Source organism: Acomys russatus, chromosome 23 (genome assembly GCF_903995435.1).
Source record: "Acomys russatus chromosome 23, mAcoRus1.1, whole genome shotgun sequence".
NCBI lineage: Eukaryota > Metazoa > Chordata > Mammalia > Rodentia > Muridae > Acomys > Acomys russatus.
In genome coordinates this window covers 6,074,013-6,141,081 of record NC_067159.1, presented here as the reverse complement: position 1 = coordinate 6,141,081, position 67,069 = coordinate 6,074,013, and the positions used below count along the sequence as shown (strand labels likewise).

Sequence of the window (67,069 nt, the reverse complement as noted above, 5' to 3'; positions counted from 1 at the left end):
CACCCTATTGGGACTCTAAATGAGAGAAGCATGGGAGAATAGCAAAGTAGAAGGATCCAGAGGGTCCTAGAAACCTACAAGTAGAACATTATGATAGGCAGATTTGGGCCCAGGGGTCCCGCTCAAACTAAGGCACCAGCCAAGGATAATACAGGCAGTAAACTTTAAACCCCTACCCAGATCTAGCCAATGGTCAGAACAGTCTCCACAGTTGAGTGGAGAGTGGGATATGACTTTCTCACGTACTCTGGTGCCTCACATTAGACCATGTCCCCTGGAGGGGAAGACCTGGTGGCACTCAGAGTAAGGACAGCAGGTTACCAAGAAGAGACTTGATACCCTATGAGCATATACAGGGGGAGGTAATCCCCCTCAGGAACAGTCATAGGGGAGGGGAATAAGGGGAAAATGGGATGGAGGGAAGAATGGGAGGATACAAGGGATGGGATAACCATTGAGATGTAACAAGAATAAATTTTTTAAAAATAAAAAAAAAAAAAAAAAAAAGCAAACAACCAAACCAAACCAAACCAAAGCAAAAAAGCCAGGTGTGGTGGCGCATGCCCTTAATCCCAGCACTCAGGAGGCAGAGGCAGACGGATCACTGTGAGTTCGAGGCCAGCCTGGTCTACAAAGCAAGTTCCGGCGCAGCCAGGGCTACACAGAGAAACCCTGTCTTGAACAACGAAAACCAAAACAACAACTACAAAAGCAAACAAAAATTTAAAAATAATCATGTTATGAGTGCTATGAAGAAAACATATTTTTGTTTTTTGGTTTTTTGAGACAGAGTTTCTCTGTGTAATAGCTCTGGCTGTCCCGGAACTCGCTCTGTAGTCCAGGCTGGCCTCAAAACTCATGGAGACCCACCTGTCTCTGCCTCCACCTTGATCACCATGATGAGCTTCTGAAACAGTACACTACAGCCAACACACAGGAAAACCCACTACTCTCTACAGGAGACTGGCCACAAGCTAAACACCAGGAGCCATTAAAGGGCTGGTGTGGATGACAATGGAAAATATCCAAGAACTTAATAATGAAGATCCTAACAAAGATGTGTATGTAGTTTGTCTGTTTTGTGAAATATTACTACATTTACAAACAGTGAAGGCACTGCAAACAATGTAGGCAATTTACTTCCTGTTCCTTCTGAGCAGTGAGTCTCACTTTTTTTTTTCCTACCAAGAACAAATAGTATTTCTACTGTAAGAAAAAAAAAAAAAAAAAAAAGTGCCCTGCCAGAGTGTGGTACACATCTGAGTCCCAGGAGTTGGCATGAAGACCAGGATCTTCATGCCAACTCCTTCCTAATGCTGTGACCCTTTAATACAGTTCCTCACATTTGGTGACCCTTACCATAAATTATTTTTTTCTTTTTTTTTTTTTTTAGATTTATTTATTATGTACACAGCTGTCTACATGTACATCTACAGGCCAGAAGAGGGCATCAGATCTCATTATAGATGGTTGTGAGGCACCATGTGGTTGCTGGGAATTGAACTCAGGACTCTGGAAGAGCAGTCAGTGCTCTTAACCTCTGAGCCATCTCTCCAGCCCCAGAATTATTTTCATTGCTACTTCCTAATCATAATTTTGCTACTATTATGAATCATAGTGTAAATATCTGATATGTGACCCCTGTGAAAAGGTCATTTGAATCCCAAAAGGGGCGAGACCCACAGGTTCTCAGGCAATTGACCCCAAGCCTATTGTCAATTTTAAAGGGGAATGCCCAGAAATTATTAGCAGAAGGAAATCTCTGTCTACCCATCCTTTCCCTCTGAATAATCCTGCTTTTAAGTATGCAAAGAATATGAAAGTCTTCATTTAATTCTATTTTGATTAGTATTTGGAATATGAGTATTATTTTCTGTTATTTGAGGGGCTGACAAGATGGGTTGGGGAGTAAAGGCACTTATTTATGGCCAAGCCTTGTGAGTACCAACTATTTCAGCTATATTATGGGCTACAGATTGTTTAGAACATTAATCTACGATGTTTTTCTTCCCCTTTGTCCTTTCCCTGACCCTTTCCATCTTTTTGAACTGTGAATCCTCCTGCCTATCGCTCTGAAGTGCTGGGATGACAGGTGTCTGCCACCGCATCACGTGTGTGTGTGTGTGTGTGTGTGTGTGTGTGTGTGTGTGTGTGTGTGTGTAAAGGTACTTGCCCACATCTGATGACCTGAGTTCCATCCCTGGGACTGATATGGCAGGAGCAAATCGCCTGTGAGTTGTCTTCCGACTCATCACACGCACTCACCCCCCACACATACAGTAAAATTACATGTTACTGTTCAACAGTGCTTTGACTTAGAGATACTTGATTGTAGGCTCAGGCGCTAGTGGAAGCAGATGATACTTTGTAGGTATAAACACATAGTCTGGGAGTCTGAAAAGTTCACAGTCACTTTGGGAAGGGTCTCATGATGCATCATAACATAGCAGGATGACATGAGAAAGAGGCCACACTTGTGGGGCCACCTCCCTTTCTAACAACCCGTTTTGTCAGTAGCAAACTCAGTTCTTCAACACCTTCTTCCTTTGAGATGGGCATTAATTGCTGCTGAAGGTGGTGCCCTCTAGCCCAGTTAGCTTCTATTAGGTTTTACCTCTTAGAGAGATTCCCCCATCTTGCAATACCAGTTGCCATGGGAACCAAGCCTTGAGGCAACAAACCATACCAACAGTGTATATGGTCTGAACCACTCAGCATTGTGGGGACAAAAGGTATGAGGTGAAAAGCGGCTGCCTCAAAAAGCCAAAAAGAAAAACCGGCACCGGTTAGAGCACACTTAGGGAATCCTGGACAGTCCCCGGCATCCTCAGAAAATCCAAAGAGGGAGATGTGGGCACTGCACAAAGACAGGGACTCCCCCAAGGAAGCAGTTTCCAAATTGCAATGAAGACACTTGTTTAGGGTACTTGTCCCCAGTGACTATGAGGATTACTACCTGGCTCACTGCCACGTGTCCAGGCAGCATGAATGCTGCTAAGGGAAATTCCATTGAGCTTTCCTGGAACTGGAGCATCTGGTCAGGAATGTGCCTGTGCCCAGAGGTTGCCGGGAGGAGAACAGGCTTTGCTGGTCATGACTCGTATGCCATGGCCATGCTAGGGTTTCATTTTTGAACCTTACTGGTTTTTTTGTTTGTTTTTGTTTTTGTTTTGTTTTTCGAGACAGGGTTTCTCTGTGTAGCCATAGCTGTTCTGGACTCACTTTGTAGACCAGGCTGGGCTGTAACTCACAGAGATCCACCTGCCTCTGCCTCCCGAGTGCTGGGATTAAAGGAGCGTGCCACCACCTTCCAGCTTGGCCTGCTTTCTTACAGAACCCAGAACCATCATCCCAGAGATGGCACCACCCACAGTGGGCTGGGCCCTCCCCCACTGACTACTATTTGAGAAAATGCCTTACAGCTGGATCTCATGAAGGCATTTCCTTAACTGAAGCTCTTTTCTGGTGACTCTACCTTGTGTCAAGTTGACACAAAACCAGCCAGTACCGGTGGCAACTGGAATTTATACTTGTTAAAGGAGTGACTTGGGCCGTGCACACCTTTAATCCCAGCACTTGGGAGGCAGAGGCAGAGGTAGGCAGATCTCTGTGAGTTAAAAGGCCAGCCTGGTCTACAAAGTGAGCCCGGGACAGCCAAGGCTACACAGAGAAACCCTGTCTCAAAAAAACAAAACGAGCCCCCCCCCAACAAAAAAACCAACCAAACAAGGAGTGACGTGGATCCTGCCATTTGGGTTGAGAAGTAACCAGTTTCTATTCCGAAATGGGTTAAAATGATGGGGCATGAAGTAATCCATGTGATAGGATACAACGTCCAAGCAAAGACCACCAGCACAGTAGGCCATCTTCGGCCCATCAGTGCCAGCCATTTTAGTTCATTTTGACACTTAAAAGTGCACTTGTTTTCTATTTTGGTATATTCAGCTGTTTTCATTGGTAAGGTAAAGGGCATGTTATGCCTGGTTATTTTAAAAGCATTACAAAGCCTTCTTAGGCAGTTTTTGCAAAATGACCATGCAGGGCCTCTTGGCTCCTTTTCATGTATTTAGGGGTATCAAGTAACTTATGCAGCCACGCTGGTGTTTTGATGACCTTGAGTGTTGTTGTCATGAAAAGGTGAACCCTAGCAACCTAGTTTAAGTGGCATCACATTATTCGAAAATATCCTTATCCTGAGTGGTCCTACTTGGCAGTGTTTTGTCACTTAAATGTGGTTTTCTCCTCTTATCTCTATTTCTCTGGTGCAGAGAGTACAAATGGGTTGCCACCTCACTGGACCCAACAGTAGTGTGCTTATTCATGAAGGAGGATATGTCACTTGGTTTTGAATAATCCCCCAAAGCAAGCCTTGGTTCATTTTATGTATTGATCATCCATTTATCGATTAAGTATGCATCCCAAGTTTCCACCCTCCTCCCATGCATGTAATTTCAGGGAGCAACAAACTTTTTTCCCCCCAGACAGGGTTTCTATATGTAGCCGTGGATGTCCTGAATTCAGTTTGTAGACCGGGCTGGCCTCAAACTCACAGCAATCTGGTTGCCTCTGCCTCCTGAGTGCTGGAATTAAAGGTGTGTGCCACCACTCCCAGCCAGGGGCAACAAACTTTAACCTGTTTGTATAGTTTCTTCCTGAAAGAAATTTGTGCACACATGATAAAATTCAACCTATGAAATGGGCGCAATGAGAGCTTGACAGCTGGGCCAGGAATATGGCTCAGCAGTTAAGAGCACTGGCTGCTTGTCCAGAGTCCTGAGTTCAATTCCCAGGACCCACAACCATCTGTAATGAAATCAGATACCCTCTTCTGTCATGTGGTCATCCATGCAAATAAGAGTGCTTTACACACACAGACAAACACTCGGAAGGAAGAGGCAGGCAAATTGCTGTGAGTTCAAGGCCAGCCTGGTCTCCAAAGCAAGTCCAGGACAGCCAAGGCTACCCAGAAAAAGCCTGTCTCGAAAAACAATACAAAAAGCCAAAGGTAAACAAAGAGCTTGACAGCTCACACAATAAATAAAGCATCATTTATCACAGAGCTCTCCCATATTGAGCCTTTGGGTAACTGTGCTACTGATACAGTGAGACAAGGAACCGCAGAGCTCGTAATGAACAGTGTGGCTGTGCTGTACAGGCAAGATTCATGCTCCGGCAGGGTGGAGCAAGACCGTGTCAAACTTCATTACACTACTCCTAAAGGAATGTTTCCTTTAACACAATGGGCCCTGGAGAAACAAACCACAGAAAGAGAAGCCTTAGTCAAGGGCCAAGGAGGCTACTCACTGTATGGAGAACACACGAGCTCAACCCCCCCCCAACACTGTCCAAATGGAACACCAATATCTGAAGTTAATATCTATTTCCTATAAAGGACTTTGGTAGATGTGGTGGTTTGAACAGGAATAGACTCTCGTTTGAATGCTTGGCCCATAGGGAGTGGCATAGTTAGGAGGTGTGGCCTTGTTGGAGAAGTGTCATTGTGGAGGCGGGCTTTGAGCTCGCATAGAGTGAAGCTAGGCCTAACATGGCACGGTCTCCTTGGCTGCCTTTGGAACAAGATATAGAACTCACAGCTCTTCCAGCACCATGTCTGTCTGCAGGTCATCAAACCGCCTGCCATGATGATAATAAACTAAACCTCTGAACTGTAAGCCAGCTCCAATTAAGTGTTTTTCTTTATAAGAGTCTCTTCACAGCAATGGAAACCGTAACTAAGACAGTGGGGGAAATACAGTTAAGCAAAGAACTTCCAGTTTTTTTATTTTTAAAAATTATTTAACAAGGAAAACAGTCAATCAAGTTCTTAAAAGTTAGAATGGATTAATTTACAATAAAACAGTCAACTTAAAATATCAGCCCCTTCACTGAGGACCACAGAGGCCAATAGTTGTCATCTAAACAGCAGGACTGCACAGTTGATGCTCTGACCTATATTTGACGGCACAGAAATACAAAGTCATACAACTTCCACCACCCGCCCTTCTCTGCAGAGTTCAATCAAATTCTTGCTTAGAGCAGTACTCAGACTTTTAAAAACCAGCTGTATTCTTAAAACTATCTATAAGTAATCTTATGAGAACTCTTAAAACGATTTTTATAAAAAACAAATACCTTAAAATAATTGTGTGGCATATCAGCTTAAAGAAATAGCAAAATAAAAACTAAGGTCCAAGAATTGTCATCTCTCTCTTTTTAATAGAAACCACTCAGGCAAAATGGTTTCCATCATTAACTCTGCTTCTCACAATTAGCAGAGATAACTACACGAGGTGGAACATAGCATTTTCTGATCCTTGGTCATAGCTGCCAGCTTGAGAGTTTATGACTAAACACAAAGGAAGATGGGTCTAGGTTCACACGTTCTGGAATGGGGAAACAAACACCTGCCCTTACAAAGCTTTTTGCCTATCTTCATGTTCAAGTCATGAAAGAGTTCACAGCAGTTTAAAGGCTGATTCTACAGGTGGCTGGCAAACAAACAAACAAAGAAAAAACCAAACCCAAATCCACTTTACACATGGCACTGCTACAGGAACACCAGGAGACAAAGTATGGAGTTACTAACCCACACATTGTTAAGTACTGGGACAATAGCATTTGATAGGTCTTCAAGCTTCGGTGTCAGAGCTCTTAGACAGAACACATCATTTCCATACTGTCCAACCTGTGAACAAAGCTCCACATAACTAACTGCCTCACAGGAACATGCTCCTTGTGACAGCTGGCCAGGCACTTAAGTTCGGGAAGAGAGGCTTTGTGATTTTGAAGTAAACCAGAACTATCTTTAGTAACCACGCACTCCAAAACCACATTGATACCACATCAAATGGACTTTCTCAGCTTTTAAGTGTGTCACTGTTGTGCCAAAACCTGTACCCTGTGGGACATATGCTATTAGGAGCATCTGAAGCCTGACAGCAAGGTCCTGCCACAAGGCTCCATTTGTATACTTCTGTGCTTAGAACATACTGAAAACCAACTATAGACATATACTTCGTGTGTGTCTATAGTGTGTGTGTGTGTGTGTGTGTGTGTGTGTGTGTGTGTGTGTGTGTGTGTGTGTATGGCATATGGCCAAAAGAGGTCAAGAGGAGCACCTTTCTCCCAGCTGGACACTATTTAAAAGACATCTTAGGGGTGCATCACCAGTCACACAGACACAGTAACACAAAACAAGACCAAGTGTTGGCCTCAGCAGCTCTGGAAGATGACTGAGCAATGTTCTAAAAGGCAGCAGTCTGTTTAGGAATGCAAGCCCCAAGTGAATGATCTCAGCGTTAGCACTGAGGAACATAGTCTACGTTTCTCCCCTCTTCTGAAGTAGCTTCAAGGTGATGGGGAATTTGCCTAACAATAAAAATTGGTATTAGAAAATACATCAGCCAGATGTGGTATAATTCCAGCACTTGGGAGGTTGATGCAGGAAGAGTGTTTTGAGTTTGAGGCTAGCCAGAACTACACAGCAAGGGCCTGTCACAAAGAAAAGAACCCCAAGGATCTCAGGTTTTCAGGTACTACAAGATCAGAAGAGAAAGTGCCCATTTTGGAAGTAATTTTGTTGTTTCCGATCAAGGTACCCTACTTTATGTTTTTATTAGAATTTCTGAGCTGAGTTATATCCTAAGTTTCAGCATGAAAAACAAACCCCATCAATCAATCACCAGACATGGAAATACTAAGCCTCTATACGCCAGTAATTAGTGGCATCTTATAGTCTATTCTCCAGCCGCAAAGAATGCCTCTTGACGTGAAAAATGCACAAGCCTTTGTTAGTTGGCAGCCTAACTCATCAACATGTTTAAATACCTTTAAAAAGCTGTATAAAGAACATTTATCTGGGAGGGGAGAGAGACAGACTATGAATTCTGGCTTAGTTCCATGTGGCTACAAATAAAGGTCTGAAAATGTAAAGACTTCTAAAGCTCACCCCCTTGCACACCAAATGTTTCCAGTCCTGGTATAGGACCACACTAACGTTTATCCTTGTAGCGCTAATAGCAGGCATCAGGCAAAAATCTGTAAGTAGGAGTAATGGGTAGAAAGAAAATAAGGATACATTTTTCCCTCTGTGATGCTAACTGGCTTGTTCAAGTTTTGAAACCATGACCCTGGTCCACTAGCACCATGGTTTATTCAACTGAGATAATTATTCAAACTCCTGCAGGATGCTTGAACCTACAGGATGAGGAAGGAGAATAGTGAGAAGGGGACTCAGGGCAACTCTCTCTCCATATATATATATAGATATATATGCTATCAACCAACTATGCAGCAAAGATATAGTCTGTCTGATGATAAACTATATAAGGTTGGAAGAAGCATTGATCACAGCTATAAAATAACAACTTGCCAATCTTCTTGCTGCCCCCCCCCCTTTGTTTTTTTCAGACAGGGTTTCTCTTAGAGCCCTGGCTGTCCTGGACTCTCTTTGTAGACCAGGCTGCCCTTCAACTCAAGAGATCCACCTGCCTCTGCCTCCAGAGTGCTGGGATTAAACGCGTGGGTTATCACACCTGCTCCAACATGCCAATTTTTACAGTATGTGACTGACTATAGAGAGAGAGCTTCCTGGTATGACCAAAGTTGATTATAATGGAAGTGCATTGACTATTAGAGTATCAGGAAGCTAAAGAAATTACACGTATTTATAGGTAATAACCTACCAAAAATTTTTAAAAAAGAATTAAAAAAAAAATTTTTCCCCCCAAGACAGGAAAACGCAGAGCTGTGGTTGTCCTAGACTCTGTAGACCAGGCTGGCCTTGAACCACAGAAATCTGCCTGCCTCTGCCTCCGAGTGCTGAGATTAAAGGCATACGCCACCACACCCGGCTTCCATAAATTTTTTCAGTGAAATTACTCATAATTGTTTCAGTTCCATCTTTCTCCTGGGAGAACCCCAAACAGGAAAACTCTCTTCATGCACACAGACATGGCATCTGCCATCAGGTAGATACACCTTTCCCTCAAAGGTAGATGGCTCACAGTCACTTTCCTGTATCATGGTTCTTGAAACATATATTCTGCCTATAAACTGTAAGGGAAGCCTACAGACCACTTTTAGGAGAAAGGCACTTGGTTGTGAAAACTGAATTTAATTTCATGCAGTTGAGAAGACTAGGATGGACTCGTCAGTATTCATGCTTGCATTTATGAATACAGAGCAGATGCCAGTTTATAGAGTATAGCTGATCACATTACAAACCAACCAATCAGCAAAATGAATTATATTATTGGGAAAACAGTCATTTATGACATTTCCCTCAGAACTATCAAGACCAAGTTCAATGGGTGGGGCTGGGGGCAATCACCAGCAGTTGCTACCTTAGAGCTTAAGAAACTGAATTGCATGTCTGCAGTTTGGTTCCGTGTCAGAGGACAAAGGCGGCTGGCAGGCGTGCTTGTTTCTAGGGGAGAACCCGGGGCATGGCTCTGGTCGGACAGCCAAGAGGAGGTAGTTGTTCTGAGGTCTCAGTTAGACAGCTGTGCTCATCTCCTGAGTCAGGGAAGCAGGAAGCAGGAGCTTCTCTGAGATGCAGAGGGTGGCAGGGACACGTCTCCTCCAGGGATGTCAGAACCAGGGTATCAGTGCAGCTGAAACCGACATGGGAGGTATGAGAAACTACAACAAGAAACTCAGGGTAAAGCCAAGACATGTCAAAACCTGCCCTACCTTGAAAAGTGGCTCTTTTCTGATGATAAAACTTTCAAAGGGTCTAGAAAAAAAGAACAGCGTCATTAGTTTCTATACTGCAAATCTTCAAACTCTTGTCCATTTCACAAGCATTCCTAATACTAAGTGCTGAAAGAATAAATTAGGTCTCAGCATTTTCTAAAAGGGTGCCACGAGGGGAAACGATTTTATTTTTTAATATTTGTTGGGGTAGAGGGGACCGAGTGCGTAGGTGCCTCTGGAGGCCAGAAGAGGAGCCAAGGGGCACTGGATCCCTTGATGCTGGACGCTTGGGAAAAAGTCAGGGCCTCTGGAAGAACAGTAATTATTCCTAGCTGCTATGTCTCCAGCTCCCAGGATTATTATTTTTTAATTACAAATACATGAAAACTCTCATTTAAATTACAGCAGACAGGAGTGCTCACACTATCTGAACGGCCTAATGCTAAGTAGGCGATGCAGCACAACCCAACCCTACACACTTACCTTCTTACATGACCACACAGGGCAGCCCCATACAACCCTGAGTGCCATCCTCGCTGCTGTTGAGCTTCTGCATGCGGTGCTGGCGTATCTCCCTTACTAGTGTGTAAAAGGCATCCTCCACACCCTAGTCAAAGAAAAAGGACTTAAAACAAAACAGACACAGTCCACGCTGTAAGCTCTCACTTACACCTCCCGGTGTGGTCTCGACGCTAAATTAATAGGCAATAAATTAGGGTGACTTAGGAAGAAGACACTAAATGCAGCAATCCTAGGGGATCACATTGATAAATGGCTGATAAATGGCATGTTTTTGCAAAACAAACAACAACACAAAGATAGCCCAACAGAGAGAAAGGGGCAAGGTGGGGCATAGAGCAGAACGACCAAACATGCGGATGCACGCCCTTCAGGAGGGTTAAGTCCTCAGCAGTGGTGAGTGCTGATGGAAAAAGGATTCAAGTATGTTTAGTCAAAGCTCTTCACTAGAGGGGGCTGGAGAGATGGCTCAGAGGTTAAGAGCACTGTCTGCTCTTCCAGAGGTCCTGAGTTCAATTTCTAGCAATCACATGGTAACTCATAACCATCTGTAATGTGATCTGATGCCCTTTTCTGGCCTGCAGGTAAACATGAAGGCAGAACACGGTATACATAAAAAAAAAATAAAAAAATAAATCTTTAAAAAAAAAAGTTCTTCAATAGAAAGAACTGAGCCCGTTAAAAGCAGAAATAAAAATCCCACAGTAGGCTGGGAATGGTGGTAGTTGCCTGTAATCCGAGCAGAGACAGGCAGATCTCTGTGACTTCAAGGCTAGCCTGGTCTACAGATGGAGTTCCAGGATAGCCAGGGCTACACACAGAGAAAGCCTGTTTTGAAAAACCAACCCGCCTCCCCATACAAACAACCCCACAGTAGAATAGTATTTTGGTTTTTTTCTGCGCAGCGCAGATGATTAACAAACACCTAAAACCAAGCAGAAGCCACTCCCTGAAAACCATTACAAAGAACAGACTATTGACCAATCAAACACCTTAAACAAAGCCTCCCACTTGCTCGGATCTCTAGCATACCTGTCGGGTCTTGGCTGAGGTTTCAATGAATGGAATTCCGTAACTCTTGGCCAGCTCATGGGCTTGCTTTGTGTCAACTGTCCTTGTTGGCAAGTCACACTTGTTTCCTACCAGCACCATAGGGACATCATCAGAGTCTTTCACCCGCTTAATCTGCTCCCTGGAACAGAGAATAGGGTAGCAGATCATAAGGAAAATAAGCTTTCTGGGCAATAGAAAGCAATAAAATTTACAAGGTCCTTTTATTTTTATATTTTTAAAAAGATTTATTTATTATGTATATAGTGCTTGTCTGCATATACACCTACAGGCCAGAAGAGGGCATCAGATCACATAATAGATGGTTGTGAGCCACCATGTGGTTGCTGGGAATCGAACTCAGGACCTCTGGAAGAGCAGGTGGCACTCTTAACCACTGAGCCCCCCACGCCTTTTTTTTACTACTACAACTCAACTTACACACCTGAGCACTCATAAACTATAGCTTTGTAGGCTAAGGACGTCGGTTTAGACTTTGTATAGCAGTCATAACAAGGCTGTATATATCAGTTCACTTCCTAATATCTGGCTCTTCTATACTGACACATGTCCTCGTTAGGCTCCTATATTTTCCAAGGAGCTTGGCTCTGGTCTTAATTGGGCAATACAAATAGTGCAAACTAAGTTTGCATGTATAAAAAGTAGAGCTTACGGATTCTAGTTGACTTAAAAATTTAACACCTCTCTTATTTGTGTGTGGCCATGTGCCATGGCATGCAAGTGGAGGTCAAAGAAAAGCCCTGGGCAATCAAAGTCTGGTTGTCAGACTTGACAGCAGGTGCCTTTGCCTACTGAGCTATCCTGCTGGCCCCTAAGTATTTTTAAAAGTTCCCTTAACAATTACTTAATGGAAGATGACCCATTCACTTTTTAAGATGGGTGGCACTCTAATACTTGCCTCAAACAAAATTATAGCTGGAAGCACACAATATCTAAAACTATGACAATTCTAGAACTGCTCTTCATAAATGTGAGTACATGCAGGCATGTGCAGATTTGGAACTATCATAAATAGCTTTTTTGCTTGTTTGTTTTTGAGACAGTTTCTCTGTGTAGTGTTGCTGTCTTGGACTCACTCGCTTTGTAGACCAGGCTGGCCTCAAACCACGGCGACACACCTGCCTCTGCCTCCTGAGTGCTGGGACTAAAAGTCTGTGCCACTATGCCCAGCTATAAATAGCTGAAAAAAAATTTTTATGTGCATTGGTGTTCTGCCTGCATACACGTCTGTGTGAGGGGGTCAGATGTTGCAGTTACAGACAGTTATGAGCTGCTATGTGGGTGCTGAGAATTGAAGCAGGGTCCTCTTAACCATTGAGCCATCTCTTCAACCCCCATAAATAGCTTAAAAAAAAAGAAAAGAAAAGCAAAAACAGTTTCTCTGCATAGTACCGGCTGTCTTTGAACTCACAGAGATCTGCCTATCCCTGTGAGTGCTGGAATTAAAGGTGTGAGCCACCATACCTGGCAAAGTTTTCTTTTGAGCATTACGAACCCAGTACATTTTACAAGTTATTGACTTAAGATATATTCTCATTCTCTCATATGTGTCTGTCTGTCTGTCTCTCTCTCCAGGATTTCTCTGTGTTCACAGCTGTCCTGGATTCCCTTTGTAGGCAAGGCTGGCCTAGAACTCACAGAGGTCCCCTAGCCTCTGCCTCCCCCCAGTGCTGGGATTACAGGCATGTGCCACTGTGCCCGGTATCCTTAGATTCTCTAGAAAAAGACTTTTTGTGATAATAAAAACAGGTATCTAACATGATAGTCACTAGTCTGCTACCGAGCATTTTGTCAGTTGCTTCTGTGGCCAAGGAACTAATTTTTCAATTTGATGTAAATGTCAAATAACTGCACTGCGCAGCACCATCGTAGACTCTGCCCTTGGATTTCAGTCACACACCTCAACTGCATCCTACTGGCTATCTACAGAACTGTTTTGTACTGTCAGAATCCTTTGTCCACCCCTCACCCCATTGCACCCCCCAAAAAAAACCCCAAAACAAAGAAAAACCCAAAACACCAGGATCTTACTGTGGGCAGCCTGAACTCTCAATCGTCATCAGTTTCCCAGGCACCACCACGCCCAGAGGTAGCTGCCTGCGTGAAGGGAACTGTACACCGGACTAAACACCTGGAGAATGTCCTTGTGGGGTGACTACTGTTCCTCACGTTACTGAACCTTCTGTGAGGATCAGACATAAGTTCTTCTTGGCGTCAGTGAACCCCTCTGAGCAAGTCACTTGTTCTCAGCATGCACAAGCCAGCTAGCACTCCTGTGGCGTGCCTGATGAAGGTCCCTGGGGTTTCAAGCTGGAAAGGGTATTGATAACCGAGTTTCCTCTTCACCTATTTCTAAATATTAACATTATTTTGCTAGACTACACACATGTACTGGAGCATTTGTGGGGGGCAGAGGATGGGGGTCTTTCCTTTCATTCTTTGGGATCTTGGGATTGAACTCAGTCATCAGGCTTAGTGGCAAATGCCCTTTGTCTGGCTGTGTAGTCTTGGCTGTCCTGAAACTCACTCTGTTGACTAGACTGTCCTCTGCCTCCCACGTGCTGGGACTAAAGGTGTGCATTCCTACTGTACATTTTTACAAGATGCTTTGAATAAGTGCTCAGGCAGAAATAAAATCACCCCTCTTGGGATCCAAGGGTAAATTGAAGTTAATGTTTTATTACACCAACAAAGAACATATGGAAAATAAACCAGGACTCAGGGTGCAGGCAGACTACAAAGCACCGTTCTGAGTTTCTGTTAATCTGTTTACTCTTGGCAATTTTATGAGGGAGGTATTCTTTTTTTTTTTTTTTTTTTCCGAGACAGGGTTTCTCTGTGTAGCCTTGGCTATCCTTGACTAATTTTGTAGATCAGTGCTGGGATTAAAGGTGTGTGCCACCACTGCCCAGCTAAGGGAGGTATTCTTTTTAAAAAGAGGTTTTATTTTTTTATTTTTGGAGAAGGAGTTTCCCTGTGTATCCTTGGCTGTCCTGGACTCACTTTAAGAGGTTTTATTTTTTTTATTTTTGGAGAAAGAGTTTCCCTGTGTATCCTTGGCTGTCCTGGACTCACTTTGTAGAGCAAGCAGGCTGGCCTGGAACTCACAAAGATCCGTCTGCCTCTGTCTCCCTAGTGCTGGAATTTCAGGCGTGTGCTACCACATCCCCAGCACTAGCCTGTGCTCTTAACCTCTGAGCCATCTCTCCAGTCCTAAAAAAAGATTTATTAAGCCTGACAGTAATCGTGAACACCTTTAATCCCAGTAGAGGCAGGTGTATCTTGGAGTTCAAGGCCAGCCTGGTCTACAGAGTGAGTTCCAGGACAGCCACAGCTACACAGAGAAACCTTGTCTCAAGAAAACAAACAAACAAACAACAACAAAGCAAACAGCAACAACAAACAAAAGTTGTAATTTTTATTTTCTGTGTGCGAATGTTTTTGCTGCATGTATATCTATGTATATGTGTGCCTGGTGCTCAGGGAGGCCAGAGGAAGGTGCCAGATGGCCTGGAACTGGAGTTACAGATGGAGCTGGGCCCCAGTGTGGCTGCTGGTAGTTGAACCTGAGTCTTTTCAAAAAACAGCCAGCGCTTTTAGTCTCTAGGCCATCTCTGCAGCCCTAAATGAGGTATTCTTATGATAAGTCTCAACACTGAAGCATACAGACTTAATATTTTGTCCTAAAGTTACTTAGCTAATTAACATAGAAGCCAAGTTTCAATCTTGACAGTGCCTAAAGACAGAACAGCATTCTAAGAAAGAGGCCTGGTGTTTCAGGGGTCTAGGTCTGCTACTAAAGAAAAATAAATGTCGGACAATGGTAGCACATGCCTTTAATCCCAGCACTCAGGAGACAGAGGCCAGCCCGGTATACAGAGTGAGTTCCAGGACAATCAAGGCCACACAGAGAAACCCTGTCTATAAAAACAAAACAATAAATAAAAAGAAAGCTATCATAACTCTGAAAATCCAATAAATCACCTCTAAACTCTATGACTCTGAAAAATAAGAATATTGGCTGAGTATGCTGGCATACACCTGGGAGGCTGAGGGAGGAAGATTATAAATTCAAGGCTAACTGGGATACTTAGCGACATCCTGTCTCAAAAATGTAAAATAAATCAGTAAGAATGTCCTATTAGAATTCTTAGGGTCACCTAGCTTTGAACCTGTACAGTTCTATGAGGTCATCTGTACTGTACTCAGCGGCATGCTTCATTCACGACTAGGACAATAACAGCACACTATGCACAGTAAACACCAACATTTGCTAACAGGGATAAACAGAATCTCTTTTATTTATTTATTTATTTATTTATTTATTTATTTTTGGTTTCTCTGTGTAGCCTTGACTGTCCTGGACTGGCTTTGTAGACCAGGCTGGCCCCGAACTCACAAAGATCCACCTGCCTCTGCCTCCCGAGTGCTGGGATTAAAGGCGTGCGCCACCACTGCACACTTATCCCTACATCCACAAATACTGTAATCAAAACTTGTAAGTTTTATGTTTTCTAAGCCCACATGCTTTAACAAAGCTTCAGAACACATGTAAAGTAATATTCCCAGTACCTGTAGAGGTTAATATCTGCAAATGACTTGCTATTATTGATGGCAAACACGCAGAGGAATCCTTCTCCTGTCCTCATGTACTGGTCTCTCATGGCACTGTACTCCTCCTGTCCAGCTGTGTCTAGTATGTCCAACAGACAGGTCTCACCATCAATCACCACTTGTTTTCGGTAGGAATCCTGGGAATGTGAAAGGATGAGGAAGTGGTGGTGGTAGGGACAAGGTCAGGCTTCGTCTTTATTTAAAACCAGAAGAATGTAATTACCCAGGAAAAAATAAGCCTGACTATGTGACTTGCCCTCAAAAACAATACAAAACCTAAAGCCAGCCTAGGCTATGAGGTTAAGATAAAAAACCAAAACCAACCCCACCCCAAAAAACAAAACCCAAATCATTAGGAAAAATAACAAAGCTGGGCATGGTGCTGCATGTCTGTAACGGCAGTACTAAAGGAGGCAGAGGCAAGCGGATCTCTGTGAGCTCCAGGCCAGCCTGGTCTACTAAGTGAGTCCAGGACAGGCAGGGAAACCCTAATTTGAAAAACCAAACAAATAAAACAACAACAACAACAACAAAAACAAACAAACAAACAAACAAACAAAAACCAAAAAACAACAACCAAAAAAAAAAAAAAAAAGGAAAGGAAAAAGAGAAAAATAACCCCAGAAATGTCTAATATGGATTTATGTCATAATTTTACTTTTATTATTTAATGTTCCACATTTAGAAGGCCTTATCTGTGGCACTGGAAATGTGCTTAGATTTTGCTTCATGAATATAATATAACCTGTGAAACATTCAAATTTGTCTAACACTCCTGGGCGGTAGAATAGATTTACACATGAAAAAAAAAATTCTTTGGTGTTTTGGAAACAAGGTCTCAGTCTGTCTCAGTAGTAGTTCAGGCAAGCCTTGACCTTGGAACCTCCTCCCTCAGCCTCTTGAATGCTGAGCCTGTACATACCTGCACCATTAAGCCCAGTAAGGTGATTAAAATGTAACATCATTCCATAACTAATTGCAGAGGCACATGACTCAAAATCTCAACTTGTTCCTATCCCAACTCAGCCTGGACTAGATCAAGAATGAAGACTGAAGACTATCCAGAGCTCTATCTCCATTATATGATCTCCTAAAATCTCTTGTGACATACGTTTATGCTTAAGAAGAAATAGAATAAACAGCACTGCAAACTGTTACCAAAAACAAAAAACAAAAAACAAAAAACAACAACAACAAAAAAAAACCCTGTACTTTCAAAAGAAAATATTTTTTTTTCCCTGGGTTTTTTGTTTTGTTTTTTTCGAGACAGGGTTTCTCTGTGTAGCCTTGGCTGTCCTTGCCTCACAGCGATCCGCCTGCCTCTACCTCCCGAGTGCTAGGATTAAAGGCGTGCACCACGACACCAAGCCCTTCTCTTTACTTTCAAAGAGCAAATATGGGTAAGAGAAAGCCAGAAGTGAGGCTAAGGACCAGGCAGTGGATTGGGCCTCACCTCTATAGTGGGATCATATTCATCCACAAAGTGGTTCTGGATTAGCTGAATTGTCAAAGCACTTTTCCCAACACCACCTGCTCCAACCACCACCAGTTTGTACTCAGTCATTTCACACCAGCAAGAACCTGTAGGAAAGCAGCAATTATGATTAAACCGGCAAGCCAAACCTACAGTACTTCAAGCGGTTCTATAACGAGTTAACTAAACTACGTTTCACAGGCATCCATTCGTTACACCTGGCCTTCCACTAAGTCCTCAAAGTGATTCAGAAACACAAAAATACTTGCAGGTGGGTGCGGACCAGAGATTCTTGGATTAAAGACCCGCGTCTATTTCTCAATTGTGCTCGGCCCCGCCCTCAGCCTACTGGAAAGGACCCCCCCCCCCCCGGTCCTATTCCTTCTGCAAATCCAAGCTCTGGGGTCCGCTGGGCACGACCACTTCCCGAAACTCCCCTTTCCGGCTCCGAAGATGACCCGACAGGGGACTACAGCCAGCCAGGGTCCCCCAACTCAGGCCTTTGTCTCTAGCTCGCCGAGCCTCTGCGTCTTCCCGTACCCGCCAGGCGTACAAAGCCGTACAAAGCCGGCGCTAGCCGGGTCGGAGCCTTACCTCAAGCTCCGGTGACCCCGTTTCAGGTGGCTTTTGGACCTTAACCTGCGAAACTGTTGGAGACCCCGAAACCGCCATGAACAGCCCCCACCCGGGAGAGGCACTTCCGGCCCCACCCGCTACGTAATCAGTAAGCGCCTAGGGCGCCCGAGTCCCCGCCCCAGCCACGTGGGCCCGCGACCTCGGAGTCTTACGGCGGCCGCACCCAGTCCCGCCCCTCCCACCCCGGTTTCAATAATGAAAGCGCTAGCTGCTAGTGTCTCAAAAATCAGTAAAACTTTATTCGCTTCCATTCTTTCACCATTAACATAAAACCGGAGAAAGCAAAAATGTTTTGTGTTTACAAAGATAAACGGCCTCTTTACCCAGAGTTCAAAACCTCAAACGACAATGGGGAAGATCAAAGCGCCCTCCCCCACAACCCCTGAGCTGACCCTTGTCATCTTTAGACAAAAAGCCTTCACTCCACTTGCCAGGGACCCTGTTTGGGGCCAATTCAAGACGAAGGCCAAGAAATCAGGCCAATCCGTTCCCGTGATACAAAGTTGAACAGAAGCTACACCAAGGATCAAGTGCCTGTATTTCAACAGAGCACCGGAACCAGGGGGCTATTTATAAAAAAAACAGGATTCATTTCAGGCACAACTTTTTTATTTTTTTTTTTTTCCGTTTTGTTTTTAAATCAGTAAAAGAAACTGGGTCCTAGAAGCTGCAGTGATCTAAGCAGCAGCAATTTTGTGCATTCGTCTTTTGTTTAAATACGTTTAAATTATCATACTGCTGGCACACTTCATTTGCATGAAATTCTGCACCATACATACTAATTGTAGTAAAGTTATTTACCCCCCCATCCCAGGGGAAAAAAAACTATTCTGGAAGATAATTTTCACTGAAATGTAATCAAACTTCGTTTAAGTGGATTGTGACAAGATTATAAATGATATGAAAATAATATTTTAACATTTGGCCATCAACTTAAGAAAATCGTTTGCTATATAAATTTTTGCAAAATTTTAAAGGTAATATAGTCTACCTTCATATGGTCCTCAGAATTAAAGCATAATGAACAGGAAAAGAAAAGAATGCGGCTGAGTGCTAAGTAATGAAGGTAGAGTATACACTGACTAGATGCAGAATTTCATAGGCCAACAAGGTAGAGTCTGTACTGTTCACTCACACAGGCCAAGTGGAATCTGCAATTACCAGTTGCGTTAAATGCACCAAATAAAGCTCCTAAATTGATACTATAAGGCGCCACCTTAAGTTTTCCAGGCTGCAACTGTGCATAATTTTAAAATGGTTTCTTAAATTTATTTATTTTTTTTTTCTTTAAACATAACACGAGGAAGGTGTTAAAACTGGTGTAATAGCTCAATAGAATAAGTATTCCAGATTTTGGGGGGGATGAAGAGGAAGATATTCAGAACCCTTCACCAGAATCCCCCCAACTTGACCCTGGTGGATTCATCATGTGCTCTGTGGGTGTAGTTAGTCAATGACACCAGCTTGACGGATCTTTCTTTCTGCACCAAATCCCTGTGAAGAAACAAAACGATCTGAGGTTATGCCAATCACAATATACAATTCTAAAATAAACTACAAAAGTATTATTTTTATTTATTATATTCACTACTAATTCTCTCCTAAGAGTAAGAAAATTATAAAATAGGTCCGAAGGCAAGAAATGTGCTGCTTGATGTGATAGCACACACCTGTCACCTGACCACCGGCGAGGCAGAGGAAGAGTGGGAAACTCAAGGTCACTCTGTTAGATGAGACTGTCTCAAAAGGCAAAGAAAGGTGCTTTCTTACAGAAAGCATCCACTCAGGGTCTGAATCAATGTTTTAGAAGACCAAAGTAGTGACAAGCAATCTTTGCTGCACTACGTTCTTTTAAGTTCAAATAAGATTATCAGCTGGCCTCACTGAAACCCCGGCGGAGTCCTACCATTGAGTTATCTGGGCCCCTCGGTTGACGAAGAACCATTAGACGAGGAGCACTGGCGTCGTCCAGGCTGATATTCTTCAAGCGGTTGACCAAGCGATCAGGGCGAGGAGCTGCAACAGCTTTGGGGCCTTCACTGTGGGAGTGAAAGTGAGAGGAGACAACAGTCTGACAAGATGACGAGCAGCTGGTAGGCTTCCTGCCCAAATGACTCACTTTTAATGAGGGGGACTCTTGCCTCACCCTAGCTAGCTAGACAAGACAGACAAGTCTGTTTATATATACTTTTCCCAGCTCAGAGTTTCAACTGGATAGGGAGCTGTGAAGAATCTAGACTTATCTGTAGAGAAGCTAATTCCACAGACACAGAAGTAAGGTAACATGTGGAAAAAAACAGAAACAAACAAAAAAACTAAATTTCAAAAACTCAAATATGAACAAGCAGTTATAGATTCCTATTTATTAAGTGAACAATGTTGAGTTAAAAACCTAATAGCATTAAGTCAGAATGACATTTAATCAGCACAAGGTCTAGAAGTGACTTGACAGAAAAGGGTGCAATACAGTCAAGGCTACACACAGAGACCCTGTCTCGAAAAACAAAAAACAAAAACAAAAGCAAAAAAGAACAAGGATCAACCTTTTAGTATTTAAGATCTGCACACAGTACTAGCACATCACAGTACCCAAGTACTTCTCAGGTCAGGGTTATGAGACTCAAAGTCAGACAATAAATACTAGAGGTACAAAAGCAGATATGGTAGCACATGGCAGCAAGCTCAAGGCAAGTTATGGGTATAAAACTGAGACCTCTCAAACAAACCAAGGACTAGCAATAAAGGACAAAAGTAGAAAGAGGTAGAAGTGGAAACTAGTACCTAATAAACCCAAACAGACAAGGGTGGAAAAGGAAAGAAATCTGGCAAAGCACAGAATACACAAAATAGGGGAATGAACTCAGGGCACTTACTAATCCAACCAAAATAAATACAAACTCACCAGACTCGCCAAACATTACAGGCACTACACTTCCCAGTGCGCTGATTCAGAATCACTGAGAATTCCACCTCATCTCCTGCCTGCAGCTCAATGCCATCCTGAACTTCTTTCACATGGAAAAAGAGCTTCTTGCTGTCTCCTACTTCATAGTTAATAAAGCCAAACTGGGAAAAGGAAACACACACAAAACCAAAATTTAAAATGGAGAAGACACACCACAGAAAGGAAAAACACTTCATCTTGAAAGATAATGCTAACCCTAATTAGAAAGGACTTATAAACATGGCATTAATACCGATGAGCTAAATTCAGCTGGGTGTACGGGTAAAACTCATCAGCAAAATTACACCTGTGAAATGACTGCCATTCATTTTATTTTAAGCACGACTAAGAGACAGTCCCCACTGAGTGATAGTAATTATGACTGCTCTTCCTGAGGTCCTGAGTTCAATTCCCAGCAACCACATGGTGGCTCACAACTATCTATATTGAGATCAGGTGTATACACACACACACACACACACACACACACACACACACAGAGAGAGAGAGCGAGAGAGCGCGCATTTATATATGTAAAAATAAATACATAAATCTAAAAAAAAAAAAAAAACCCGACAAAAAACAAAACTATATAATATAAAAGTATATGTACACAAATAAAATAATTAAAAACAAATAAAACAAAACCACTGAGTCAGGTACGGAGTACTCAGTACTCAGGAGGGTGAATCTCAGCCAAGGTAAAGCAACACAGTGTATGAAACACTGTCTTTAAAAAAAAAGTCACATAAACATTAGATGAGTTTCCTTTGCTAAAACAGAGGAGAGAATGCAGACAGAGACATAGCACTTAATTACCTGATCTTTCACACACTCCACAGTGGCCCTACGAAGGGGTGTGATGTTGTAGGCCATAGTTTGTGCATTTTGGCCAAGCACACACAACTGGAACTTGACACTCTCCCCTTTCTGTAGGCAATCCCCTTTGTTGGCCATCCCAACTATGCCAAATGGATACACTTCTCCTTTCATATCCCCTGTAAGCGAAATGGGACACGGTCTAAGTATACACAATAAAAATGCATTGTCACCTTTATTTTAACTCAAAAAAAGCTCTGCCTTAAAACTTAACAAGAGTTATGATGACGATGATGATGTTGTTTTGTGGAGACAAGGTGTCTCTATGTAACAGTCCTGGCTGTCTTAAAGACTCACTTTGTAGACCAGCCTGCTCTCAAACTTAGAGGAGACCCACCTGCCTCTGCCTCCCAAGTGCTGGCTCTTTACAGGATAAAAGATTAATATGGTGGCACACACCTTTAATCCCAGTACTCAGGAGGCAGAGGCAGGTGGATTGCTGTGAGTTAAAGGCCAGCCAGGTCTACAAAGTGAGTCCAGGATAGTCAGGGCTGTTACACAGACAAACCCTGTCTCTAAAAACCAAAATAAAAACAAAAACAAAACAGATTAATATGAAAGCAAAGAATGAAACAAAACCAAAGTCTAACAGCTCAAGTGACTTCTAAAAATCATTATCAACCAACCAATCAAAAATAAATGACCAGGTGGCAAACTAATGCAGATAACTCTGTCACCCCAGAATTCTTTGTTAGGACCAAGGTTCCTTTCTCCTCTCCTCTGCTCTACCCTCCAAACCCCATTCTACACTGTAACAAGAAAAGGTGACCAATGAAAGAGATAAGTAATAAGTAACTTGCTCATTGGCTCAGCATTCAGAAAAGTCAATGAATTAGTAAACTTTAGAGCTGAAAATGCTTAGTAAACCACCTCAAGCATAGGGGTAAGACTTTTTCATTTTTTAAGCACCTCAAATATGCAGACACAAATATTTGAAATAATTTCACTAATTTCTGAAGAGGTGTAGCCATCATTCATTAAACACTTCTATGATTCATAATTTTCATAACTTTTCTGAGGGATACTACCATCTTTTTAAAGGATTTAGAAACTGAGCTAATATATAATAATTTGTCTAAGCTTATACAGCCAAACCTACAAGTTATACTCATGTACCCAAATAACAAATGTGCATGCAAGCAAGCAGGAAAATGTGATGTGCAGTTAGTCCCAGAAGGGTTTTCCTGGCTTTGGACTAGTTCTACAGCAGTGTTGAAGAAGAGTAAATAGACGGGGCCAAGTGAGCAGTGGCTCTGGAAAAAGGAATGTTATAGCAACATTTTAAAAAAAAAAATGACAACAAAGCCGAGTGGTGGTGGCGCACACCTTTAATCCCAGCACTTGGGAGGCAGAGCAGGCGGATCAATGTGAGTTTGAGGCCAGCCTGGTCTACAAAGCAAGTCCAGGACAGTCAAGGCTACACAGAAAAACCCTGTCTTGAAAAAAACAAAAACAAAACAACAAAAAAAGATGGGGGGGGGGGGGTGGATTTTGGGGCTGGAGAGATGGCTCAGAGGTTAAGAGCACTGACTGCTCTTCCTGAGGTCCTGAGTTCAATTCTCAGCAACCACATGGTGGCTCACAGCCATCTATGAGATCTGATGCCCTCTGCTGGCCTTTAGGTGTACACGCAGATAGAGCACTGTATATGTATTAATAACTCAATCTTTAAAAAAAAAAAAAAAAAGGACAACGAGCAGGGCTTGGTGGGACACACCTTTAGTCCCAGCACTCAAAAGTCAGGCAGATCAATGTGAGTTCAAGGCCAGCCTGGTCTAACAAAGCAATTCCAGGACAGTCAGGGCTACACAGAGAAACCCTGCCTCGAAATACCCCGCCCCCTCCCCCAGCCCACAAAAAAAAAAAAGAAAAAAGACAACAGATGGCACAAATTAAAGTTAGTACCCACACAGCCTTTGTTATGACAGGGGCTCTGCCATCAAGAGCATAAGTGGGTCATGAAGGCAACTCCTACTTGAAGAGTTGTAACAGGGAGGAGAGAGCAACAGTGGGGTTTTATGTAAAACAATTTCTAAGAACCACATGTGGTAAAGTGCTGCTTATCAAGGCTTTCTTTCTATAAATAAACTGTTCTCCCCTACCTTACACTCTTTCTGACTTCAGGCGATATGTCTGGATGAAATGTTTCACCTACCCTACTATCATTTAAACTCTGCTAACCTAATTATCAAGCATTCTCTACTATTTTTATTACACTCGTTTGATGTACACTTATCAAATAAAGTTGGCCTTTCTGAGAAAAAAATAAATACGAGAACTCTGCTTGAAGATGGGGAGAATATTACAGAAGTAACGAGCAGAGCCGAGCTCTGACGGGTCACTAAATGCTAAGAACAGCCTACTTCGGGACATGAAATAAGTACTCATGAAATTGAATGTTTACTAATATAAACGACTAATGGATTTTTACTATTACCACTCAACAGTAAACATTCAGCATAGTAGTCCTTTGCTCAGTTTAATCCAGGCTGACCTCATCTTCAAGGAGTATAAAAATAAAATCTAAAGCCCAACATGGTGGTGCACGCCTTTAATCCCAGCATTCTCGGAGGCAGAGAAAGGCAGACTGCAGTGAGTTCAAGGCCAGACTGGTCTACAAAGTGAGTCCAGGACAGCCAGGGCTACACAGAGAAACCCTGTCTGGAGAAACAAGAACCAAAACCAAAAGAAAAAAACCTAGAACAAAAATAAGATCTAAGCATGGGAAGAAAGGGAGTTCCCTTTAAATTCATCTTCCTAAGAAACCTGAAGGCAAATGCAAGGAATCCCAGTTAGGTTAAGCCCTTGTGAGATGCTGATCAGAAGGCACAGCAGTCTCAGTGTGTTGCGGTGTGCTTACCCTCCTCCACAATCTCAATCATTCCTTGGTATTCAATCTGTGTTGGATCAACACCTCTCAGAGGTCGAATGACTTTACCAGAGTAGATGGTGGGATTAGCTTCCTCAGTAATGCCATTCACTACAAAACAAATACGCACAATTTTCACTTAGTAATGTCCAACTCTAATAATCAAAGCAAAAAATACAAGTCCAATGTGCACACAAGGTGAATGCTTCTTGTTTAGATTTTCAAGGGTTTTTATTTGTAATTACATGTGTCGTTGCAGTGACTGCAGGATCCACGATCCTGTAAGAGGTACCCAGATCTCCTGGAGCTTGTTAACAGGGGAGGGGCTACCAGCTGCCTGAGGCAGGAGCTGGGACCTTTAGGAGAACATTCATTACTGTGTATGCAGCTTTTACCAGTGTATCATCTCTCCGTCCCCTGTTTCCTTTTCCCCTCCTCACACACATATCCACAATGATCTTACTATGCAGCTCAGGCTGGCTTAGAAATCAGCTTTCTTACTGCTGAGATTACAGGTGTGGACCACCTTAGAGACAAGCAATCTGAAGCCAGTTCTATTTCTTGAATAATTACTTGACCATAAATGCTTCTAAGATGGCATTAAAGATGCCTGAGTTTGGTAAATAACTCAATTTGTTTGGTATAATAAATACTCCTATTTAGCAGGGCAATGGTGGCACATGCCTTTAATCTCAGCACTTGGGAGGCAGAGACAGGCAGATAGATGTCTGTGAGTTTCAGGCGAGTCCAGTCTATAAAGTGAGTTCAGGACAGCCAGTGCTATACAGAGTCCTGCCTTGAAAAACAAAACAAAAAACCCAAATACTCCTATTTAAATACGGTCTTCTGAGCCTGGTGTGGTGGCAGGAGGCAGAGGCAGAGGATCTCAGGGACTTCCAGACAGCCGGGGACCAACAGTGAAAACCTGCCTCAACAGATGGACAGACAGGTGTTTTTTTTTTCTTGTCTTCCTTCCTCCCTTCCTTTCAAAGATTTATTCTATGTGCACTGGTGTTTTGCATCACTTGTATTTTCCACCCCACAAAAATAAGCATAAAAGACCAGACTTTGTCTGGGTTCTTCCCTCTATCTCTAGTGCATCAAACACATCGTGTACTGAAGTATTTGTGGCGTCAAAATGATGGTCTTAGTTGTCCTATCTCTAGGTCTCACTGTCTGGAGGAATTTAGACGAAAAAAGCCGAGAGCAAGCTGTAGGCTGTGTAAAACTAGAAGATGTCTGAGCTGTACTTGACAAAGTGCTAGGCCCTGAGCTCCACCCCCAACACAGAGGGTCAACCCCCTAAACAGAGACTCTCAACAAGAAGATTATCTTCATTCTTCATACTTAAGAGTCTACCAGGAAATGTCTATTTCCCTAACTCCATTAAGATGCATTTATATATAGAATGTGTAATAAACGTCTGGGATTAAAAAAAAAAAAGCAGGAAGGCGACACAAGATAATAAGAGAAATCCTGTCTCAAAAAACTAAAAACTGAAAAACAAACAAAAAAACCCCACATTTACTACAATTTCACCAAAACACATTAACTCTCATCCCACCCCAGAATCAAATGCAAGGCAGGCATGGTAGTGTACACACTTGGGAGGTAGTGCCAGTGAGTCTCCCTGAGCTTGAGGTCAGCCTGCTCTACAAGGCCAGTTCCAAGACAGCCAAGGTTACATAGTGAGATCCTGTCTTAACGAACCCCATGTCCCCCAAACTTAAAATGCCCCACGCCCTCTCCAGCTTGCTCTACAGGATTTCTCTGTATAGCCTTGGCTGTCCTGGACTCCTTTTGTAGACCAGGCTGGCCATGCACTTACAGAGATCCATCGGCCTTTGCCTCCTAAGTGCTGGGATTAAAAGCAGGGCCATCACGCAGGGCTGCTATCTCTTACATGTGACCCAAATTATGAAAATTTGCTGTAACAAGACTGTCATAACCATAATTTCAGAAATCCTAGGTAGGGCCAAGAACATAGATCTCTGACAAACAGCAAAGCTACACTGCTGATCTGTACCTGAGAGTTAATGTTACAGAACACGGCCTTAGCCTCCTCCCCCACTCTAACTACTATCTTCCAATCAAGGCACAGGATGAACAGGAATCACAGAGTTCATTACCTGAGTGAGTTTTGTTTACTTTCTCAGCACTGACTTTATTGCCTTTGCCTTTAGACAAGCTGTATTCAACCATGTCTCCCAGTTCCAGGCTATCAACATCACCAGAGAACTCACTAAGGGAAAGGAGAATAAAGTGACATTAAAATAAGCCACCACCAGTAACATCCATAGTAGCATGTAGCCTTTTCTCCCTCATCATTCACGGCAAGTCTACTTATAGTGGGATACTGTTTTAAGGTACTGATTCAGTAAGTCCTTAAAAAACAAAACAAGAAACAAAACCAACAACCTATTAAATAAGGTACCGCTGTGTCTAGCTTCAAGATAATGAAATGAAGAAAAAAAAGTCAATTCATTTGATGAAAATAACATATATAAGTGCAGAACCTGGATCAAAACTATCTGGTTCTCGTTCAAACACCACACACTATCTATATGCTCTTATTGTATGCATCAAATCATATGACTTTATCTAGATTTACAACAAAACAGTATTCTTTATTGAAAAAGAATTATGAAAAGGCAGGAAAACACATTTCTGTGTTTATGGCAGGTGACGGAACTTTTGCATTCATCTTGCCGTAAGTACAAATAGTAAAACTGGGTCTCAAAACCAGTAATTACCAAAAAGTATCAACCTATACTAAATTTCCCGAAACTCTAATGCAAAAGAATATGGTATGAATAGTAGGCTGCACAGAAGGCATTCCTTACCTATAATGGAAAAATATCTCCTTATCATGATTCGCTGTTTCAATAAATCCAAAATTATCTTTCAGAGTTGCCACATAACCCAAGAGCCTTTTGGAGTTAGAATTACGACCTAAAAGTCTCACACAAGTTGCAATCTGCTGTCCAGGCCTCTGTTTGTCACTAATACTAAATTCAACCTACAAAAAATGAGGATGATCATTAGTATCATTGTCACTTCTGTGCCGCGCTCTGTAACTCTTAAGAACCAGATCCCCAAAACTCCTAGACCATGCTTCTCACTCCATCTCTTTTATAATTACTTGGATAAAAAAAATTTTTTTACAGAGAAGCACTTAATGTTTCAATTCATAAATCATTTTAGGTTTTGCCCCTCAATGTGTACTCTTCGGTATAATTTTATACTGGATCTATTTCTTAAGTACTTTTAGATTTCTTGTGGATGCGCTTAACTATCTATTGACTGCTAAAATTACAGGTGTATCCACATCTGTCTCTAAAAATAGCTTATACATAAAAACCTATTATTCAGTATGTTTTAAGAAGCTCACAAGGCCCTGTTTTAATTATATACTTAACCTTTCAAATGCAAAAATACCTCATCCAAACTTGACAAAATTTAAACCATCCTTTAGAGTTTGTGATCAAGATGACAGCCTTTTTAAAAAAGATATATTTATTATTATGTATACAGTGCTCTGCCTCCATGTGCACTTGCAGTCCAGAAGAGGGCGTCAAATCACATTACAGATGGTTGTGAGCCACCATGTGGTTCCTGGGACTTGAACTCAGGACCTCTGGAAGAGCAGTAAGTGCTCTTAACCTCTCTGAGCCATCTCTCTGCCCCAAGATGACAACCTTCAACCTTTCTTCAAGTAAGCAGAATGGTCTTGCCTTATCTCCTATTTGAGGAGAAGTAGATCCTTCCACATCCTTGGCTTGAAAAGCAATAGTCAGTTTCACCCCACAGTCATCATAAGCAATAATGCCATCTTCTGCTTCCTAAAGAAAACATAAAATTAAATATCCTCAAGAACACTAACAAATGGTAACAGAAAAGGGAAGAAATAACTATAGTACTGAGGAATCCTTAACCCAAAGAATTGGCAAAGCCACCGGAATTTATTCCAGGACTCAATAAATAATAAAGATAAAAATACATGAATAAAAGGTATGCCTGCCTTCACTCACAGCTGCCTCAATCCACTATCACTGAGCCTTTCAGTTTTACTAGAAACTAAGCTGAGTACGTAATGTCCAGCCAAGAGGAATTTTTGTGCATCATGAAGCTTAGCCTAAAGTAGCAACTAAAATATCCTCCTCACTGTCCCACAGCACTTTAGTATTTGGTTATTATTATCAATAGCTGAGAAATTAACTAAGTTTTAAAACTAGTACAACTCAAGTGGTGGTGGCACACACCTTTAGCCCCAACACTTAGGAGATAGAGGCAGGCGGATCATTGTGAGTTCGAGGCTAGCCTGGTCTGCAAAGCGAGTTCAGGACAGCCAAGATAACACAGAGAAACCCTGTCTTGAAAACAGCACAGACATCTAGCACAAATCAAAGTCCTTAACAGGCCACAGCGTACTAGCGTTGCTACGACATCACTTCCAAGTTTCTGCATGCACACGCTTCCCACACAGCCACACAGCGAGTGACGCCACTACACCAGTCAGCACACCACCCACATCCTGTGGTTAACATCGTCTCTGTGGGAACAGTGTCCACATCATTAATCTGTCTTTTTTCCTACACTTTACATTTCACTGCTACTACATTATCAAAATCAGTTCACTTGTCTTCTTCGCAATTCACATACTTTATGATTATTTACGCATTAATTTATTAAACATAAGCAATTTACTAGACAGGCAATTTGTATTAGCAAAACTATCTCCATGGTTACTGGGAAGTCTTACAGTTAAATAAGCCCAATCAGAGTACAAAACCAGTACTATTGTCCCTTGGTGGTTATTTTTAAAGTTTTGTTTTCTAGTAATTCTCTCATGTACCTTAAAATTGACTACTCCATTTAGTTATGCTAATACCTGATATAATTTCCCAACTGAAATCTTCAAACGCCCAACAAAAACCTCAGTTCATTATTGCTCTTCTACGTCAACCAGAAGCAAAGCCCGCCCTCTTTAAACAAGTCACTTGCTGTTCTCTAAAGAAATTCTCTCTGCCCCCACTTGCTTATCTATACCTCTTTTCTGTCAGAAATGTCCCTTTCTATCACTACATATTAAATGTCAAAACCTTAATGGAACCATTCCAGACCTTCCCAAGTTATTAATTTTGCCAGAGCACTCTCACAAATTTGTTTTGTGTGTTTGGGAGGAGGTAAGTTGCTGAGGATTTGATTCAGGCCCCTGTGACAAACACTATTGTTTCTTAACAACCCAAACACCTTTGAGGCTACAGAAAACCTTATATCCTATAGTAATCATTCTGTAAAAGCGCACCACCCCCCCCCCCCCCGTTCGTCCATCCGTCTCTCTGTTTTTCAAGACAGGGTTTCTCTGTGTAGCCTTGGCTATCCTGGACTAAGTTTGTAGACCAGGCTGGCCTTGAACTCACAGTGCTCCGCCTGCCTCTGCATCCCAAGTGCTGGGATTAAAGGCGTGCGCCACCACCTCCTACCTCCTGACTGCAAATCTCTTAATTTAAGACTTTTGCAGAGTCAACAGGCCTTTCTTTCCTTTCCGTTTTCTTTTCTTTTTCTTTCTTTTTTTTTTTTTTTTTTTGGAAGACAGGGTTTCTCTGTGTAGCCTTAGCTGGCCTTGAACTCAAATCAATACTATCCGCCTGCCTCTGCCTCCCGAGTACTGGGATTAAAGGCATGTGCCACGATGCCTGGCTAGCAGGCTTTTCAATAAATCAAAGTATATATGTGTGAATGCAGTATAACCAATTTGGAAAACTTTAATCTCCTTAAAGGTAAGGGCTTTTGTTAAGTGGTTCTCAAATGAGGCAGTTTTGCCTCTTAAGTTTTGTTTGGCAATTCCTAGAGCTATTTTTGTTGCCATACTGCGAAGAAGCAAGGACACTGGCTAACCCTTGCTAAAACATCACTTGCAAAATGTCAAAGATGAAGAAGAAATGTTACTATTACAGATACTAGAAAAACCAAGCTTGTCTGAATGCTCTACATGGCTAAGAATGACTCTTCATCTTCCTCCACCTTACAAGCCCAGGCCAGCATGGCTGCTGTGTAGAGAGAGGACTTTTTTTTTTTTTAAAGAGAGAGGACTTTTAAAAAGGAGACTAACTTGCATTTTTGTGGACTACAACTGTTTGTAAGCAAATATAAAAGTCATACAAACCATCAGGATCCCACAACACTTGCCTTGTCTTTGCCTTTATTTGGGCTTGTGGTTTTAGGATTGGAAAAAGTGGCTTCTTTTTCTATAGTGCCCAGAAAGCGATGGTCTGAATGGGAATGGAATGAAACCGTGCCCTTGGGAAGTTTTTTAATCCTAATAGCATGATTTCTTTGGGCAGAGAGCATATCCTACGAATAAAACAAAATTAACTTTAAAGTTACAAAGGAAAGAGCAGAAAACCACCCCTGACCACGGACTCCAACAGCTACTCACAGGAACCACAGTAAACTCTACTTCATCTGCAATGTGGAGCTGGTTCCCATCTAGAATTTCACTGAAGTGGAAGAACATTCGAGCATCACGATCCACACACTTGATGAAACCAAAACCATCTCTCATGGCAGCAATCACACCCTGGATGAAACACAAATGACATTTTACTATATGTCCAGTTTGTGTAAAAAAAAAAAAAAAAAAGTTCACAATCAACCAAGTTACATTTATTAAGATTTTGTTCAAAAAAAAAAAAACAAAAAAAACAAAAAAAAAAAACCAATATGAATACTATATATTCACTTTAGGACTTTTCTACACTACCCCACCCCCACCCCCTGCCCCATATACAAACTGATTTCAACACAGGATTTTTAAAAATACTATCTTCTTCTTCTTCTTTTTTTTTTTTTTTAAAACAAACCCCAAGTCCAATCCGGGCTTCACACCTACTCTCTGGCCTTCAGCCTTCAAAATATTATTTTAACCCCAGTAATTTTGAAAATTTCCAAATGTCACTCCTTGGCAAATATACATTACAGAAGGCTAATGAATGTAACCACACATACATAAGAATTTCAACTATTTCCTGACATATTTCATGAATAAATGACAAACGCAATACTATACTATTACTTCACAACCTTATGTGAATGTAAACATAGGAAAGACTTCAGATGTAAAGACCAAATTACTATTTTGTTTCTTCCTCATATTTTCTTTTATCCTATGAAAATAAAAGTTTTGTCAGATCATTGTATCCATACTACCAAGAACATGCAAGGCACTAACAGATGGATTTTTATCTGTCAACGAAATACACATTGCTTATTTACTAGAGAGATGGGTAACTGGTTTTGAATATGACCTGATATTTTGACATTTAATCCTTGTCAAAATCTTTCATTTCCCTCTCCAAGACAGGCTATCTCCTCTATAGACCAGGCTGCCCTTGAACTGACAGAGATCCACTACCCTCCGCCTCCAGAGTATTGGGATTAAAGGTGTGTGCCACCACCTGGGAAACCTTGATGGTAACTAGGATATATACTTTGTGCCATAAAGCAAAAAAGAGACTCTGTCTGAGAACTTGAAAGTGGGCTTGTTTTTTGTTTTGGTGGAGGACCCAGGCAGCTCACAACCACTGGTAACTCTAATTCCAGGGGATCCGATGGCCTCTCCTGGCCTCTGTGGGTAGCAGGTACATATAAAATACATACATGAAAGCAAAATTTTCATGCTCATAAAACACATTAAAAGAAGAAGAGGAGTTAAGAGCCAGGGCGTGGTGGTACATACCCAGCACTTGGAAGACAGAGGCAGATGTATCGATCGCTTTGAGTTCGAAGCCAGCCTGGTCTACAAAGTGAGTCTAGGACAGCCAAGGCCACACAGAGAAACCTGCCTCGAAAAATCTAGTAGACAAAGATTTCTGACTACAGAGAAACCCTGCCTCAACAAACAAACGTAACATGTTATCCATTTTCACTGTCGACACTGAAGACATGCTACAAATAGTATGGCACAAACAACACTAAATACAGACTACATCTGAGAAGTCAGTCTACAGGACAAATTTGGGGACCAAGTTAGGCACACACCATTCCCAGAACATAAACTCATTAAAAGCAAATCAAAACAAAAAAAAACCTATTATAAAAGAGATGAGACCTATTTAGTTTAACGTACTGTTTATTAAACATCACAGAGGAAATACTAAGAAAATTCTTGATGTCTTATTCACCACATTACATTTTTTATATGTATTTCCAAGATAACTAAGACAGAGATGTTAAGTCCAGAGTAATTTAAAAAATGCATGATTCTTAGCTACATCGGTGTCTTCCCAAAGACAGTCTTCCCCAAGAAATCTCCTCTAACAACTTGTAGGAGTTGGCCTCCCCTTCCATCAGGTGTATACTGGAGCTTGAACACAGGGTATCAGGCTCAGGAACAAGCACCTTTACTCACTAAAGCATAGTACCCAGCTAACAGTGCAAACCATAATCCATCACTGAACTAAATATAAAAATTGATAATTCGGGCTGGAGAGATGGCTCAGCAGTTAAGAGCACTGTCTGCTCTTCCAGAGGCCCTGAGTCAATTCCCAGCAACCACATGGTGGCTCACAACCATCTACACTACAATCTGATGCCCTCTTCTGGCCTGCAGGTGTACATGCAGATAAAGCACTCATACATAAAATAAAATCTTAGGAGAAAAAAAAAAAAAAGAATCGATAATACTAAACACTTACCATCTCTCTGGCTTCGTTGGTGAACTGAAATGTATTTGATAGAACCTCTATGTTGGTTGCTCGTTCCAATTTATCACGACGGTCTGTTGAAATATTAAACCTAACATGGTCACCTTCCAGCAGGGTCACTTTGGATTTTGTGTCTTTGTCTCCAAAGGGAAGCTCTTTAGGAATCACAAAGTCAACTTTGATTCGTCCTGGCAATGGGTCATTCTGATGAGAAGGAAAAACGATTTTAGCTGGAGATTTCTCATCCTTTTTAGCTCTAAGTCAAACAAGAAGAACACACAGTAAATAGCTTTTATAATATAGTTCCTGAATGGAAGAAAGTGCTGACAATATAAACCCAATATGAAAGCTTGTGATCTAAGATTCTAAAAAATAAAAAAAAAAAAATCAAACACTGCAGTTAAGACTGCAGTATGATACCAAGAAATGTGAAGGAAAAGCATTTTTAGCCCTTTATATCTCACATTTACACAGCAATGACACCTCTCACCCAACCTCTCCAACAAACTAACACATGGTAAGAGAGAAAATGGAGAAGCAAATATAATAAAGATCTTCCCCAATTAAGATGACACTTCTTTTGATCTTTTCTTTATCATTAGGCAAAAACCAAATAAGCAAAAAACATACCGATCAGTACACCATTCATTAGTTTCTCTTTTCTTTCTGCAGTACTGGGGACCTTGTACATGCTGGATCAGCCCTCTGCCACTGAAGCATACCCTGAGTGCCTATTTAGTTTTTTTCCCCCCATTTATTTTTTTAATACCTGTTAGAAGACACATTCCACTACAACAATTCTATTAATCAAACAGACTATAATTTTTAGTATATCATACCATCATACTGTACTACTGCCTGGTAAGGAGGAGGCTCTTCTGATAAAGACAACTTACCTGGTTTTTACTGGGTACTTTTGGGATAACTTTGGTTACAGTTCCTTCAAAATGTTCAATGCTGATATCTTCAAAAATGACTGTTCCTTGAGGCAATAGTCTGACATCTGTTGCAACTTCTTTACCCTAAATCAAGAGGTTGGAATGGGCCGGGTCACATAAATATATGTGTTTCTTGAATATATAATCCACTATTAATCTTAAAAGGGCAATGACTAAGTTAGCGAGTGAGCCATCTTACATTTCTGTCCTTGATTGTGAATTCCACGTCGTCTCCAGGCTGCAGGGTTTCTAGGTCACCTTTGAATTCACTGTAGTGAAAGAATATCTCTTTTACAACATCGCCTCTTTCAATAAAGCCAAACGCCTCCTAAAACAAAAACATACAAACAAAAACACAAATACAAGACCGTTAATTACCAATCAATATACAAAATTACAACTGAAAAAAAAGTTAGCAAGCTTTATCTTACAATTATAATATAACCCAACAGTACAACTTGGTAAAGTCTACCTTACCAAGATTTAATCTACAGAACTAGCAATCAGATGGGCGTGGTAGCGCATGCCTTTAATCCCAGCACTCAGGCTGCTGTGAGTTCGAGGCCAGCCTGGTCTACAAAGTGAGTCCAGGACAGCCAAGGCTACACAGAGAAACTCTGTCTTGAAAAATGGAAAAAGACAAAAACAAAACAAAACAATAACCAACAATCAAGGAATTTTATGAAACTTAGTTTAAGTTAATAAGGAAATAGTCTTAAACAGAAGACAGGAAAACTAAGTGGTTTTGGTTTGTAGTACAAAGCTTAACAACGGTTCAAGATCAATTACCTTCATGGCACAAACTACTCCTTGACAGCGAGCTTGTTTCTTTTTCAATAGCATAATGTTACGAGCACTTACAGCACCAGTGCTGGAGAAGAAAAGAGAGATCAAGGTTAAATTCTTTGGGTTGGTTAGAAACTATTGTGTCTAAAAACACACCTTTAAGCCCAGCACTTGGGAGGCAGAGGCAGAGGCAGGCAGATCTCTGTGACTTCTAGGCCAGGCTGGTCTACAGAGAGCATTTTAGGACAACCAAGGCTACACAGACAAGCCCTGTCTAGAAAGAAAAACAAAAAACAAAACCAACCAACCAACCAACAAACAAACCCTCAGCCAATTCTTTCATTACTAAGAACGAAGAACAAATGTAAGGTTTATGACACCTGCCTCTCCTCTATGGAGTAGGTGATGAAGCTCTGCTCAAATCCCTCATCTTTCTAAACTTAAAACTCCTAAGTGGAGGGGACTGATTTCCCCCCATGAATTTGTGAAAGACTTAAAAACAAAACAAAACAAAAAAACACAAACTTTTACTTGGGTACATGATGTGCTACTCTACAATTCTAACAGAAGAACTAAAATATAGATAAAACTGAACAGCATTAACGGTGGAAAACTCGAGTTTTACAGCAGGGTAATTATTACAAGTTACTAAGTAAGGACTCAGTAAGAATAAAAAGTTTATTATTAGTAGGCACTAAATTTAGTAGCTATGACTTTTTTTTTTTTTTTTTAAACAGGGCTTTTCTGTGTAGCCCTGTCTCTCCTGGAGCTCATTCTGTACACTAGGCTGGCTTTAATTAAACTCATAGAGATCAGCCTGTGTCTGCTGAGATTAAAGGCCTGCACCACAACCACCAGCTGAGACAACCCTTCTTATTCCTGTCATCCAAGAGACAGGAGACTTTGCCATGCTTTTGAAAATGATATTCACCCTATTCGTGAACTAAAAACCCTTGAAATATCACATGTTGCTATAATAAATTCAAATTTATTTCAAAGACAGTGAAAACTATGTAAGACGTAACATTATTGCTGGGGTCAATGCTGTGAGAGAAGACCAGCTATCTAAAATCAGACAAATAACTGAAGCAATGTTCTTTTGAGGGCTAAGAACCAAGTGAAGGATCTGGAGAAATCACTCAACCCTTGTTGCTCTTTAAGAACACAGGATCAATACCTAGCACCCATGTTGGGTGTGGCTCATAACGATCTGTAAACGCCAGTTCCAGGGGATATGATGCCCTCTTTGGGCTTCTGTATGCACATAGTGCATATACACACAGGCACACACAAACAAAACAAATATGTATGAGGCAGAAAAGCTGGTCCATGCCTTTAACCCCAGCACTAAGACAGAGGCAGGCAGATCTCTCTGAGTTGGAGGCCAGCCTGGTCTACATACTGAGCTCCAGAACAAACAGGGCTACATGGAGACTCTGTCTCAAAAAAATTAAAATTAGAAAGTATCAGATTAAAAAAAAAAAAGTCTTTTGGCATAGATAAGAAATTATTAAATGTGAAATAAAGCTTTCCTGGCACCTTTCTCAAGCTCACCTTATCTAGTTCTGGTTTTCTACTTCACATTCAATAAGACTCTTGGTCTAAATTAATATATAATCCCATAATCGAATTTCATTGTCTAGCATTCCAACAGCTATAATTCATATACTGCTCAACTGTTCCTTTTTAGTCAATCTACTCCTTAAGGCAGGCCAGAAAAACAGTGCCTGGATTCTGACCCTCTTAATGTAATTTGTTTTCATGTCCAAATTCTAGGCTAATGCTTTACACAGTAAGGCATCACTCCTAGCCCAGAGCACACCTACTCTCCAAGAGCCTGCTATTTCTAGCACTCACATAACTTTAATCTTACTCCAGTTCTGTCAAGGATCCTGTAATAAAGCTCATCATCTGCCTACAGCCCAATCAACATAGCTAACTCAAACTTTCAGCCATTATCCAAAACATCTGATACTTCCTTCTCTGACCATAGTGTTCTCATTTCTTATCTGACTTCCCACTGTACTCTCAAAATCAACCTTAAGTATTGGTCCTTCTTTAAAATCTTCGCTGAATAGGCGATTCCCTGAATTAATCGCCACCTTTATATTCTGATATCTGGTTACAGAATATTCAGAGACCTTTAAGGCTTCATCTACGGAACAAAAATATTCCAGAGCCATGAAAAGTATCCAGACTTGCTGGTTAGGTGTTTAAATCATTTCGGATTTCTCCTTCCCCGCCCTTTCTTTTAGTATTTGAAACAGAATCTAAGGCAGCACAGCCTGGTCTACAACTCCTGAGCCTTTCCAAGTGTTAGGACCACCAGGAGGAAGCACAACTGGCTCTCAGTTCAAATTTTTTAATAACCAAAAAAGCATCAGTTAGGTTAGGAAACCACTGAAGAGAACTTACTGTTTATTGTTATCAATTACAAAGTTAATTTTATCTCCAGTTTCCAGCTGAACATTGCCTTCCACGTCTTCAGAGGTGTAAGTGAGATAGAACACTTCCTGTGAATTAACAGGCTATTATTACTATCTCGGCAGGATGCACATTCACTGTACACTGTGATTTACTTAAATACTTCTTACACTGGCATTTAAAGCCAAAGTTCTTAAAGTTATATGCAGTATAACAAGTGTCTTATTCATAAACACACTTCCCCCTCCATGGTGCTGATGACTTCTTTGAGTCCACAGCTGAGCAGCAATCCAAGTTCAAAAAGCTTACACACGTGGAAGCATTTGCCCAGAGACTGTAGTTACATTTCAAAAAAAGACAATTTTTACATAAGGCATTCCAAATAAAAACCTGGAGTTAGTGCTTAAAGGGAACCAGAAATAAATCCCCCCTCCCCACAACCCACCAAAAAAGTGATTTAAAGGAGCATTTTACCTTAATGTTCTAACTAAGGTCACACTTGGGCAAGCTAACACACTTGGAAGTCCTATGGATTTTTTCTTTAAAAATAATTTTATTATGCTGCACTTGAAGCCTCTTAAAACCAAATTTAAAAATGATTTTAGCAACTAGCTTACGTTTTCTACTTTGAATTTTAAAGTACGCTTATAGATCACATGATGGATCAGGCAAAGGTTTAAGAAAAATACACAAGTTTACCCCATTACGTTCGTAGCATACACTCCCTGTTGGACTCTGACCCGGGGCAGCTGGAGATTTACTCTCTAAGTTGTGAGGAACAGCGCACACAACCTACCAGTCAAAAAAAAAAAAATTTCCATTGCTAATCATTTCAGGAGCGGCACTGTGCAATATAAACTGAGTTCTAATATCCTCTACACTACACACAGGGATGCATTTCAATGTGATCCACAAGAGGATGTCATGCTGCCAAGTTTCAAACTTACAGTATGTAAACTGACTGTAAGCAAAGACTTAGGGTTGCACGTAAAACCCAAATTCAGTCTCGACCACGTTTTTATTTCAGGTCAGGAAATGCCAGTGCTTCTGATCTAATTTTAAAAGTTATTTTTATATACTAGAGCTCTCTTCGTGCAAACTGAGGAGGCAGGGGACAATCTTCCTTTTCTAATGTGAAAAATATGCAAATATGGGGCCCTAAGGCAATACAAAATATCAAAGTCACTAACTTGTCCATTCATTCGTTCTTCAGGATGTATTTCTGGTTTTATCTTCACCAATTTAACAGCAATAGGTTTCCCAGTCCGCCGATCAGACGATACCTCAAATTCAACATCATCTAAAATAAAGAACGTGTTGTGTTTGTTGGACTAATGCTTGGAAACTGGCATCTTGCGTCTGCATTCTACTTTCAGGTAATATTTGAGTTGCCTTAAACCAGTGGTTCTCAAAAGTGCAGTTCCTAGGCCAGAAGCATCAACGTTACCTGGGAGCTTAGGAGACCATGCAAATTCTTGAGCCTTACTGCAGACCTAGGTAAAGACAAAGCCTGGGGAATCAAGTACAGCAATGTGTGTTTTCAGAAAGCCTTCCAAACGACTCTGATACACAAGAGCACTTCAGAGTCACTTCTATAGACTGAGAAAGCTATATATCAAGTCCTAGTGTTCATGGTATTTATATACATTAAAAAGAAAATAATAGCCTGTAATCCCAGCACTCGAGAGGCAGAGGCAGACAGATCTTTGTGAGTTCAGGGTCAGCTTGGTCTACAAAGAGTCCAAGAGAGTCAAGGACACACAAAGAAACCCTGTCTTGAAAAAACAAAAACAAAACCCTAAAAAACCAACCCCCTGCCCCAAAAAAAGAAAGCAAAAAGAAAGAGAGGTAATACAAGATTTTATATATAGTATTTGGAAAACTTAACTTCTCATCTATAAAATGAGAATAATTTCTAACGTACAAGATTGCCAAAATGGTTAAATAGTGCTAAACATGACCCTCCAGCATGTGGTACAACAAATACTCGTGTTAGCTACTGTTGTAAGTTCATTTTCAAGTATTTTTTATGTGCATGAGAGTTTTGTCTGCATGTCGGTCTGTCTGTCTGTCTGTCTGTGACATCTTGTGTCTGGTGTCCACAAAGGTCAGAAGAAGCCATCAGATTCCCTGCACCTGAGTATGAACAGAGGTGTGGGTGCTGGGAACTAGACTCAGGATCTATGCACGAGCACCAAGTATTTAACTGCTGTGGTACCTTTCTAGCCTCGGAATTTTTGTTGGTTTTGCTTTTTAAAAGACAAACCTTCTAAGTTCATTCCTTTAAATCTTCCAAGTATCTAAAGTAAAATACTCAAATATATCTTTTTACTAGTTAAGTCTTTCAGATCTCAAAAAAAACCACCACCACAGGAAGCATTAGGATACATGTTTCAGTAGTTAGCATAACTAAAATGTTCGTCTTTTCTGGCTTGTAACACTCTTTCAAGAACAAGTAGATACTCAGTAGGGAGCTCAAAGGTGAGCTGACAGATTACCTCCTACTTTTAAATCCTGGAGGTTGCCATTATATTGTGAACAGTGGAAGAAAAGTCTAGCTTGCCGCTCTGAGCACTGAATGAACCCGTAAGAGGTCAGCAGTTTTTCCACAACCCCCGTCTCACGCAGCGCTGCTGAAGTACCATTGGGGTACCCATTGTGTCCATTGTTGTGGAGAAGGTTTGGATCAAAGCTCATCTATTTTAAAAAGAAAAAAAGAGCCTCAATATATACAGTTCTGTCTACAATTTGCACAGCAAACTTTGCAAAAATTAACAAATCTTTGTTATAGAAAGGCAAAGGAAATAAAGCTAAAATAGATAAAAAGTCAACTTATAGACTTTTACTACTGAAATAGTATTTCAGAAGAAACTATTATATAATTGCTGTCCCTTAGGGAAGGCTTTTCACTTACAAAACCAAACAATTTCTACAGCTTAATACTAAGATAAAGAACTACATTAGTGAAAATTCTTAACATTAACTTTAAATTACTAAAACAATTTCAGAACCAAAGTAATTAATATAAGAACTAGTAACCTAGAATTACCAGTTGAGGAACTATTTTAATACTATTTGGTAACCATGCAGGTTTAATTCATAAAGTTAGTAGAGATTAACACAATAAAATAAACTTTCTATTCAATACTTAATTCAGATTTTTTTTTTTTTTTTTTGGTTTTTCGAGACAGGGTTTCTCTGTGTAGCCTTGGCCATCCTGGACTCACTTTGTAGACCAGGCTGGCTTTGAACTCACAGCGATCCGCCTGCCTCTGCCTCCCGAGTGCTGGGATTAAAGGCGTGCGCCACCACGCCCGGCTCTTAATTCAGATTTTTAAAACATGGCACAATACATGTTCAAGCTTGAAAAGAATAATTAAAAAAAAAAAAAGCAAAGAAGAAAAGAATAATTGAAATGTTTGGTTAAGTCCTAAAAGCATTCAAGATCTTTTCCTTGCTAAGAAAAGACTGACTTTTCTTTTTTTTAATATTTATTTATTATGTATACAGTATTCTGCCTGCATGCCAGAAGAGGGCACCAGATCTCATTATAGATGGTTATGCGCCACCATGTGGTTGCTGAGAATTGAATTCAGGACCTTTGGAAGAGCAGGCACCGTTCTTAACCTCTCAGCCATCTCTCCAGCCCAACACTGACATCTCTAGATAATATCTGTTTCTACGATGAGGTCTAAGATCTAATAAGGCAAAAGAAACATGCTTCAGTGAAAAAGGAGCTACTAAAATACAATATAGTAGAATCTGTTTACGTCAAATACTATTACCTTGGGTATTTAATAAATCATAAAAGTAAATACCTTTGTAAATTTTTAAAAAGCATAAATTGGAGAAAGCACCCAAGTCTTACATTTACTTTTAAAAAGTACCTTTCACTGAAGTTATGACATAAGTATTTCCATTTACATGAAATGCTGGGCAATTATTTGAAGGATATACCTTCACTGGCCAATATTCCCCCCATGCACCCACCCCCGCACCTTGGTTTAGTTTTGACACGGAGTTTCTCCCTCCCTCCCTATCTATTTATTATTATGTATACAGTGCTGTGCCTGCATGTTCACCTGCAGGCAAGAAGAGAGCATCAGATCACATTATAGATGGTTGTGAACAACCATGTGGTTGCTGGGGATTAAACTCAGGACCTCTGGAAGAGCAGTAGGTGTTCTTAACTTCTGAGCCATCTCTCCAGCCCCCCACAGGGTTTCTTTGTAGACCAGGCTAGCCTCTAACTCAGAGATCTGCCTACCTCTGCCTGAATGGTGGGATTACAGGCATGTGCCACCACACCCAGCACCAATATTCTTTTTTATGTGTCTGCATCTATGGCTGTGTACCTCATACTGCGTACTGTCCATAAAGGACAAGCACTGGATCCCCTGGAACCAGAGTCAAAAACAAGTTGTGAGCTGCCATGTGGGGCACTAGGTCCTTTAGAAGAGCAGCCAGCACTCTTAACCACTGAGCCATCTGTCCAGCCCCGAGGGCATACATACTCCTGAAAAATAAACAGTTAAGCAGATGGTGTTGGAACATGCCTTTAATCTCAGCATTCCAGAGGCAGGGGCAGGGGGAAATCTCTGAGACCTCCATGATAGCCAGGGCAACACAAAGAAACCGAGTCTCAAAAGACAAAATTAAAAAATAAAAAAAGATTAAAGTTAAAATAATACATAGGATGCTCAAAGTATGCAAATCAAACCATACCTGTTAGTTATTAAGTTCTATTTCCTTTATATTAGCCACTGTTTTGAAGTATATTAATTTTCAAAGGAGTTCAAGAAAAATAATATACTATGCCCATTTTGCCAAGGAGGAAAGAACCATTTGCCAAAACTCCACTGGTAGACAACTCAAACCAAGGAGGTCTGCCTCCAATCATGGGCTTCCCAGTTCTCTGACTAAAGCCACTTGGCAGTAAGAATCAGCTTCACTGGAGATAAGGATCTGAAATCCTATCGTCCACTTCCAACAAGACCTAGGCAAGCAATGCCTCACTCTTAGACATTCTTTGAGCAGCAAGACCCGAAAGTTATCTTTCAAAATTCAAGGTCAAAGAAATGATTAGGAAGTTATAAATTGAGCCTTTAGGCACTTTCAACCAGCCATGCTTACTTAACACAACACAATCCAAGACAAACTCCATCACTCCTTCCCTGACTTACAGATCTCTGATATGTGGGGGTCCTCTTTTGTTTTTTTGTCCAGGATGAGGTAGAAGATGAAGGTAAAGGTAAAGAAAGTGAAGGAGGGGCTGCAGGAGTGGGCTGAGGATCTGATGACAAGGTAAACATGTTCTCCATGTCAAACAGCTGTGGCAACATAGCAGAATGTTTATTAAGTGTGATCAGCAAATAAGGGTCAAACTGGAAAGTATTCTCAGATACATTAAACAATCATCCTGTGTTGTAAGTAATTTTATAAATAGCATAATAACTCTAGTGGCAGCCAGGCTATGCTGGTACATACTTTTAATCCCAGCTCTCTGGAGGCAGAGGCAGGTGGATCACTGAGTTAGAGGCTAGCCTAGTCTACAAAACAAGTTCCTCAACAGCCAGAGCAACACAGAGGAGCCCTGCCTTGAAAAACAAGAGAACTTAAGTGGCTAGAAGGAGACCACCGAGCCAAGTTTCTTCTCAGTGTGCAAACAGTTTAAACAAAATCTCTTCTCAATTATAGTCTAATGGGAAATAGAATACTGCAGTTACATTTTTGCCTGCGATAAAAATTAGTGTATTTATAGCTCAAGATCTCACTAAGCTGCATATCAGATACACTTCTCATCCAACTCAAATGTACTTGAGAATTAAAGTACAAAACTCACTAGGTTGACAGTGAAATCCTATTTACTTACTCACTTGCTCTCAGTATACTACAGTTTAAATATACCCAGTAGAATGGCCCTACCCAGTTAGTTGCCTACCTCAACTCCACAGCACAGGCACTTTCTGAAGAGAGATACTTATATGGAAGGCAAGGTAAGTACAAGCAAAGTACATGGGAATTGATACTTCTATTCCCAAGACTAACTATTCAACTTCATTATGAAAGAAATGATTATTTAATGAGGATCTAATGAGTATGCCAGACTTATGTTAGCAACAATAAAACATACTACATATAAAATGTCCCAGAGATAAACAATTCACAATAGAATTAAATCTTTTTTTTAAAGGCAGGGGAAAAAAAAAAAAAAAAAAACCAGGAAGATACAAGGAAGTAAGATGAAAAAAGGATAATAATAAAACAAAACCAAGGGGGCTAAGCAGTGGTGGTACATGCCTTTAATCCCAGCACTTGGGAGCAGAGGCAGGTGAATCTCTAAATTTGAGGCCAGCTTGGTCTACAGAACAAGTGCCAGGACAGCCAAAGCTATACAAAAATTCCCCCACAAACAAAACAAGTATACAGACCATACTTATCTAGGGAAGATGACATGAATGTGTACTAACAGGTAGCCTAATTCCACAAGACTGTGTGTTTTTACTTTATGTTCATTTGCTAGCACTCTTTCCAAGGCGACCAAAGTAAAACTATGCAATCCATAAATACAGTTCCATAGGACCACTATTCTAGGCTACTGACTTAGATCAGTAACTTTAAAGTCCTATTTCTTTTTTCAAGACAGGGTCTCTCTGTGTTATATCTTTGGCTGTCCTGGACTCACTTTATAGACCAGGCTGGCCTCGAACTCACAGCGATCCACCTGCCTCTGCCTCCCGAGTGCTGGGATTAAAGGCGTGTGCAACCATGCCCTGTCCTAAAGTCCTATTTATTTTTCCTTTTGTTTTTTAAGACAGGGTTTCTCTTTGTAGCCTTGGCTACTCTGTACTTGCTTTCTAGACCAGGCTGGCCTCAAATTCAGAGATATCCCCTGCCTCTGCCTCCTGTGTGCTGGGATTAAAGGCATGCGCCACCACCGCCTGCCAATCCACCTCCAAATCTCCTTGACCCATTCGGTCTCTTTTCTGCAGCCTCTCACTACTTTATAGACTGTTTTATCCCTCATAGGGAAAGCCAAACACTACTACTCAAGTTTACTGTTTTTAATGTTTTAAACTAGAGTCTCATTATGTAGCTCTAGTTGGCTTGTACTGTGTAGACCAGTTAAACTTGAAGTAGCAATCTTTGTGCCTCAGCATTACGAGTGGTAAGAGCACAACTTTGAGAAGGTTTAATTAACATTTTTCAAAGAATTCCTAATAATTTGGGTAAAGTATAGTTTTATGTAATTACAACTTATTTCTTCAACACTGCCAAAACCCTTTCCTAGCACTTTGAAAGCAGAGGCGGAGGATCTAAGTTCAAGGCCAAACTGCTCTACATAGCTACCTGTAGCGTGAGCACAAGAGGACAGATAGCACAGTAATAAACAAAACAGAATAATCAATAAAAACCACAGAAGAAAGTCAATACATAAAATAAAGCGCTCGGAAATAATAAACACTAAAGGGGACGGGGAGGTGACAATATCTAGATTTGAAATCAACTTTACAAAACCTTCAATTTTTATATGTGCAAAGTTCTATACTCATCTAAAGAAAATATATGGTGACCTTCGTGCAGTATTAAAAAATTTAAGTAAGTTTGTAGAATTAAATTACCGGAATATGATGTTCTTTGAAAACTGAGCTTTGTTTAGTTAAATCCCTGCAGTCAAATAACGGTGGGTGACAGCAGTGTAGATGCTCACTTGTTCACCACTGAAAGGTTCGACAACAAACGAACCTATCAATGAATTAATTTTGAAAACACTGAGAAAAACCCTGAGCTCGGACGGTGGTGGCACATGCCTATAACCCCAGCACCTGGGGAGAAAAACTTACTTGGCTCTTGTGTTTGAGGCCAACCTGGTCTACAAAGCAAGTCCAGGACAGCCAGAGATACACAAGAGAAACCTAGTCTTGAAAAACCAAAGTGAACTAAACAAAGACCAAAACAAAACTCTGAGAGAGCTAATACATTCATATACTTTCATAGCAGTAAACTAATGTGCACTTTCTGAGACCCACTTTGGTTGCATTCATCAAAATGGGGAGACAGGGTTGGGCCACAGCCCATCATACTGTCCTACAGAGGTCCCATGCTTAGCTCTGACACAGCTATCAGAAAGGATATGTAAGTCAAACATGGTGGCGCACACCTTTAATCTCAGCACTAAGAGGCAGAGGGAGTCCAGCCTGGCCTATGTAGCAGGGTTCCAGGTCAAACAGGGCTACCTATCTATAAGGAAGGAGAAAAGCTACACAGGGCAAGGTGTGCTGATACATGACTGTGATCTCAGTGCATGGCAGATGGAAGCAGAACTTAAAGACCATCCTCAGCCACATAGTCAATTTATGGCTAGTTTGGACTTCGTGAGGTACTGCACAACAATGCTTTATGCTGTAATAAAAAATATTACAGTGAGACTGGAAAGTTGTCTCGGTGGTTGAGAGCACTTTGTTGCTTCTACAGAGGACCCAGGTTCATTTCTAACGCTCATAAGTCAGCTCCCAGCCGTCTGCAACTCTAGTTCTAGAGGGTCTGAAGTACTCCTCTGTCCTTCTCAAGCACCAAGCACACATGTGCTGCACAGACACACATGCAGGCAAAACTCTCACACAGAAGATAAATAAGGCCCCACAGATGATAAAAACAAAACAAAACCAAGCAAACAATCCAAACCGCAAAAACGAAAATAGAATCCACTTCTGACTCCATGGCTCACGTGGTTTTGATGGTTTTTATTTTTTACATGAGTGAATGCATGTATAGGTGTGCCGTTTGAGTGCCAAGGACCTGAGGAGCCATAAAGTGTAGGATTTCCTGAAACTGGAATTACGGATGGGGAACTGAACTTGGGTCCTCCACTAGGAGCAAGTGCTCTTAATTGTGGCACAGCTGTCCTGGAATTCAATCTGTAGACCAGGCTGGCTTCAAACTCAAGAGATCCATCTGCCTCTGCCTCATAAGTGCTGGGATTACAGGCATGCGCCACCACTGCCTGGCATGGCTCACACTCTTAATCCATGCTGGCTTACTCATTCAATCAGAACTTGAGTGTCCACAATATATAAACACTGATTTGGCTCTAGCCATGTAGATTACTATCTCAGATAGTTACATTTAGTTTTCCAGAGATTATTTTCTGAAATATAAAGTCAGAGCTTAAGCAATTTACAAATTACCTTTAGGCTGGACGTGGTGGCACACATCTTTAATCCCAGCACTCGGGAGGTGGAGGCAGAGGCAAGTGCATCAAAGTGAGTTCGAGGCCAGCTTGGTCTACAAAGCGAGTCCAGGACAACCAAGGCTACACAGAGAAACCCTGTCTCAAAAAAACAAAAAAACCAACCAACCAAACAAAAGACAAAAACAAAACAAAACAAAAAAACGCCAAACAAATTCCCTTTAAATTTTTTCTTTCTAATCATTATAATTCTGTGTCATAACACCTAAGAAAATCTGTGATCCAGTCTAGACTCCTGTGGGTTAACTCTGGGATCAAAGGCGTGAGCCACAACCCAACTCTCAGATGGTTTTGTTTGTTTGTTTGCTTGTTTTTCAAGACAGGGTTTCTCTGTATAGCCTTGGACTGTCCTGGTCTCGCTTTGTAGATCAGACTAGCCCTGAACTCACAGCGATCCACCTGCATCTGCCTCCCGAGTGCTGGGATTACAGGCGTGCGCCACCACTGCATGGCTTCTCAGATGGTTTTTTTGAAGACAAGGTTTCATGAAGCTTCAGCCTAAGGCAGCCTTTGAAATAAATCACTGAGGATGATATTGAATTCCATCTTTCTGCCTCAGCCTCCTAAGTGCTAGGAGTACAGATGTACCCCACCACATTGGCTCTACTTTCAACTTCCCAAATTCAGTACATTTCCATCTATTATTTTCTGTATAGGTTTGAACTACTACTAAAGTGTAGTTCAGCTTTTTTTAGTACTTTAATGTAGAACACCGATTATTTCTCTACTAGGTGCACTAAAGTTTTAGTAACTGTGTAGCTACAACATGCAGCCTTCATAAATTTCGTTTTCTCTCAAGACAGTATTTCTCTGTGTTACCTTGGCTGTCCTATACTCACTTTGTAGAGCAGCCTGGCTTCAAACTCACAGAGATCAGTCTGCCTCTGCCTCCCCACTCTCCCACCCCTGCAACAAAAACCCATAACTAGACAGGCGCAGTGGCACATGCCTTTAATCCCAGCACTCAGGTGGATCGCTGTGAGTTTGAGGCCAGGTTGGCCTACAAAGCAAGTCCAGGACAGCCAAGGCTACACAGAAAAACCCTGTCTCAAAAAACCAAATCCAACCAACCAACAACCGAAAAAACAAAAACCAAAAAACCAGAGGTGGCACACACTTGTAATCCTAACACTTGAGGAACTTAGGGAGGCAGAGGCAGGTGGTTCTGTGAATTTGAGGCCAGCCTGGTCTACATATCAAGTTCCAGGACAGTAGGGGCTGTTACACTGAAACCCCCCCCCCAAAAAAAAACCCTTAGATTAAGGATCCGGCCAGCATAACTGCTTATTATTAGGTCTTTAAGAAAAAAGAGGGCATGTCAGAATCTGGAACATATACCAAGAGACCTTCCTTTAGAAAAAAAATCAGCCTGTTAAATTCACTGGTTCTTGGGTTTTCACTAGTTATGGAGAATAAGCTACACTGCTGTGCTGACTTTGCAAACAGGACCTTTAGTTTCAGATCACAAGTCTCCATTTATTTTACTGCCAAGTTATCTTGTCATCTTTTCACCCATTAAAGGCTTCAATTTTCTCTTGACACTGCTGCTATGCTCTTGAAAATAAAAATTACCTTCAGGGAAAAAAAGAGAAAAAACCCCCCAAAACCCCAGGATTTCCTTATTTGTTTTTCTTTAATCAAATAACTCAAACGAGAATTCATGTATACTTTCACATGCCCTCCAAAATCTCTTCCCAAGCCCTGTGTTTCTTGCTGTCTTATATTTACTCACTCTGTCCGTTCTCCCAGAGGTCCCGAGTTCAATTCCCAGCAACTACATGGTGGCTCACAGCCATCTACATGAAATCTGCTGCCCTCTTTGGACATGCAGGCACACAAGTGGGAAGAATACTGTATAAACAATAAATCTTTAAAAAAAAAAAAAAAAAGCCAGGCATGGTAGTCTATGCCTTTAATCTCAGCACTCGGGAGGCAGAGGCAGGCGAATCTCTTTCATTTCAAGGCCAGCCTGGTCTAGAAAGTGAGTCCAGGACAGCTAAGACTACAGAGAGAAACCCTGTCTTGAAAAAAAAAAAAAAAAAAAAAAAAAAAAAAAAAAGGCAGGCAGTGGTGACGCACACCTTTAATTCCAGCACTCCCAGAGGCAGGTGGATCTCAAAGTTTAAGGCCAGCCTGTTCTACAGAGCAAGTTCCAGGACAGCCAGGGATACACAGGGAAACCCTGCCTCCAAAACCAAATGCAACAAAAAAAGACTGTCGACTTTTTTTTTTTGGGGGGGGGGGGGGGGGGTTGAGACAGGGTTTCTCTGTGTAGCCTTGGCTGTTCTGGACTCTGTTTGTAGACCAGGCTGGCCTGGAACTCACAGGTATGTCTGTCTTGGCTCCCCTGGTGCTGGGATGATAGGCGTGGGCCACTGCACCTGGGTGTGCTGCTGTTCTTTAAATGCTCTCTTCACAGTACTGCCTTAAGTACTCATAACCTAATAACTCTGATTCCACTCTCATTTCAAAGACTTTACATTTTAGACAATCTAGAAACTAAAAAGCTAACAAACAACCCACTGCTTTTTATAACCTCAATTCTCTCAAATAAGCAACACTCCATACTAGCAGTATTGGCTTCTGATTACAAATAAATAGGTCCCCATTTCAAGGAGCTGCCACAAACACTGTGTATTTCAGTGAATGACAGTGTTCCTTATCCTTTCACCCTCAGAACCCTGCTGTATACCTAGCTCTCCATCTATTTGTCTTAGCTGTTAGAACCCTGCTGTATACCTATTTCTCCATCTATTTGTCTTAGCTGTTAGAACCCTGCTGTATACCTAGCTCTCCATCTATTTGTCTTAGCTGTTAGAACCCTGCTGTATACCTAGCTCTCCATCTATTTGTCTTAGCTGTTAGAACCCTGCTGTATACCTAGCTCTCCATCTATTTGTCTTAACTGTCTACTCTTCCTTTCAGCAAATCTTCTCATCTTCAAATGAATCTAAAAGAATCAAGTCATCTCACCTTTGTAAAACAAAATCCATCAAAACTGCTACTAACCAGCCAATGGCTCTCATACATACAGAACTGTGCCTTTTAGAACTTGGCTCCGAAAGCTTCCCTGTCTAGCTAGGCACCCCACAAAACTGTACTCTTTGGCCTGAACTGCTCAATACAGCCCTGTGTCCCCCGAGTCTGAGAACCATTACTTTTGTACTTAGCAGTAGACTATTTCTTCCTGACAAGTGCTGCTTTGTCCAGACACCTTCTCTCTGAGTTACAGTCTTAGCACTGAGAACCTTCTCTTGCAGTCTACATTTAACAGTGATATTTTATAATAAAACACTCCAAATTTAAGTTCATGAACAATTTATCAGTCACCATACTCTGGTGCTAACAATGTATAACAATCTATCCATATGCCACTATGCCCAGCCTTTATATTCTTAACCAATGAAAATACAAACCTACCTCGCAGTGATAATCAAATATTGCACTTTCAGTAGTATTTGCTGACTCTTCTTTTTCAGCACAAGTTCCAAAGGATGAAAGTTGCTAGTATTTAAAAAAAAAAAAAAAAAAAAAAAAAAAAAAGAGCGAGAGGGGAAATGATCTACCAAGCTAATAAAGAATACAACTGCTGCTGCACCGGGCAATCTCACAGTACAGCACTGAAGAAAACAAAGACTACTAGCAGCGTTGGGAAGTGCTCTTTCAAAGCTGTTGAGTAGGCACAAACTTCTTGTTTCAGATCAAGTGTTGTGTCTTCAACTTGTGTACTCTTCTTTGGTGTTGCTGGTTGTTGCGGTGTGTTCTTTGCCTGATCTGAACTTGAAGCAGCAGTTTCAGGTGGTAAAGTCTGTTTCGTTACACTTCATACTGGAGACACAAACAAAGGCAACATGCAGCTATTATAGAACCAGAAACAGAGGGTGGGAGGCTTCGAATCACTGTCCAGTGATGCCGATAGTTTGGAAACACTCACCCTTGAGCTCTCAAGCCAGGATAGCCTACATCTGTGAACACTCCAAATTATACATCCCAAAGTCCTACTAATTTCACCATCACCTGCACATTATACAATATGGTGTTTCGCCAGCCTAAGCACCTTACAGACATCTAGCAGTGTGCCAGGTTCTATGAAGAACATAAAACAACTCCCCACTGGAGTTTACAGTCTAGACCAGAAAAGCTACACTTTAGAAAACTAGAATGCAGAACACAAAATCCAGCTGGTGGCCACCACCTGGACGCTGCATGTCACACGCTATCCTAGAAGGAACACTCCATGTACCCTGTACAAGCAGTAAAGCAACACTGTGAACAAAGACAACTAAGAGGGAATCTGAACAGAGCTTGGAAAACAAAGAGAAAATAAACAACTAAGTATCCTTTCCATAAATATCACCCAAGACAAGCCTGAACAGTACAACATTCTAAGTTCCTCAAAAAACAGCAACTTGTAGTATTATGAGATTTCTCTTTAAAACCTTATTGTGTGTATAAGATGTGTGGTATCAGATGGTTTCTTGAGAGTCAGTTCTTCCACCTTTCCTGTGATTGACCTTAATACCTTACCCACCTTCCCACGTTGCTGGCCTTCATGGGATGGGGGGGGTTACTTTCAAGACAGGTTTTTTTCTCTGCATAGGCCTGCCTGTTTTGGAACTCTGTAGACCATGGTGGCCTCAAACTCAAGAAATCCATCTGCCTCTGACTCCTCAGTGCTGGAATTAAAAGGATGGGCCCTCAGGGATGGGGGGAGGGGAGGAGTTCGAGATAGGGTTCTCTTTGTAGCCCTGGCTGTCTTGAACTTGCTTTGTAGACCAGGATGACCTCCAACTCACAGAGATCCACCTGCCTCTGCCTCCAGAGTACTAGGATTAAAGGAGTGGGACACTACATCTAGCTCCCTTATGAAATTTTTAAAAAGTCTTACTTCAAGTCAAGTTCTCTGGCATGGACTGACAAGTGTGGTGCATTTCAGAGGAAATGAATAGGACAGCCTGGATAGAAGAGAGGGCCAATGACAATGAGAAGATACACTGTGTCACAGCTACAATAGAACCAGATTAGGAGAGAAGCACCTCCTGCAGCCTGCCCTCTGACAGAGCACCATGGCACAAGCACTGAGGCACATACACAAAATAAAATGTAGTAAGAAATTGTCATAAGCCATTGAGATGGTTCAGCAAGTAAAGGCTTTCCCCAGGACCCATGTGGTAGAAGAGAACTGACTTGGTAAGCTGTCCTCTGACAGCCACACAATTGGGTACTTGTACACATAAATTCAAGTAAAGTTTAAGTACATAGAAAATAAATGTGAAGAGGTAGGCCTGGTGGCGCATATCTTTAATCCCAGCACTTGGAGGCAGAGACAAGCCAATCTCTTGAGTTCAAAGCCAACTAGGTCTACAAAGCTAGTCCAAGACAGTCAATGCTACAGAGAGAAACCAAACTAAAAAGATATGTGAAAATAATGTGTTATTTTAGGTGAGGATTTTCCTATGTTGCCTAGGCTGATCTTGAACTCTTGGCCCCAGGGAATTCTCCTACAATGTCACCTCCCAAGGTGCTGGGACTATAGGTGCACATTACACTTGACAACCACTTTATACGTAATGAAACAGGCAGACAAGCTGAGCACTGAATATTTTCACTTGAAAATCATAAAGAATGATGCCAGGATGGTAAGATGGTTTGCTGAATAAAGCCCCCCCCCAAAGTCAATCTCTAGGACCCATGTAAATATAGATGGAGGGGGAAAAAATCCAAAGTTGTCTTCTCTATCCCCACTCCAGCACCTTCCTTGACACATTCATAATCAAATGCTAATTAGGAAAACAAGAATGACTATAAGGTGGGGCTGGAGAGATGGCTCAGAGGTTAAGAGTGCTGCCTGCTCTTTCAAAGGTCCTGAGTTCAATTCCCAGCAACCACATGGTCGCTCACAGCCATCTATAATGTGATCTGGTGCCTCCTTCTGCAGATAAAGCACTCATATACAATAAGTAAATAAATAAATCTTAAAAAAAAAAAAAAAAAAAAAAAAAAAAAGCCAGGCATGGTGGCACACAACTTTAATCCCAGCCCTTGGGGGGCAGAGGCAGGCAGATCGCTGTGAGTTTGAGGCCAGTCTACAAAGTGAGTCTAAGACAGCCAAGGCTACACAGAGAGACCCTGTGGGGGAGAGGGCAAGAATGACTGTAAGATAACCTAGATGTGGTAGGGAAGTCCACATTCCAGGACAGCCATGACTATGTAGAAAGATCCTGTCTCCAAAAACAAACACAAACATACAAAAAACAAAGGCTAGACATGACGAAGCATACCTTTGGTCCTAGCACTGGGGGAACAGAGGCCAGTATGGTCTTACAAAGCAAGTTCCAGGACAGCCAGGGCTACACAGAGAAATGAAAACCCCCAATCCCCCAATAAAATAAAGTGCTAAAAAGGCTGGGGGTGGGGGGGGGTGTTGGCTCATTCCTTTAATTTCATCATTGCGGAAGCAGAGGTAGGGGAAATCTCTGTGAGTTCAAGGCTAACCTCGTCTAGATAATATAAATTGCCAGGTTGTCAGATCTGAGCTCAAGGCCAGCCTGATCTGCAGACCAAGTTCCATGACTAGAAACCTTGTCCTTAAAAAACAAACTAAGCCAGGTGTGGTGGTACACCAGCCTTTACTCCCAGCACTCAGGGAAGCAGACAACGGTGGATCACTGTGAGTTTGAAGCCAGCCTGGTCTACAAGAGTCCAGGAGCAGAGCATGATGAGTTCAGGAAAGCCAGCACGACACAGAGAAACGCTGTCTCAAAAAACAAAACAAAACAAAACAAATAAATAAATAAAGTAAAAGTCTAAGTCATCATTAAGGGAAACTTAAATAAAAAAAAAAAAAAAGATGCAACTATCCTTCATATATATTTAGTAGTAACAACTGTGCTGGGTTGTTAATGACCTGGATACTAAGGGCATTTAAAATTATGTATCTAGCTGAGCGTGGTGGCACACGCCTTTAATCCCAGCACTCGGGAGGCAAAGGCAGGCGGGTATCTGTGAGTTCGAGGCCAGCCTGGTCTACAAAGGGAGTCTAGGACAGCCAAGGCTACACAGAGAGACCCTGTCTCGAAAAAAAATGTATCTAGCATGTAGTTGCTATTAAATACAGCAGTCAGGTGGAGAAACTGAAGAAATTATTATCCAACAAAAGCCTATTCTACGTAATATCTCATTTTTGAGACATTTTGTGGCCCCAAAATGACCTTGAACTTCTTATTCTTCCTTCTGTCATGAGTGCTGGGATTACAGGTTTTTGCCTCTATATTCAGTTCTTTGTTTTGTTTTTTGAGACAGGGTTTCTCTGTGTAACAGCCCTGGCTGGCTTGGACTCAATCTGTAGACCAGGCTGGCCTCTAACTCACAGATATCTACCAGCCTCTGCCTCCTGAGTGCAGGGATTACAGGCTTTTCCCTCTATATTGAGTTTTTGTTTTGTTTTTCAAGACAGGGTTTCTCTGTATAACAGCCCTGGCTGACCTGGACTCAATCTGTAGACCAGGATGGCCTCAAACTCTCAAGAGATCCACCTGCCTCTGCCTCCCGAGTGCTGGGATTAAAAGGATGGGCCACCATGCCTAACTATGCTTAGTTTTTATTTTTGTTTTGCTGAGGAATGAACCTAGGATTTTGACCATACCAGCCAAATTCTAAACTATATCCCCAGCACTTACATTTGTAATTTAAAATCTTCTGCCAGGTGTCGTGGAGCAGGTCTTTAATCTGATCACTCAGGGGGCAAAGGCAATCAGGTTTCTATGAGTTTGAGGACAGCCTGGTCTACAAAACAAGTTCCAGGACAGCCAAAGCTACACAGAAAAACCCAGTCTTGTCAGGCAATGGTGGCACAGGCCTTTAATCCCAGCACTTGGGAGGCAGAGGCAGGTGGAACTCTGTGAGTGCAAGGTCAGCCTGGACTACAAAGCAAGTTCTAGGACAGCCAGAGCTGTTACACAGAGAAACCCTGTCTTGAAAAACCAAACCAAACCAAACCCAAAACCCAGCCTCAAAAAACTAAAGGGTGGCGTGCACTAAACAAGGCATGCACCACCACGCCTAGCTAATTACAATGTATTTCAATTCAACTTAGTCTGTTATTTTTTTTTTTCCAGGGCATTTCTCTGTGTAGTCCCAGAACTCCCTCTGTAGATGCGGCTGGCCTGAAACACCTGTCTCTGCCTCTGCCCAGCTCCCAAGCTGCATTGTTTTTGTTTTTGTTTTTTTGTGACAGAGTTTCTCTGTGTAGCCTTGGCTGTCCTAGACTTGCTTTGTAGACCAAGCTGGCCTAGAACTCACAGCTATCCACCTGCCTCTGCTTCCCTGAGTGCTGGGATTAAAGGTGTGTGCCACCACACCCAGCTCAGGCTGCACTTTAAAATGCATGTTTAATAGCCACACCTAGCTTAGTGGCACTGAAGAATAAGCCATCAACTGAGAAGGAAAAGCATGTCTTATAATGCAGAAGTAAATTTACTGGACAAAGATTTCAACTAATTAAATAAGGTAATATCCAATATAGACTTGCTCATTGGAGCTTATAGTTACTAAGTTAGAGAAACAGAGATGACATATTTTCTTTTGTTTGGTTGGGTTTTTTTGGTTTTTCGAGACAGGGTTTTTCTGTGTAGCCTTGGCCATCCTGGACTCACTTTGTAGACCAGGCTGGCCACGAACTCACATTTTCTATAGCTTCAAATCAATGGGCAGTTTACCTATGACAGCAGATACATTTATTTTCAACTTTACATTAATGTTGTACCTTAGGATAAAAAGACACTAAATATTTCTAGCGTTTTGTATTCTTTTTTAAAGATAGATTTATTTATTTATTTATTTATTTATTATGTATGCAGTGTTTTGGCTGTATGTGTGCCCGCACACCAGAAGAGGGCATTATAGATGGTTGTGAGCCACCACATGGTTGCTGGGAATTGAACTCAAGACCTTCCTTTGGAAGAGCAGTCAGTGCTCTTAACCTCTGAGCCATCTCTCCAGCCTGTATTATTTTGTTTTTAATTATATATTACCACATTCAAGCAGACTGCCTTGGAGATAGAAGCAGGTGACTCTCTGAATTAAGGCCAGACTTGTCTACAGTGACTCTGTCCCAGAATAATGGGATTCAAGAAGAAAAACCAACCAACCAACCAAACCACCCACATACACACAAATCACGTTGGGCAGTGGCGACACATTCCTATAGCCCTAGCACCAGGTAGACAACACAGGTGGATCTCTGGATTGGAGGCCAGCCTGGTCCACAGAGCCTGTTCCACGATAGCCAGGGCCACACAGAGAGCTCTGTCTTGAAAAACCTTTAAAAATGTCAGCCCAGCAAAGCAGTTTCACCACATAAATCATTCCCACTAACTAAATGTTTATAGTTGTAACCCTGTGTAAAATTCTGATTTTGTTTTGTGATACATAGGTCTTCTTATGTATCCCAGAATGGCTTCCAACTCAAGATGCCCTTGTCTAATCCTCCCAGCTGCTGAAACAATATTTGGGCAAAAGATCTCAAACTGCTTCTCCTCTTGTTTTCAAGGAAAAAAAAAAAAAAAAAAAAGACTTCAAAAGGAACAATTCTGTATCTTACAAAATATCACATTTCTGGCAGAGTGTGGTGGTGAACACCTTTAATCCCAGTACTGGGGAGGCAGAAGGTGATGGGTCTTCATGAGTTCGAGGCCAACCTGGTCTACAACAGGAGTCCAGGCAGCCAGCACTATTAAACAGAGAAACCCTATCTTAAAAAACAAAACAAAACAACAACAGAAAAAAAAAACCCCACACATTTCTACTTAATTTTGCAACACAGTCTTAATATTTTACTCAAAACTTCATCCAAAAAAGGCATTTCCATGTTACTTATCTACCTTGTTGAAAAGGTACTTAATGCCACTGAACTATATACTTCAAAAGGTCAAAACTTAGGTTTATGGTAGATGACTGAGAGTGAACAGTGGTGGTGCACGCCTGTAATCCCGGCACTCAGAAGGCAGAGGCAGCTGGATCTCTTTGAGTTCCAGGCCACTCTGGTCTACAAAGCAAGTTCAAGACAGTCAAGACTACACAGAGAAACCCTGTCTCGAACAAACAAAGGGATGAGTGAGGGGCTACCTGAAAGGGGGAGAGGAGAATGGGCAAAAGAAAACCAAGCAGTTTTCACAATTTGCATCTGCTGGGAATTTACTACAGTTCTCAATCATCCCTTTAAAGGTTACACTTAAGTCAGAACTTATTTACCAAAGAAGAAAACCTATCTTCTGTGATTCAAATGCTTTGCTTTTCAGCTCAGCTGCTATAAATACTCATCTTGATGGTAAACATCCAGAGCAGCTGCAAAATCAAATTACTACAATCTCTTTTTTTAATTTCAGTTCTAAAGACAAAAAAAAAAAAAAAAAAAAAAAAAGGACAAATATTATATCTAAGGTTTTCTAAGTTTTGGGTTTTCGATACAGGGTTTCTGTGTAGCCTTGGCAGTCCTAGAACTTGCTCTGCAGACCAGGCTGGCCTCACACTCAAAGATCCTCCTGCCTCTTCTTCCCAGAGTGCTGGGACTAAAGGCATATGCCGCCACCACCCAAATGTTGTGACTCATACTCGTAGGTGTTTGGACGCTTATGTTCGTAAACCTCTTTTTATTTGCATTAATAATTATATTCCTTGTCAATTTAATACTGAGCTTGCCTTCTAATACCTCAAAATGGAAACGAGGGCATACATAGTGGTAGTGCATGCTTTCATCCCAGCACTAGAGGCAGAGACAAGCAGATCTCTGTGACTTCAAGGCATGCCTGGTCTCCAGCGTCAGTTCTAAGGCCAGTTAAGGCTGCAAAATGAGACTCTACCTCAAAAAAGAAAAGGCAGACCGAACACTTTGGTAGCTTGAATTAATGCCCTATAATTTTGGAACTTACTTTTTAAAAAACTAGGTTAGAGCAAGCAGTCCAAAGGTGGAGGCTGAACAGCCAGTTCGAGGCTAGCCTCGGCTACACAGTTCAAGGCCAACTTGAGCTGCATAACCAATCTCAATTAACCCAAACAAGCAAACAAACAAACTTGGCAGCTCAAGTTCACAGCAGCCTAACATAATTTAAATGTACAAACTCAACTACCTCCTTTGAACACCCTTAGTCCCTTTCTGCCTAACCCCCTCAACTGCTTAAATAGTACTTTTTGTTCACTTTGAGCGGAACAAGAAAGCTAATAATGTTCGGATTGTTTTCTGCAGTGGGAAATCTTGTTTTAGGGACTACTACTCTGGGCTCACCTGTGAGTCAAGTGAGACCAGCCACATAGGTGTTTCTAGGGTTAACTTAAAAACAAAAACAAAGCAAAACGACAACAAAACCTAACGCTAACCCATTGCTGAACCATTCGATGTAACAACCTCCCATTTGATCTCCGACTGGGGCTCTAAAACTATATGCATGACAAAGCCAAACCATTCATTGCACAACGTGGGCCCGCGCTTGCACCACGTAGGAAAGGCATCAAGTAACTCTCATAACGCTTTCAATTTACCCCAGACAGAAGGGTGGGAGACACGTGCCTAGAATGGGGCCCGGTTCCCTTTTCAAATGGCACGGGGCAGTTAGGTGTGGAGACTCAGTCCTAAGTGACTGTGAGTAAAGATGTCAATTCTGCCGCGCTAGGGTCAGAGATGGCTGGGGGGGGGGGGGGGGGGTAAAGAGGTGTCCCTAGGCACTTTCCCTAGATGGAACAGGTCTCGACCCACACACAAAGAAGGCACCACTGCCGCACTGCGCTGTGGTAGTCGTAGTAGTAACCCCAAAGCCAGTGATGGCCAAGAAAGACAAGCTCCTGAAAATAGAAGTAGGCCCTTCTACCCGGCCTCTTCCAGCTGCACACAAAGGACCGCGCCACCACCCCCTCACCCCTCCCGCCGGGACTTGTAGTTCCCTTTCCCCCGCCAAGCCGCAAAGGGGGACCAGGACAAACTACAGCTCCCGGCAGGCTCCGCGCAAGAGCCCCGCACCCTCTACCTCCATCTTGGCTGAGGTCGGAGCCTCCATTTTCGCTCCCTCCCCCCACTTCAGTCACCACGACCACCACCAGCCCCACCACTGCGTGCGCCTTCTGTCCTCAACTCCTCACTAAGGCTCCGCGGCCTGCCATAAGGCCGAGACGGTTGAACTGGGGACGAATAAGGAAGCCTGGAGTAGAAACTCACATTGGGATCTCCCCTACCCGGAATTCTAGGCGTACCCACCCTGACACTCGAAGTCTCTCCCGTTAATCTGGGTCTCATCACCTGTCCTTAGCCTGGCTTCTTGCTACCCGCAATTGGACACTGAGGTCGTACTCACCCCAACAGCTCAGCGCCCCCTCTCCAGCGCCGCCATAAGCAGCACGGCCCGGTACGTAGGAATAAATCTCGCTTCTCTCGCGAGAGTTGCAGGCTCCGAGCGCGTGCACGGGAAAGGGGGGGGGGGTGGCGTGCTCTTAGTACGCCTGCGCGCAAGGGCTGAGTGACGCCAATCGGTTTATCCACGAGTAAGATGGTAACTGGGTTCTTTTATACTCTCACCCCTCAGTACGGCCAGAAGTGATCTCGCCATTTACTGACCCCGCTGGGGCGCTGGCGGCGGAGTGGAGAGTGACTTTCGGCGTGTCCGGTCTTCCCGAGCACTAAGGGTTTAGGCTGTGAGGCTTGAGCAAACCTTGATCAGCAACTGTTCTGAGGGCAGATCAGGAGTGAAAAAAAAAAGAGAGAGAAGGTCCCCCTCGGTCGTAGACCTAAGGGAGGGCAATGATGGGATAACAGTTGACTTGTAATCTTAATGGATTAATTAAATAAAATTTTCCAAAAAAAATTCACATTCCTCAGCAGTAATCAAGGAGTCCTCAAACCACAGTTTCTCTTTAGCCATGGGACATTCTTTCTCGGGTCTCCTAGATTAGAATGGATTTCATTGGTTAAGAGAAAAGTTTGTAACAATGTAATTTGTAAATCTTTTTGTTGTTTGGTTTTATTGGTTTTGGTTTTTTGTTTTTTCGAGACAGGGTCTCTCTGTGTAGCCTTGACTGTCCTGGACTCACTTTGTAGACCAGGCTGGCCTCGAACTCACAGCGATCCTCTTGCCTCTGCCTCCCAAATGCTGGGATTAAATGTTTGCACCACCACCGCCTGGCCGTAATTTGCAAATCAACTGAGACCTTTTGTCTTCCAGAAACTACATTTCTGGCAACAAAAATGAACGAGGCTGTATAATCAATAAAATCCGAAACTCACCAAACTACTTTACCTGCTCTTGCCCTTACCAGAAGATATTTGTACTATGTCAGTTAGAATAAGTATTTAAGAGGCTGAAATCAGGGTAAAAGGATGATTCATCTGACTAAAGTGTGATAGTTAAATCTGCCCATTGCAAATTTTTAATAGATTGCCCTGTCAAATAATAAAGAATCCTCTAGTAAAAGAATTACTTTACACAGACTCAGGGCTATCTTGGTGGTGGTGGTGGTGGTGTTTCTCAAGATAGGACTCGCTTTGCAGACCTGGCTGACCTCGAGCACATTGAGATCCCACCTGCCTCTGCCTCCTCATTGCTGGGATTAAAGGAGTGCACTGTCACACCCGGCAGGTTTTTATTTTTATTTTTTTGTTTGATCTTTCCTTCTTTCTTTCTTCCTTTTTTTTTGTTTTGATTTTTGTTTTTTGAGACAGGATTTCTCATGTGTATCCCTGGCTGTCCTAGACCAGGGTGGTCTCAAACTCACAAGGATCCACCTGTCTCTGCTCCCGATTGCTGGGATTAAAGGCGTGCACCACCACACCCAGCTTTGCTTGGTTTTTCTTTTCTTTTTTGTTTTGCTGGTATTGTTTTTCTCTGTTTTTGTATTTTCCTTTTTCTGAGGCAGATTTTCTCTATGTACCCTGGGTGTCCTAGATTTTGCTCTGTAGACCAGGCTGGTCTAAAACTCAGAGATCTGCCTGTTTCTGCCTCTCAAGAGCTGGGATTAAAAGTGTGTGCCACCACTATGTGGCTTCTTTTCTCTTTCTTTCTTTTTTTTTTTTTTTTTTTCAAGACAGATTTTCCCTATGTACTTCTGGCTGTCCTGGAACTAGCTCTGTAGACCAGGCTGGCCTTGAACTCACAGAGATCTGCCTGCCTCTGCCTCCTGAGTGCTGGGATTAAAGGAGTTCTCTACCATGCCTCTAGAACTCCCTATGAAGAGCTTTGGGAGAGCTCACAAAGATCAGCCTGCTTCTGCTGTGCTGGGATTAAAGGTGTGGACTCCCGGGTCCAGCTTCAGTGGCCCTCTTAACAATAGTGCATAAACAGCTAGCCCCCTGAAAACACTCCCACCTGCTCCTTCTACTCCTGCCTTTGTGGGAGAGTACAACAATCTCATCCAAATGTACTTTCCTTGTGGAGGAGGAATGGTCCTACACCCAGAGCTTGCTATATTGAGCTGCCTGGTTTAGACCTCACAGGATCCTCCTTCCTCTCCTCCCCGCACCCCCTTACTGGGATTAAAGGTATGTGCCCCCACAACCACCTGCCAAATGTACTTCTTACGCATACTTTGAGTTGGTTATTCAGAGAAATTGCAGACCTCTGTAGGGCTCTAAGGGAAAAAAAAAATACATGTACAGTTGTAAAATAAACAACGTATACTAATAGAATTCCTCACCCAGTGTGTGTGTGTTAAAATGTTGGAGATGCCAGAGCCATGGGTTAGCTGCAGAGGAGAGAAGTGTGTTGTAGTCAACCAAGCTGACAGGAGTTGGAGATCTGAAGACTGCTTTGACATCAGACGTGGAGATGCAGTTTGGAGTTTGCCAGCTGGGTTTTGGTCTTGCTTTGGCAATTACAGTTAAGAGACAGCATGAATCTCAGAAGAGACTTTGAACTTTGGACTTTTGAACAGGTTTGAGACTGTTAGAGACTATGGGGGATTTTTGTGTTCTTTTTCGAGACAGGGTTTCTATATGTAACGCCCTGGTGGTCCTGGACCTCACTTTGTAGACAAAGCTCACAGAAATCCACCTTCCTTTCTGCACCACCACTCCTGCCTGGCTGACTACAGAGACTTTTGAAGTAGGACTGAATGCCTTTCTGCATTACAACATGGCTCCAAGCCTATGGGGGGCCAATGGAGTGGAATGTAGTAGTTTGAAAGAAAATGGCCCCCATAAATTCATAGGGAGTGGCACTAGTGATGTGGCCTTGTTGGAGCTAGAACTTCCTATGTAAAGTATGCTGGTTTAGAAATCAGAGATCTACCCAGCTTTGCCTCCCAAATCCTAGGATTAAAGGGGTTCCACTCTGTGCCCAGCTTCCTTTTATTAGTCCAGGAAAGATCTTTTCAGAGACTAAAGAGATTGGAGATTGATCTAGCTGTCATGAGGCCTTGGATTTGGGGATCTTTGTCTGCATAATAAATAGCCTTTCCCCTCCTTTCTGCCTTCATTGTTTTTTTGTTTTTGTTTTTGTTTTTCGAGACAGGGTTTCTCTGTGTAGCCTTGGCCATCCTGGACTCACTTTGTAGACCAGGCTGGCCTCGAACTCACAGCGATCCGCCTGCGTCTGCCTCCCGAGTGCTGGGATTAAAGGTGTGCACCACCACGCCCGGCCTTCTGCCTTCATTGTTTCCCTTCCTCGGCTCCTTCTTTTTTGACAGGGTCTCCAAAAGTAGCCCAGACTTGTGGGGAGTGTGTTATAAATCCTCCTGCCTCAGCTTCTCAAGTGCGGGGATCACAGGCCTGTTCCACCAAGTCTGTCCTAAACGTTGCCTTTGATTACTACTGCGTAATTCTCCTGAGTTCCTCACGCTACATGTTGCCAGCACTCCCTGCCTGATGGCGCAGCGCACTCTTCCTTTGTGTGTTGTTAGCTAGTATGTAATATTTACATGGGAGGGGCAATTCCTCGATAAAGATGGTATGTAAACATCCTATTTTTTCTAAAAAATAAATAAAAAATAAGAGACTGTTTGAGTTGTTGGTTTGGTTTTGGTTTGGTTTTTGGGTTTTTGAGACAGGGTTTCTCAATGTTATCTTGGCTGTCCTGGACTCACTTTGTAGACCAGGCTGGCCTCGAACTCACAGCGACCCACCTGCCTCTGCCTCCCGAGTGCTGGGATGAAAGGCGTGCGCCACCATGCCCGGCTGAATTACTCTCTTTGCTCCATTCAGCTTCCCTTAATCGAAGCATTTCTTTTCTTAATAAACTGACTCTGAGGCAGGAATGGTGGTGAATGCCTTTAATTCCAGCACCTGGGAGGCAGAGCCAGGCGGATTTTTGCTAGGTTGAGGCCAGCCTGGTCTACAAAGCAAGTCCAGGGCAGGGAGGACTACAAAAGAAACCCTGTCTCGAAACCTCCCAAAAAAATAATAATAAATAAATAAGTAAAATAAATAAATAAACTGACTGATTCGTTATAAAAATAATAAAAAACAAGAGACGAAAAATGGAGCTGGAGAGATGGCTCAGAGGGTAAGAGCACTGACTGCTCTTCCAGAGGTCCTGGAGAGTTCAATTCCCAGCAACCACATGGTGGCTCACAACCATCTATAATGTGATCCAATGCCCTCTTCTGGCATGCAGGCATAGCACTGTTTACATAATAAATAAATTTAAAAATTTGCCAGGCGTAGGGGCTCCCAGCACTCCAGAGGTAGAAACAGGCAGATCACTGTGAGCTCAAGGCCAGCCTGGTCTACAAAGTGAGTCCAGGAGAGCCAGAAAAAAAAGAAGAAGAAAAATGGTTGGTCATGTCATTTGGTGATCCTAGGTTCACACAAAGATAAAGACGGAAAGAAAAATGGAGATGAGGCTGGGCGTGGTGGCCTCGGAGGCAGAGGCAGGAGGATCACTGTGAGTTTGAGGCCAGCCTGGTGTACAAGTGCGTCCAGGGATACACAGAGAAACCCTGTCTCGAAAAACCAAAACAACAACAACAACAAAAAACAAAAAAACCCGACTATCTCAAAAGCAAAAACAAGCGGGGGGGGGGGGGTTTAAAACAGTAATATGATTTGAAAAATAAATGATTTATTCTTTCTACAATTACAACTCATGAGTAGAAGTATCTTTCATTGCTGGACAATTACTATATTTTTAAAAAATAACTTTTAAAAATATTTAGTTTTATTTTACATATATAAATGCTTTGCCTGAATGTATGTCTGCGTACCATTTCTGTGCCTGGTGCCCTTGGAAGTCAGAAGAGAGCATTTGATCCACTGGAACTGGAATTAGAGATGGTTGTGAGTCAACATGTGGGTGCTGGGAATTGAACCCAGGTCCTCTGGAAGAGCAGCCAGTGCTCTTAACTGCTGTATTGTCACTCTTTCCCCCGCAAGATAATGACTTTTGTTTGTTTGTTTGGTTGGTTGGTTGGTTGGTTGGTTTGGTTTTTTGAGACAAGGTTTCTCTATGTGGCCTTGACTGTCTTGGACTCACAGAGATCCGCCCACCTCTCCCTCCAGGTGCTGTGATGAAAAGTCTACACCATCACACCTGGCTTGAAAGGCATGTGACACCACTGCCCGGTGCTCTTTCTTTTTTAATAAACAAACAAACAAAAAAAAGCATATGGTTTGCTGTTTTGCCTACATGCATGCCTTTGAACCAAGTGTACACATGCTTCCCCATGAGGGCTAGAGAGGGCACCATATCCCCTGAAACTGCAGTTACAGACGCATGTGGTAGAACCTGGGTGCAGTGAGTGCTCTGAACTGCTGAACCATATTTTCACCCCCTGTAGACATTTTGTTGTTGTTTGTTTTGAGACAGAGTTTCTCTATGTAGAGCTGGCTGGCCTCAAACTCACAAAATCCACCTGCTTCTGCCTCCAGGTGCTGTGAGTAAAAGTGTTCGCCATCACAGCTGGTTTGTAGAAGTTTTCTTGAGTAACTATAGACAAGTGTTTTGTTTTTTGGTCAGTTTTCCATCAAATGAAAAAAAGTTAGGCTAGTAGGGAGCCCCCCCCCCTTTTTTTTTCTATATGAAGTTAAATTTACTCAACATTTTAAGGACTGTTTTTTTTTCTGACACAGTGTTCTGATGTGAGAAAGCTAAAAAGTGAAGTTCTTTTGTGAAACTATGGGCATAGAGGATGGGAAAGTGGTCCACACCAACGTCTCAGAGCATGAACACGCTAGAGCAAACTTTCCCGCAAGCCAGTTGAGACTGCAGGTGGTGGCACACACCTGTAATCCTACTGCGAGGGAGGTTGACGCAGTTGGGTCAGGAATTCAAGGACACCCTCAGCATCCTAATGAGTTTGAGATCAGGCTGAGACAGGGAGAGACTCTGCTTCAAAATAAGCAAAACCAAACAGGGTGTGGTCAGGTAACGCCTTTCATCCTGGCATTTAGGAGGCAGAGGCAAGTAGATCTCTGTGAGTTCAAAGTCAGCCTGATTTACAGGCCAGCCAGGGCTACACCGTGAGACAAAACAAAATAAATAAATAAAACTGATGTAAATGGATGTCATTTTGTCCTAGAACACTACAATCCAAATATTTTTATTCCTCACTTATCAATTACAGGTCCTATTAATAACAGCCTGTACCAATAGCACTTGGGAAGCTAAGGCAGGTAGACTTGGCATTCAAGGCCAGCTTAGGCAACCGAGCTACCCAAGGCCACAAAATATGACTGTGTCTCAACAGAAACTATAATATAAGTAACAGTGTAGGAAAAATGAGAAACCTCAACATTGTTCTTAGAGGAAGGATTGTGTGAGTGCCGTGTGTGTGTGTGTGTGTGTGTGTGTGTGTGTGTGTGTGTGTTTTGAATCCTCCGGAGCTACAGGTACAACCAATTGTGAGTCACCCAAAGCAGGTGCAGGTACTGACTTGGGTCCTCTGGAACAGCAAGGAAGGCTCTAAACTGCAGAGCCATCTTTCTGGCCCTAATATATAGTTTTGTTTGTTTGTTTGTTTAAGACAAGCCCTCTCTAGCTAGCTCTGGGTATCCTGGAACTCACTGTGCAGACCAGCAGGCTGGCCGTGAACTCACAGAGACCCTCCTGCCTCTATCTCCTGAGCGCTGGGATTAAAGGAGTGAGTCACCACACCCAGCGCTAACATATTTTTATTACAATTTATTTATTATTATGTATACAGTGCTCTGCGTGCATGTACAGCTATATGCCAGAAGAGGGCATCAGATCACATTATAGATGGTTATGAGCCACCATGTGGTTGCTGGGAATAGAACTCAGGACCTCTGGAAGAGCAGACAGTGCTCTTAACCTCTGAGCCATCTCTCCAGCCACACATATTTTTAATGTATCTTGTTTTAGCTACTGACAAAATTCAGCTGTATTTAGATTAAAGTGCAGAGTCTTTTGCAGTGGTCTACAGGCCCATTGTTTACCATGAGTTGGTTCTACCACCATTTTGGCCTTCCCAACACTGCAAGTTCACTCCCGCTTCAAAGCCCAAGAATGTGCTGCTGTCTGGCTTGGGGAGCTTCCCCTACGTCATCGCTTATGTGGCCTGTTCTCATCAGTCAGGGTTCAGCGCAGTTGCCACTGGCTCGAGCCCTACAACCACCACTCTCCATAACAGTATTTATTGTCTTCAGTGCATGTATTGCTACAACAGGAGGGGGTTGTTGAGATAGGGTTTCTCTGTGTAACAGCCCTGGCTGTCGTGGAATTCCATGGCCTCAAACTCACTGAGATCTGCCTGCCTCTGCCTCTTGAGTGCTGGGATTAAAGGCAGCTTCGCCAGCTTTTTTTTTTTTTTTTTAATTGCCCATTTTCTTTCTCAGGATCAAAGTTAGAACTTTACATTGCTGTTATCCATAGTCCTCAGTCTGTGGTAGCTCTTCAATCTCCTTCATTTTTATCTATCTTTATTTTTATTTCTATTTCTAGGTATATGTGTGCATGAGTGTAACTTTACATTTACACTGTGTTGGGCTCAGGGTGGAAGCCGAGAAAACTCACTTCAGACACAGACACTTAAAAATGGAAGCTTTATTTTCTGAGCTCAGGGAGGCAGCCAGTTCAGGATGTGAACCGGGTCCTTGAGTGGAAGTTGTATTGCATATTTAAAGGTGAAAAACACAATTAGCTCACACAGGGGGGTGGAGGGTGTGCCACGGGGTGGCCAGCTCTGACTCAAGTTTGTTTTGCTAATAAGAAGTTCTAGCTAACTTTGAAAGTGTGCCTGGCAGTTGGGGGCAACTAGGCTTATGATTGGGGAATTTTTGCTGATTAATCAGGCCATAGGGTAGCCGGGCATGGTGGCACACGCCTTTA

General features: G+C 42.1%; 2 protein-coding genes across 4 annotated transcripts; both read right to left on the bottom strand.

Annotated features, from left to right (window-relative positions):
- Positions 1-8,776: 8,776 nt before the first annotated feature.
- On the bottom strand, positions 8,777-18,106 carry Nras (NRAS proto-oncogene, GTPase). Its single transcript, XM_051165743.1, has 7 exons — positions 17,969-18,106; positions 17,354-17,481; positions 15,859-16,037; positions 11,248-11,407; positions 10,180-10,303; positions 9,694-9,736; positions 8,777-9,614 (listed from the first exon to the last, which is right to left on the bottom strand). Exons 2-5 carry the CDS (start codon positions 17,462-17,464, stop codon positions 10,184-10,186), a joined length of 570 nt encoding a protein of 189 aa, XP_051021700.1. The 5' UTR covers positions 17,465-17,481; positions 17,969-18,106; the 3' UTR covers positions 8,777-9,614; positions 9,694-9,736; positions 10,180-10,183.
- A 123-nt stretch (positions 18,107-18,229) lies between these two features.
- On the bottom strand, positions 18,230-59,298 carry Csde1 (cold shock domain containing E1). 3 transcript variants are annotated; one of them, XM_051165944.1, is made up of 21 exons: positions 59,150-59,298; positions 50,229-50,636; positions 42,742-42,888; positions 40,057-40,255; positions 38,749-38,858; positions 38,258-38,350; positions 37,550-37,647; positions 35,138-35,219; positions 34,548-34,676; positions 34,307-34,432; positions 33,402-33,614; positions 31,145-31,285; positions 30,891-31,059; positions 28,437-28,540; positions 27,546-27,721; positions 26,832-26,944; positions 24,694-24,813; positions 21,774-21,952; positions 20,913-21,076; positions 19,917-20,049; positions 18,230-19,504 (listed from the first exon to the last, which is right to left on the bottom strand). In XM_051165944.1, the coding sequence occupies exons 3-21, from the start codon at positions 42,877-42,879 to the stop codon at positions 19,457-19,459; spliced, it is 2,535 nt and encodes an 844-aa protein (XP_051021901.1). In that variant the 5' UTR covers positions 42,880-42,888; positions 50,229-50,636; positions 59,150-59,298; the 3' UTR covers positions 18,230-19,456. The 3 variants fall into 3 exon arrangements, with proteins under 3 accessions (XP_051021901.1, XP_051021902.1, XP_051021903.1); XM_051165945.1 differs by lacking the exon at positions 38,258-38,350; XM_051165946.1 differs by lacking the exon at positions 42,742-42,888.
- Between the last annotated feature and the right edge of the window lie 7,771 nt (positions 59,299-67,069).

Excerpts from the sequence above, each read along its gene's own strand:
- Nras (XM_051165743.1), bottom strand. The coding sequence starts at position 17,464 with ATGACTGAGTACAAACTGGTGGTGGTTGGAGCAGGTGGTGTTGGGAAA. Across the intron at positions 16,038-17,353 it reads AATATGATCCCACTATAGAG|GATTCCTACCGAAAACAAGT; the intron begins GTGAGGCCCAAT and ends TCACATTCCCAG. Across the intron at positions 11,408-15,858 it reads GCAGATATTAACCTCTACAG|GGAGCAGATTAAGCGGGTGA; the intron begins GTACTGGGAATA and ends TCTCTGTTCCAG.
- Csde1 (XM_051165944.1), bottom strand. The coding sequence starts at position 42,879 with ATGGAGAACATGTTTACCTTGTCATCAGATCCTCAGCCCACTCCTGCA. Across the intron at positions 34,433-34,547 it reads TCACAATCAAGGACAGAAAT|GGTAAAGAAGTTGCAACAGA; the intron begins GTAAGATGGCTC and ends CTCTTGATTTAG. Across the intron at positions 31,060-31,144 it reads TAGAGTTTACTGTGGTTCCT|GATATGCTCTCTGCCCAAAG; the intron begins GTGAGTAGCTGT and ends TTTTATTCGTAG.